Source organism: Centroberyx gerrardi, chromosome 19 (assembly GCF_048128805.1).
Source record: "Centroberyx gerrardi isolate f3 chromosome 19, fCenGer3.hap1.cur.20231027, whole genome shotgun sequence".
Taxonomy (NCBI): Eukaryota; Metazoa; Chordata; class Actinopteri; order Beryciformes; family Berycidae; genus Centroberyx; species Centroberyx gerrardi.
Window position 1 is genome coordinate 1,296,144 of NC_136015.1, and position 72,089 is coordinate 1,368,232.

Here is a 72,089-nt window from a genome sequence, read left to right on the forward strand (position 1 = left end):
GTGTCGACCACTAAATCACATCTAACAGGTGCCTTTTTTCTCCTGTAGCACTCACATCCGTCCTTAATTCAGTCTGTAATTTGAGTACTGTGTGTTTCAGACAGAAATAGAAAGACCCACTTTGTTTTATGGTGCCTTCTGTCACTGTCAAAGCTGTTGTCAGCTTCCTTTTATTTCTTATCTTCCTATTCTCTCTTTTTCTTCACTTTGGAATAGCACAAGGAAAGGAAATGCTAATGGAATTAGATAGAAAAAGAGCAAGTCTGTTAGTTCTTTGGCAATCTAAGAATGATAATAATTTAAAAAAAAAATTTATTGATAAAAAGTAAGATGGTGCAAAAGTCAGTGGTGGTGGGTGGAATGAGGGGTGGCTGGTGTCACAGGAAATAGGTTTACCAACCAGACGAATTGTAATTTTGGAGGATAGAGGTGGGTGTGGCCATAGGGATAAAGGATGAGGGGCTTAGAAGTGGGAGTGTCCATCTCTTCTTCTGTGATATAAATGCTCTCCCTCTATCCTTGTCGGAGTTTGGTCTCTCCTCCAGTCTGCTGAGCTCTCAGGTATTTTTCCTCCATCCATTTGTCCTCCCCCCTCTACACTTTGCACTTGGCCGATAAGCCCAACAAACCTCTACCAAAATGGAAGCCATCAAAAAGAAGATGCTTATGCTGAAGTTGGACAAGGAGAACGCGCTAGACCAGGCTGAACAAGCTGAGACTGACAAGAAAGCAGCTGAGGAAAGGAGCAAGCAGGTGGGCCATGATGACGGTCGCACATAACATGATTTTAAAGATCCACAACACAAAAATGCACGTTCCATCTAGCAGTTACTTCAGAATAATCTTATCCAATTGGTGTGAGGCAAAAGGGTCCAGGATATGAGTTCTCTGAGGAGAGAGTGATCAGCATGAGAAGCCAGCCTTATATAATCACTGTACCAACCTGTGGGTGGGTTTGGGGAGTTTAAATCTTTGAGTCAGAGTCTTAATGATAATTTTACAGCAATGTATGGCTGTACCTAATCTTAAATGTATAATTTTGTCATATCTGTATCTATGATATCTAGAGTTAATTTCCAAAACTGTATTTGTCCATTCTCTAACTTATGATCCACTCCGTAAAGTAAACACGGCACTTAGGTTACCCTTTCCAAAGTGACTTATTCAAATTGTGGAGGAATATTTACATGGATATAATTATTTTCAGTATAACTTGTAAAAAGAGTAAGAAAATGAGTAATGCCATTTTTTGAAACAATTGACAATTGGGTAGGCATAAATCACATCTCTGACTCGAGATAAGGGTACAGCACATTTCAGAAATTGAACCTTTATCATGTTACTAACAATGGATTGGATCAAGGCTATGTTCAAGAATAGGTCAGTGTTGTCATCAATCTGTAGCAACTGCATGTCCCAAGTGGGGAAGGGGGAGGGGGGGGGTAACCTGGAAAACTGGGGCCATGCCAGTGCTTGTGCTGCCTACCAGAAACTCTAGCTGCTATTTACGTTTCCAGAGACAGAACCTGGTGTTGAAGGGTAAGTGATGTAGCAGTCACCTATGCCTGGAGAGAGATGGTAGCTAAGAGAGGATACTGAGACATCTGAATGGCAGATTTGTTTTGCGCTGAACTAAGGATTATAGTTAGCAATGACTTAAGTAGAACAAGTAAAGGGCTGATTTGCAATCAACGGCTTCTTCATTACATTTGTGATCTATTTAGAGAGACGAACATATATATATATGTACACATAAATATTTGGATGAGGACAGTCTGAGCTTGTGAAAAACACTTACATAAAGTTGCCATCCTGTCATGAATCAAAAATTGTCTATTACAATTATAAACAAAACCTCACACCTCAGCTTGAATGTCAACCTTTAATCTCTGTACACCTTTCTAACTCCCTGGGTTGGGGAGTAGGGAATTACATGTTATAAATTTACCGTAGTCTCATTACAAAACCATAACTCTAATCCATTACAATTACAGTAAAAACACAATACTTACATTACAGGTACAGGAAAAATGTGCAATAATGTATTAGATTACAAAATAGAAACAGGCTACTTTGTAGCTGGGTGCTGGACTTCAATGATCAGAGTTCAAGTTGAAAGAAAGCAGCACACCAATATTATAATGGTAAAGAATATAACAAAAAGACATCACCTCAATGTATTAGATTACTTAAAGGCATGTTTGAAGGAAAAAAGACATTGAGATTGTAAGATTATAGCCAATGACTTAAATTTACATCTCTGTGGTTGATACTGGTTATTGATGATGACGATAATAACACAAATTACAATCTGTAAATTGGTACTTAAAGGAATTGTTTAACTGGATATTCAAAGTTACTCAAAAGTGTCTCATAGTAAGTGGAATACATAAAAGAATTTGAATATTCCAGGGCATTACGTTTACTGATTACAAAAATTAAGCAGGTAATCAGCAATCACTGCTGACTGTGTTTGACCGCTCTCTCCATCAGCATGAAGATGAGTTGCTGCAGATGCAGAAGAAGCTGAAGGGGACAGAGGATGAGCTTGATAAATACTCGGAGGCCCTGAAGGATGCCCAGGAGAAGCTGGAGGTGGCCGACAAGAAGGCCGCTGATGTGAGTAATACTAGCGATGAAGCATGGGAAGAACTCTAGTTAGGACTACCATGACCAGGTTTTGCTGGAGAATGTGTACACCATATGAGCTACCTTTTATTTAGTTTTTATTTAGTTTTAGTTTTTAACCTTCTTTCACCAGGAATATTATGAACAAATAATATTTACCACTTACCAACTTACCATTTACTCACTCTCTGATACTCATACACTGTTAGATATCATCATCATTACTTTTTTGGTCTACCACTTTCTCTCAACCGGCCTCCTCTAGTTCTACTTCAATTAGTGATTTCCTGCATTTCCCACAACGACCCATGCCCTTACTCAAAACGCAACATGTCTTGTGGCTGCATTGCATTCTGATGTAAGCTATTGAGGTTACTGTTGGTGGGGAAATTGGTACCTCTGCCTCTTCAACGATGGATTTCTCCCTCTATGATTGTTCAACGTCGGTGCATATTAGCACATAATTTATTTTGGTCACGCTTGTTGGGATCATAATGTCTGTCCTTCCTCACTCACCAACAATATTACATAGAGCAGGCCTGAGGAAAGACATTTCTCCATGCTTTCTCCCTCCTGATGTCCATTTTGTTCTATCATTTCTATCCTGCAATACTAAAGTGAGCCTATAAGGTAGAGGAACAAATAAGGTGGAAGGCAATACCGCGGGAAGACCCACTTAGCAAACTCCAAAATATCACAGGCTCAGTATCTGCTCATATATGGCACACTGTAAGTAAAGCCCCGAACACACACACCATAAGGACTCTGAAGTTGCCAGCGTAAAACAAGGAGGGCTGATTCCTTGCTTCTCCCCTCCCTTCCATTCCCCTCATTGTCTCCATTTACCCGTCGCAGCTGTTGGGGGATTCAGAGCCCTATTTTGGCCATGATGTCAGCCACTCAGCCTTGACAGTTAGCTTAACCATGGTCCCAGTCCATTTTAGGGACACAGTATGTGCTAGGCTTTGTCTCCCCTTAGTCACACGCCATTTGCACTAAATGAATTAGCACTAAAACACTGAAGATGTAAGTACTGTAAACACCCAGAACTGTCCATGGGCTGATAGTCACAGCTTGTTTTCTAAAAACCTCAAAACATGATTTTTACCATCTCCCTCTCTCACCCAACTCGTTTTGAGAATGGCACCACTGAGTATATGAGTACAATGGACACTACAAGTTGTTTATCATATCATTTTTCAGAATCCAACAGCATAATACATCTTTGATAGTATTTCAATTCAGAATTGTGGCCTTACTCACAAGCTAACCCAGAGTGCCTTAAACATGTATCATGAGAAAAAAATGACCTTGGCTATCATATTGTCCTAGGGTCAGCTCCATGCCTGTTTCTGCAATATGGAAAGCTTGCTGGACACTTTTGTTGAACAAACGGCACAGCCTCTCTTGTGCCATTTGAAAACCATTGGAGAAAATAATTGAAAACTGTCCAGTCTTTAATCTCTTAGTCCTTTATTCATTCTGTCAGTGACTGAGTTCATCCTGAGTCAGTGCAGAAGAATTTATTTCAGACTCTACATACTGTATATAGAAAGTACAGCTGTCACCAAAGCCATTGTTCTGCCTACAGAGAATGAACAGAATGCCCAGGACAAAATACTTGGAGAGGTTGAACTCGCAGTCTGTTAGTGTGTCTTCTTTTATGTGTGTGTGTTACCCGTGTCAATATGATTAGCATCATCACAGCATTTTATAGATGGGGTTTGTTCCAGTGTGTTGATCACACTGGTTCATCACCATCCTGCAATCAGTCAGGTCCATGAGTCCACTTACTGTATCAACACATATATGTGCTACAAAAAAGTTTGGTTCCAGGGCTTTATTATATAGTCCTTATAAACATATGGTAAGATGCCAGTGATTCCATAAAATATATTGCTATGATATGTGATCATATGTGAGGAACGTGATATTGCGTGTATACAGAAAGTAAATGTCAGAGAGTAAATGTATGACATCTACAGCCGGGACCAGATATATTGACAGTAAATATGTACAAAAAGATGCACATGTAGAAGTGGCAGGAATGTGGAGACGGACAACTTCTCTCGTTGACTACACCAACTCGTGTGTCATTTATTTGAAACCCACAGAGCAAGACTTTTTACATCGCGCTGCCCAAAAACACAACAACCCTATGTCGAGCTGACATCACTCAGAAAACCAGACTTTCTTAAAGGGACCGTGTCTCCTTAACCCTGAGAAGCACACAATATAACTGCATGTGTTAAACATACCCAAACCACAGATTATGGTGTATAATGTCCATACAGTCCGCCACACACACATAATTGGGATTCATAAAAATACAAAATCTTAAAAGTGCATAACTGTATATGATGGCTGCCCAAAATTGGGCCCATGGACCAAATTTCATCCTCCACAAAAGTATTTTTGACCTTCAAAAGTGTTCCTGAGAGTGAATAGAGATTGTATTTAGTCTAATTTTAGGCGTCTTATTCTACTGTATTTGCAAGGTAATTTTGAAAGGATGTTGGCTGCAGGATATGGCAACACCAAATGAAGAAAAAATAAATAAATAAAAAGCCATACAATGCACCTGTATTAAAGCTGCAATAAGCAATTTTTCTGACCACTAGAGGGCAACAAAAACCGCAACACATTTGTAAATAGCACAGCAAAGCTAGTGCACTACGGAGGCCTATAAGGACAAATTGAAGGATAAATGCTAATAGCTAAGCTAAACGTACAGTCTGAGAAGCGCCGCCGGTTAACAGTCTCGCTTTGACTGAATTTTCTCCCGCTGAAGGTTACATGTCCCACAATGACATGTAAGTGAAGAGCTAGGTAGCAAGTTTACTAGTTTAACAAGTTTACTAGCTCGCTTCATCGAATTCGCCAGAGCGGAATTTGACAACAAGCTTTAGAAAAGAGGTGAAAACAGCAACACAGCTGGCCCACATGTGTGGATATTGGTTTATATCATTATGTCTTAATGAAATCTGCACATATCACATATAAGTTTCAGGATTGGTTATAAGGTATGGTATTGCTTATTGCAGGTTTAAACAAATGCTTTAATACACTGTACACATAAGTTAAATATTATAGAGCTGTTCCCATGCTCCTGTAGGCAGTGACGTCCCTGTTTGAAGGGCAGAAAGTCCTGCTGATTTTCTGGCCTTCGATGATGTGTACACTTCAGAATTGCCCTTTATTGCTGCCACCATCTCTACCTACTACTTACCATTTACAATTAAGCATATTTGATTTCATTAGTTCATAAAACCAAAACACCTCTACTACATAGGAATTTAGGATAAGCTGGTGACTATGGGGCATGCCAGAATATGAATGAGGAAGGCTCCATATAAGTCTGGTGAATGGTGATTTATTAAAACACACAATGTAGAAAAAACAGATACATGGGCTGATGAGACACATAAATTGGAGTATAAATATCTGGTCATACATTTAGCAAGCAATGTATATAAATACAATAAATCAAAATCAAGTCACTCTTTAAATGAAATGTCCATACTGAAGGATATGGTAATATTTTGGATAACTTGCAAACCAAGCAAACAAAGCAAAACGAAAACTTCCAAAGAAAGATATGGACATAATAGCTTTATGAGCACTTGTAACTTTGGATTTGGCTCAGGGCTTCCCTCATCAGTTGGAGCCCTGTCAAGCTTGAGGTCATCGCTGTTACTGGACTCACTAACACTGCTTCCATCTCTATGAAGTGTAATGCTAAATGTTAAAGCTGCACTAGGTAAGATTTTTATGTAAAAATCCAGCCATCAGTCTAGATCACAAAGCGGGGCTGCAATTGAGCGTCCCCATGATGCCACATGATTTAGAAGAAACCCTACTTACCCAAATTTTATGGTCACTAATGGGAAATTTTCTCCACACAGTCAAGTGATGAAACGAAACTTAAGAGTGAAATCCCAAAGTGTCTCCTAAACAGCGAGTAAGTGTTCTGTCCAGAGGAAGATGGATTCATCAACGTTAGATCTTTTCCTCTCTTGTCCCTTTGGTATCCTTTGGTATAAAGCAGCATACACCGATGGGGCTGGGGCAGTTTACTGATGTCACCTTACAGGATTTCTTGTATTGAAGTTGAAACAGTTTTCAGATGCTTTTCAAACAGTTACCTCTCGTTTCCCAGTGCAGCCTTAATACTGTGCAATAGGTCTGTGTGCAATGTAATGTAATTATCAAATACCACTTTGTTAGAGTATGTCTCTGTCTGTGCCCCTTCTGTGATAGAGCCAGTATGGGTAAGAATGAGAGAGTATACCTTCATCACTTTGCAGGTCAACATTTCACCCTGTGAAATGCAGAGGGGTCTATCAAAGCCCCTCAAAGTTTCCTGGCTTTCAGAAAGCTGGAGGAAAGCCTTCATGTTTTCTACCTTGTAGACAGCTCTTATTCCATATATAAAGGAGAGCAGGAGCTTCTTCCTCGTCCACCAGTCTTGCTGTGCTCCAGTGGACTGATATCATGTGATTTTTAAGCACTGAAAACCAAGTTGCAAAAAGCGAAGCAAACTTGGCCCATTTTGTGTTCACAATGCACAATATATTCAGAGCAAAAAGCAAAGTGAAAATGAACAGATCTCAGACCAGCTCCTGTTCGGTCTGACTGACTAACTGCTCTGAGTTCACTGGAGTGGCTGAAACGAACCAATCCCCTAGTCCAGGGATGGACAACAGCTGATTTAACTAATTTGTTCCTCCTCTTTAATGAAATCAGCTGCAGTAGTGATTGGTTGAATTAAAAACCTGCAGACCTCAATGAACCATGTTGCCCATCCCTGCTCTAGTGCTGCAGGTCAGAGATAATCAAAGCCTGTAGCAAGTCTATGGTGACATCTAGTGGTCAAGACCAGACACACATTGATTGGAAATCAACCCACATATGCTGCTACGACAGTCTGCAAAGTGTTTAGAAACACACAACCCTAACTGTTACTGCAGCCTGTAAGTACTATCAATGCTGTATACCATGTATATAGAATATACAGTTTCAACATCCTATATTCAACCATATTGAAGCCCAAATGCTGACCAATCTACCATCATGGTGTTTTCATGGATTTTTTTTACCATCTCATATTGTACAGAATTGTTGATAGTTTTTCTTTTTTAAATTGTTCCTTTGCCTATCAGAGTTTGACTATCAGACCACTTTCACATTCAACATACTGAAGAAGAGGGGTGGTTCCATTAACTTTCAACTCAGTCAATTCAGAAAATGCATTTTCCTCAAAAAAAAAAAAAAAAAGAAATTTCAAATTGCTACTGCAGTTTGCTATAAAATGGTCTTACAACTACTCTAGAAAGAAATATTGAGAATAAAGGCTATTATATCATGAGTGGGTGACATACAGGTTCTATTTAGATTTTGATTGTATTGTACTGTAAGTAAACTGATCATAACCCTGTTGAAAAAAACAGCTGAAGAGCTGGTACTACTCTGAGCCTGGACTTCGCCCTGCGAATGATGGTGGAGTGAGAAAGAGGAAGGGAGTTACAGGAAGTGATGATCACAGAAGGATTTCTCAATCCTTCACGTTCTCTGGCCTGGTAGAAGCACTTACCTATCAGCTTTTAATACAAAAATACCGATGACAACAGAGGAATATAGCAGTGACAAATAAGCCATGTAACTGGTTTTAGAAAGAACGTCCTCAAAAGCCAAACATTAACCTCACTCCATTGATTGAGTACATTATTCAATGCTGTACATAGTGGAAGTTATAACACAAATGCATGTACGGACACACATACGTGCACACTATGTGTGCACGTATGTGTGTGTGTGTGTGTGTGTGTGTGTGTGTATGTGTTGTGCAATACAACCATAAAACAAACGGTTTCTTATCTTTCTTATCTGTACAAGTTGATAAGACCTTCTACTGAGGCCAAAAAGAATTTCATGCACATTTGCTCATGCAACCACTATGTATATACATAGAGTATATATTTATAGTGGTATATATTCATAGTGGTTGTGGATAATGATAGTAACACAAAATATATAACATATATAACATATATAAACATATTTTGGAGACCAAGTAATATACTTACTATAGTTAGAGTAATTACATACGTGCATTAATGATCCAGTTACTGATCACTGACATATGTACAGATTTTATGATTGCTTTGACTCAATTTTCACAAGAGATCTTCAAAGTGCAAAACTCAATTAATGTTCAGTACTCCTAGTTTTGAGCTCAAAATCACATATAGCATGGAAAAGAAAAATAACCATCAAATGAGGTAGTACATCATGCAACACGTTTATCCTAGCATCAGAACATTGGATTTGTTCCCTGTTGAATTTTGGTCATTGCTGCATTTTAAAATAAAAATGGCCATTATTAAATCATGCCGTCAAATAAAAATAATTCTCATCAAAACAGAATATGCAATGGTTATTTCCTAATATTTAGATTATCCAAATAGCAATGAGCAAGAGTTTTTCAACCTTTCAACTTCACAAAATGATCTACTGTAAGCATTCCCTGTGATATAAAAATCCTGTGTACCAGTACATATGCACTATTCATTCTCTGTTCTGCATTGACCTTACTGTAAAGACACCATTAGAAATTTTGATCTCTATAATCAAATTTACTGTAATCACTTAAGATTAAGTGACGCTGTAACATACAAAATCTACTCAAAATGTGTACAAATAAAGTACAGTGTACAGTGACCATTTCTATATCAGCACAATACTGTAAGGTGTACACAAAACAGAAACTTAATACTATTTTACAGTAACAGCAGCCTAGTGGTCAAGATATCTGCACACCTTCTTCACCGTCTTCTTAGCAGGTGCAAAAGGATAAGGCAAGGCAAGGCAAGTTTATTTATATAGCACATTTCATACACAACGGCAATTCAAAGTGCTTTACATAAATAAAAGAAAAATAGAGACATATGTGAAAGTGCATTAAAATCACATTTATTTTTAAAAGACTGTGCCAGAAGATTAAAAAGATAAAGAAAAGTGATAAGAGCAGGACCAGAATGGAAAATCTACATGCACACTGCTGTGCATTGTTATTACTGAACCACTACACTGGTGGATACAATGGGTTCATCAGTCATTTGGATAAACATTTTGACCTTCTTCCAAAATACTCAATATAATAATTTTAGACTTTTGATGTATGGTATTTGTAACCAATATTAATGATTCAGAAGATGATGTTGTGATTGGTTATTTGGATAAATATTTAGATTTTTTTTTTTTTTTTAATTACTTAATGTAATGTTGTAGTTTTTGGTTTTGGTATTGATGTGTAACCAACAGTGATGTTCAATCAAAAGAAAACCATTAACAAAAATAGCGGGCTAACAATGACCAAAAATGCTCTTGCAATTTAGAAAGAGCCATATAGGTTTTCTAACAGTATTTTATGTTGTGAAGTGATTAGAAATTGTGTTGCAGTGTTACTAACCGGGACTATGTTGTTGGAAGTAGTGAGACATGATTGAAATTTCATGTTGAGTTGATTTAGTGAACTGCATATGTAGTAATAAGCATGTGAATAAGCAATATGAGGAAGATATATTCAGAGAAGTGAGCTTGTGAGTTAGAGTTGTGCACTTTGTATCTAAGCACGGCATTTTGTCTCTTTAGACAAGACTTTGAAAGTCCGTTTGATTCTTTGCATTAACAGTGTTGCACACTGAAGCTCTGTTGTGAAAACTGGGCTGTAAGGTTGAATCGTTTAGACACAGCTGAACCAGTCGTAGATGATAAACCACAAATTCTTCCTACCTGGGCCGCCAGGCTGGGCGGGGCCCGGGTGGAAATGCGATTCATTAAGTTGACGTCACTTCACCTGGCTGACAGGACACGCAAAACAAGGAGTGTCTTTCCTGGAACTAACTCTGCTGCTCTGACCCTAGACCAGCTTTATTCCTGTCTGGAGACACAGTAATGCTGAGCGGCTGACCCTGGATCAGTGATTCAGTGTATTGTGTGTTAGACTGGGTGGAGCAGGACGGAAGGAGGGAGAGTCTAGCGTGATTTGAGCTGGAGAAGGGAGGGACTGCTGGGGCAACGCAACTTTATTCATCTGTTTGAACCATTGTGTTTTGCGTGGAATCCAGAAATCAAATTTCCCCACGAAGGAAACTGATGAATCAGAGGTTGTCGCGTTTTAACGAAAAGGCAACTTTGCCACTTCCCGAGAAGAGCTATCGTTCTGCGCTATTTTCTCAGCTGTAGGCCTTGTTGCATTGTACAGCCTCACCGTGACCGGTTTCCAGCTGCTTTCATCAGACTGAAGTCACACTAGTGGAGCTGAAAGTATTAACAGCAGCAAGATGGCTGGAACCAACAGCATCGATGCCGTCAAGAGAAAGATCAAAGTTTTACAGCAACAGGCGAATGAAGCTGAAGAGAGAGCTGAGGTCCTCCAGAGGCAAGTGGAGGAAGAGAAGAGGTCCAGAGAGCAGGTACAGGCCTAATGACAACTTCATTACAATCACTGTGAGGTAATACGGTCACAGACAAGCGAAACAACTAGGTAGGTTACTTTAGGCTACCCGCGAAACGTGTTTTACCGCACCAGCGATAGGAAAACGATCCACAACTAATTTTTTGTTCATCTCTTTCCTGCCGTAAAATCGAGGCGGGGAAACACATTTTTAAGGGGATTCAAATTTTTGCACAACAGGGCCTGTTGTTGGTAGGCTACTTGTTACACCGTGGCTTTAAATGCAATGTCGGTGAGATGTCCTACTATAAACCTTTTCTCTAAGCAAATGCAAAGTCATGTCTGTTTTGCAACGACGGATGTGAGCTTTTCCGGCAAACAGTTGAATATCTGAAAAGAAATCCTCGATGTGAGGAGTTTGTTCATCCTCCAGACGGTTAGACCGATATCAGTAGCATTTCCTGTAAAGTCATTCTTCATTCAGAGGCAGTCATGTATAGTTTCCCTACCACTGAATATGTGGGCTGGCGAGTTACTGTGTGGAGTTATAGTCTAGTCATGGTCTACGTCAGGGATGGGCAACCCTCTGCTATGGAAGGTTGAGAATCTGCAGGGGTTTTTTTTTACATCCCAAACAGTCACTCATCCTCCTGAGACCCAGCAGAAAAAAAATGCAATTTTGATTATTTTTACATCTCATGAGTGTTTGGGGTATAAATAACATGTTCCAAAGAAAAACTAATCTAAACTTACTTTTATGACGTTTTTATGTTTTGTTTTTTTATGTCTGATCATAGAAATTATGCATTTTCATTCATTTGTTCATTCATTCATTTTTTTAGCTGAGTTTTGCATATTTTGCCTTTCTTACTCAGAATTCATTTTTGTTGTAATGAACTATAAAAAGAATTCGTGTATCTCACAAAGGCTTTGTCTCATGAACTTAAGAAACTTCTTTGTTTCTCTGAGCCAGTTTTTATACCGATTTCTTGTAATCACATGAAGCAAAATATTCTGAATTTCATAGCCTATTGCTCATGAATGGTTCTTCAGCAAGCAGGTTGTGATAGAAGTCATGTTTGAAGACTTAGGCATTTACATACGAAATTTTGAATCTGTGGATAATCACTGAAATTCAACTTGTAAATGTCACTTGTCTTTGTCAGAAACTTGTGCAGGAGGAGGTGAGTTCTATTGATTTTGTCGCAATTCTGGTCGCTGATAGAGGTCAATACGGTCATAGAGTACTTAATGGCACTTTAATTAATAAATATACCTTAGAACGCAACATTTCAGCCATTTTGAAGAGGCAGAAAAAATGGTTGCCATGGTTACACCCTAACAAAGACGATATCACTGAAAGCATACATCAGTTGTTGTGGTGGCCATCACTCATGAATTACCTCAAAAACGGTTATCGTTAAGAATAATTAGTGTATGGAAATATCAGATCACAGATCAAATGACATTTGTCCATCTCATTGAGTCATTAATCTTTTCTAGTTTCAACTAAAATGTTGAATCGCTAAGCCAAAGTGATGCTGTATAATACAGTTATAGTTATGAACAGTGTATGGTCGTGATCATAGACATGCCCCAATGTTCACAAACAGTTGGCTAGCTAGCTATATTTATATGCTTACACCACCTTTGACTGAAAGCTACAAGTTTGCGCCCCTTCTCTGGGAGTTGTTGAAAGGCATTCTGTAAATTGTAGGAAATGAAGTAGAAGTAGACAAGGAAGGTTGAGGGAAAGTGGAAACACCAAAAAAGTAAATTACAACACTTCATCATAATATTACTCCTGAAATGCATTGAACATCACAAATTGATGATATCTAACAGTGTAAGAATATCCAAAAAGCATTTGGAAACTTTTCTAACATGTTTGTCTGAATGTGTCACCACCATATTTATCTGTGCTTGTTCAGGCTGAGGCCGAGGTGGCTTCCCTGAACAGACGTATCCAGCTGGTGGAGGAGGAGTTGGACCGAGCCCAGGAGAGACTGGCGACAGCTCTACAGAAGCTGGAGGAGGCAGAGAAGGCTGCAGATGAGAGCGAGAGGTGACTTCCTCCTCTGATTTAGTGCATCTAAAGCCCTGTGTGCACAGGATTGGTATTATAGGATAACATGGATAATTTTATTCTTTCGGTTGCGCTTGCACTATTCCACTTTTTTGCCTTTTGTAGAAAGAGGTAACGCTAATAAAACATCAGATGTGATTTCACCAGACGAACAGCTCACCCCTAGTCATAGTATATGAGAAGCGAATAATTGCATGCGCACAGCATGACAGGATTTGTGGCGGTGGGATTATGCAAATGAGCCTGATGCGAGAACCAATCACTCTGGTAAAAATCCACTAATAATTTCATTTCCAAAGAGAAAGTACAGTTTTTTTCCTACTTTTTGTATTCTATAGACATCTCACTATGGCCAAGACCCTGTTCCTGACCATGTTCCCGGTGGAGACAAAATACATACTATATTATAATGGCTAGGCTGACTGGACACTCAATGTTTAAAACAGTGTAAGATGCGGGCTTTAATGTGAAAACTCATGGGACGTTTCTTTATTTTTTTTATACACTCTTCTATTTTATTTATTCTTCCGCCAAAACTTGCAGTGTAACTACTTTTGAACCGTTTATGCTATCGACGCCGTTCAAACAAATATTCGGGAATTGTGTGCTTGTATTTTTATAAGCTTTACGATTTATAGTTTTTTCACAATTTAAGTTTAAAAGTGATTTTTTTGGCCCCATAGAGATTGCTGGCAGAATGTTCAGTCTGCTAGAGTGGATGATGTCATCACACACTCTAGGCACTCTACAGACTTTAAAGGCTGTGCTTTTTACTGAATATACAATTTTTTTAAACTGTCACAATTTATACAATTTTTACACAGTTTACACATATACATCAAACTGTTCAGCTATTTCTTCTGTCACTCACAATGTGAATATCAAAGTGATAGGATTTGCACTTTTAGAGAAATCGACGTTTGTTTAACCTAGTGCTATACTGTGTTTTACAGCAGTTTTGCCTCTTTCAACAGCTTTGTCCTTTACACATTTTTAAACTGTCACTATTCCCATTTTCACACTACATACATATATTACACATTAAAATGTTCAGCCAGTCCTACTCTCTCTCACAATGTAAATACCTAAGTGATGGGATTTGTAGTTTTTGAGCTATGATGGTTTGTTTAACACTAGTGCTCCAATTCAACTTTTTCACTTCACTTCACTACAGTTCATCTTTTTCAACTTTCTTTCAACTGTAGTAATTCCTACAGTACATACACATATTACACATCAAACTGTTCAGCTGTTCCTTCTTTAACTTATGTGTAAATATCTAAGTGCTAGAATATAGAATTTTTGAGGAATGGATGTTTGTTTCAGAGTTTGCTGCATCCAAAAAAATTCTCAGTCACTATGACACACAGCTGAAATCTCCATCCTTTTTACACATTTCTAAACTGTTATTAATAACTCCCACAATTTTAACATCACATACACATATTACACACCAAAATGTTCAGCTGCTTCTTCTGTAACTGACAATGTAAATATCTAAGTGATAGGATGTAGTTTTTAAATTACGAATGTTTGTCTGACACACTGCAATTTCTTCTGCTCCATTGCTGCTGTCCTAATGCAGCTCTCTGCACTTCTCCTCTTTACACACACATACACATACACACACACACACACACACAGTACTTCCATTAGAACTACTGCTACTACTACTGCTTCTAATATTGCTACTACTACTGCTTCTAATACTGCTACTACTGCTACTACTACTACTACTACTACTATTACTACTACTATTACTACTACTACTACTACTACTACTACTACTACTACTACTACTATTACTACTTCTACTGTTACCAATACTGCTACCATTTTAAACTACTAATTCAACTACTTCAAACACTGAAACTACTACTACTATTACTGTTGCACTACTACTGCTGCTACTACTACTACTACTATTGCTACTTCTACTGTTTCTAATACTGATAGTCCAAATACTACTACTGCTAATTGTATTACTTCTACTGAGTGCTACTTTTATGACTTTTACAAGTCCTAGTACTGCTGCTGCTGCTACTACTACTACTACTAGAACTACTAATACTACTACTACTACTACTACTATTACTTCTGCTGTTACTAATACTGCTACCATTTTAAACTACTAATTCAACTACTTCAAACACTGAAACTATTACTACCATTACTGTTGTGGTGCTACTGCTACTACTACTACTACTACTATTACTACTACCGCTATTGCTACTTCTGTTTCTAATACTGATAGTCCAAATACTACTACTACTGCTAATTGTATTACTTCTACTACTGATATTACAACTGTTGCTTTTACTACAGCCCATAATACTATGACTTTTAGAAACATGATTACCTATCCTTCCATGTATTGATAACTACAGGACTTTTGGCTGTCAAATAAATTGCTTAAATATTCAAATTTTGAAGACATTTAACCTCGTTCAAATGAATTCAACCTACCTTTTTACTGAAGCAAGCACACAAATTTTCTTCAGAAAATTCAGCCTTTTCTAGTTGATATTTCATGCCTAAGTGAATCACCTTCCAGACTATGCTTGTTTGGAGACTATCCTAAACCCTCAAGTCTCTTTGAAATTGTATTTCTTTATTTATTTAATTGTATTTAATTAATACATTTTTATATATACACATTTTTTTTTTTTTCAATTTCAAACCATTGCATTTAATTTGAAATTGTCGTTTACATATTCATTAAATTAAATGGTTCAATAAGCGCATGACAGATATTCAAATACAATTCAAATACAATCTCTGCTGGCACAAATCTCTTTCCATAAATATGAGCTATGTTGCCCACTGAATTAAAACTGAATTAAATTAAATTTAAATGGAAAATATTGTTCAATACCGTACAAATTGGATATGAGTAAAGTATGAACAAATATTTACCAGTGACACCATTTAGCCAAAAATGAAATGTATTTACTTTTGCATACTACATTTTTCTTTTACTTGAATGTAACATTTTGAAACTTCCTTTTTAATTTGATGGAATGGAATACATTGTGTAGAAAAAAATCCCACATACTTGCACTTCTAAATTATCTTGCAGAATAACATGCAAAATGTCAAGGGGGTTCAAGCCTGTTACAAGCCTGTAACAGTAATGGTGTGTGTGTGTGTGTGTGTGTGTGTGTGTGTGTGTGTGTGTGTGTGTGTGTGTGTGTGTGTGTGTGTGTGTGTGTGTGTGTGTGTGTGTGTGTGTGTGTGTGTGTGTAGGGGTATGAAGGTGATTGAGAACAGAGCCCTAAAGGATGAGGAGAAGATGGAGCTCCAGGAGATTCAGCTGAAGGAGGCCAAACACATTGCTGAGGAGGCTGACCGCAAGTATGAGGAGGTGAGACAAGCGCAACTAGTCCTCCACTGTCGCAACATGAACTAAAATACTGCCATACAACCAGTGTCCAAAATTCACTTTTTCACTCACCTGCCAAGGACTGGTAAACCAGAGTTACATATTTACTCAAATATTACACTTTTATTGTTCCTGCCATGAATCATTTATTTAATTAATATACATTTTTCATAGAAATATGTAGAGGTTTGCAGTTTAGATGCTACCACTTTGTATACAGCTAGCGTAACAGGCGGCCAATCAGGTGCCTGTTAGAATAGGCAAAGACCAAGCACTGTATATAACTGAGGCATTCAATGTTGTCGTCTCAGAAAAGTTAGTTGCCATTTGGCTGGCCTGATACTGGTACGCCAACCAACATAAAAAATGTTGAAATATCATTTGTGAAAAAGACCATTCTGCTCACTTTCCATTTTACGATTATTATTGTCTTTTTATTTGATTGAAGACATAATTTTCAGTGCATATTCTGACCAAATTAAGCGCTTGTTACTGTAATCGTTTCATAATAGGCTAATACTAGGTGGCATGAATGAATGAATGATAATTGAGTGGTACTCTGATCGGCCAGTCCACATAATAAAGTACTCCATACTTGCAAAGGTTCTGAAAAATTGGTGTTGTGCACCTCTGGATGTTGCCTGCAGTAAGTCATTCTGGTTGGATCTATAATGGAAAATGCCTTAATAATAATAAGTATATAATGGATAATGTATTTATCCAGGTGGCTCGTAAGCTGGTTATCGTAGAGGGGGAGCTGGAGCGTACAGAGGAGAGGGCAGAGCTTGCTGAGGCGTGAGTATCCAACTGACCTGTTCATAACTCGTATTAACCTGTTGACAACCAGAATTAATGGCTTCCCCTTTCATTGCTAGAAACAGCTGCTTGCAGGTTGTTTGCTATTGTTTAAAATTTGAATTTTGAATTTGAATTATTCAGGCTGTGTGCTACTTGGTCCCAAGGTGAGCTGAATCAGAACTAGCCCTCTTTGCTGGCTGGCTAATTCAGAAATGTCATCTCAATCTCCAAAAAACTCTGTGAAACTGTGAATAGATTTAAACGAATAAGCACTCAGACTGTCAGATGTGTCAAAAGACGAAGAGGTTTATTCTTGTACTTAGTCCTGAAAGAAGAGCGAGTATGTTGGCTAACCTCTCCTCCTGTGGGCTACTGGATTTTATTCTCACCAGAATAGATTCATCAACCTTTGTTTTTTGGCACTTTTTAAATTTTTTAACAAAATTGTTCTGGATAATGATAGTTTTGCATATAGTTCTATCTCCAGTACACACACACACACACACATGGGGCAAATAAATAGGTAGGGTGTTCCAACTGAAGACATTTCTTTTTGCATATTGCAACCTATTTCCAATAGTCCTACTCTAGATTGAATTCTTTAAATACTTGAATTAGCTCTGCTGTAAATTATTTTAACCTTTTTTATTGTTCATTTCTTCTGTTTTTTATTGATTGCTGGTCTAGATGGTCCAATTTGACCTCTTCAGTTGAATTTGTTGACTAAATGAGAGTGGACAGTCCCACGTAGCATGCAAACATCACATTTATTCAGTATATTGCCACTCGCATCGACTCATTTAGAATGTGTACTGGTTTTACATATTGAGTGAAGGCACTTTTTGAAGCACCAGCATATCAGTGCCTCCTATATTGTACATCATCTGATTCCCACGGTCACTAGAGGAGAGCAGCATGTTTGCATAACATTAGCATAAGAATGGATGTGGATCCTAACCAACACAATGCCCTCCCCCTTTCTCTCCATGTCTGTGCATGTTTGTGGGGTGTGTCCTAAATTCCAACGCATGGCCCTGCTGCATCCCGACCCCCCCTCCCTGACCCCACCCTGACCCCTCCCTGCTCGGCATGATGGTCCATGACTCCGCCCTCCCCGCTAACAGCAAAGCCAGGACGCTGGATGAGGAACTGAGAGGATTTGACCAATCACTGAAGACCCTGCAGGCCTCTGAGGACAAGGTAGAATCATTTCTGTCTGTGGGTTTAGCAGCGTCTTGGAGGCCAAACATTTTGACTGGTTGACTTCAGCTGGCTGGCTGGAATTGGCCTTATGGATCCTAAGAACTCCTTACCAGCCATTCTTGGATTCAGTCCTGGGCTGATCTAGTTAGTCTTAATTAGGGCTGCAGCTATTGATTATTTTAGTAATCGAGTATTCTACCGATTATTCCATCGATTAATCGAGTAATCGGATAAGAAATACTTTTGCTTTATTAAAGAGCAATAGTAAATATACAAAAGAGAAAAGCTGTCCGCACAAAGCTGTCCATACGACACTGTGATTTACTGAAAACGAGGTGAAATAATAATTATTATTGATATTTATTACTAGGCCTAAATATCATACAAGTTCATAAGACTGGCTAATGTACATTTATTTACTATGTTGAAGGGTTGCCCTACACCTGCTGACCCTACTCACTGCAATCAAACTAAACTGAATATACCTGCTGTATTGGACTGGTGCATTTTAGGCTCCAATTGCTACTTACACCACGTGATATTTTGCTTTTTGGGGTATTTTATGCATCAATGTGAGGGGAGTAGGTGTGTGTGTGTGTGGGGGGGGGTGTGTGTGTGTATGTGTGTGACTATCATAATAATAACATGAATGAAGCTCAGGCTTTCACAAATTGACTGCAGCATTTTATTTTCTGTGGTTATTTTCTTGAGCAAAACTTAGCTAACTTAGGGACATCATAACTAGCCACCATATTGATTTACGTTCTTAACTAGCCATTACATATAGCCATAATTAACGTGCATTCTTTACTAGCCTTCATCTCATCCCGTTTTAATATTAAGTGCTGACTCCGCCCACCCGGGCCAGTTTCGGGGTACGCCGGTAGCAATTACAAGTGGACCCTATCCTACAGTCCCTGCTCTCAGCGGAGGGAGGGAGCTACGCTGTGTGTGGGAAGCGCTGTGATCGTCAGACCTCTCTGGATTAGACAAGCAAGCAGAGAAAACCGAACATCAGCCGAACCAATTTATTGCCAAATGCTTTGGGATTCAACACATTAACATTGCTTCTCATGGTCAGAAAAAGTTGGCAGATTTGTCGCTAGTCGCTTTTGAGAAATAAAGTCGCCAGGGGGGTCTGAAAAGTCGCTAAGTCTAGCGACAAAGTCGCCAAGTTGGCAACACTGGATCCGAAACGTTGGACACTTTCTGTCGTTTTCTCTGGCCTGTCTCTTCTCTTCGCCCCTCGCTATTTTCTCTCTCTTTCTCCAGCGCGTTGTGCAACAGTAATAATCATCTGTGCGAAACACTGAGCGTGTATATAGTTATATGGATTAAACGAAGCTTTGATGCAAAGAATTTGCATCGATGATTTTTAGTAATCGAGTTACTCGAGTTTCTCGAGGAATCGTTTCAGCCCTAGTCTTAATGTCTTAAGCTGCGTGTTAACCAGAGTGGTGTGTGATGGAGGTTTTAAAAGGATAGGTACGGTTTGACTTAGACTTGACAAACACTTAAAGCGGGGGTAGGCAACTTTCTTTTTGTATTATTTGGTGAAAATTTCATAACACCTTTTCAGCTATCAGTAATTCAAATGGTCTGAGAGAAGATCAGGCCTCTGTGATCGCCCCTGCTGTACCTACTGCCTGTCAGTCACACACGCACATAGCTCAGTCTAGTCCTGCCTGCCCTGCAGACTGCAGAGAGAAAACAAATATATCCACAGAAGGGATGATGTAAAACAGTCATAATCCAAACTGAATACTGGGATTGGAATAACCTTGTGTAAGAAAGCAAGTTCTTTGCTTGTGCACTGCACAAGACGTGTTCATCAGGTCACACATTCAGGTCAGTCAGTCAGTCAACTGGTATTAGGTAGCTATGGCTTTGCAACTGCGGTAGCTAAGTGAGACAAAAATATTTTTTGCCAGCGAATATTTCATTAACTAGAAGGGCACTCGGAGAGCGCAGACCTTCGCCAAGGTTCGTGCTATTATTGCTTGTTCGTGAGTCGGATCCGGATCTGCTCCAAAATTTAATGGGTTCTTCCTTGGCCCATGCTACACCCTTCCACGAAGTTTCATGAAAATCGGGCCAGTAGTTTTTTGTTACCTCCTTGGCGGAGGTAACAACTAGACTGAGTTAGCAGAGCTGCGTTTCTGTAAAAGCTTTGGAATTAATTTTTTGCCCAAGACGGCACTCTCTCCAGTGTAGAGTGAACCTCACTCGACCAATGTTCGTATCACAATGAGTGTTTGTAACCGCAAGGGCTGATCTATGCTCAGGATTCTACGATAAGCTTTTTGCCAGGGAGCACTGGTGCTCCTGGTTTGAAAAAAATAGGAGCACAAATTTTTTTTTTCTCATGAGAGAGAGAGATGTTCCAGACTGCCAGTCAGATAAGTTGGAATGTTTTACTCAGTAAACAAAACAGTTTCCCTTTGGTTGTTAATGTTATCTCAAGTAGGGCTGCACGATTAATCGTATTAAAATCGCGATCTCGATTCATACCTCTATGCGATCTCATTTCTTAATGACAACGATCTGCCGCATGTTCATTAGGGACATCCGTTGCATCAAACCAAGCGCTCCTAACAAGTGACAACACTGTGTTTCACCACGTGACGAAATGCGCACATACAGAGCGGGCCCCCACAGAAACCGGCAGAAAGGAAAACAAATCCAGAGAGAAGCATAACAGAGAACAGTAGACACACACGGGAAAACACTTGTTCTAAATAAGAGAAGAAGATAGATGTAAGTTGATTGTTTTTATGATAAGTGTTGGATTCAACAAACATTTGAATTAGGCTATTTTGTCTGTTAAAAAACAAGTGCATATCTTTGACAGGCCGAAAGCGTGTGTGTTGAGTTCAATTCAATGCATTGCCATGCGGTTATCAATTAAACTACCTAATTCCACTAACGTTAAATAAAATTAAATATATATATGTTAACGTTTGTAGGGCAGCAGATTACGAGTTATCAGGTTACTGTTTACATTAGTGACGCGCGGGTCAGGTTTTCTTTCAACCCGCGACCGCCCGATCCGACACATGTATCTGAACCCGCCCGACCCATTTTCATACACATAAAACAACGACCCGAAACCGATCCGCAACCCGAAAAAAAGATTCAGGAAGACTCGTGTAACTAAGGCTATACTTAATGCTACACTGTCCAGTGTGCGCAGAATGTAATGTGTGGATGGCGGGATAAACCAGCTGGAGATTGGAGAAGTTTATACCGTTAATTAAATTTAAATTTCAATGGAATTTAGTCTATAATTACATTGTGTGTGTACTGTGTGTAGCCCATTTGACCCGCAAAGTTGATGTGACAGTCCTATTACAGTCATTATCATATTTTTTGTTTTTTCTGTCTGTATCAGGCAAAAGAGTGCAGTAAAAATGTATATAAAAAATTGTTTTGCTTAAGAATTGTGAGAGAGAATCGTGATCTCAATTCTAAGCAAGAAAATTGAGATTCTCATTTTATCCAGAATCGTGCAGCCCAAGTGTCAAGCTGTCAAGAAGATCATAAAGAACTAAGAATAACTGACCTTCTGACCGTTATTCAACTCGTATGTTCCAGCAGTTTTTATAATTTGGCCTGTGTTCCCGTTTGCTGGACGGCCACTGGTGATCTGCTGTTGTTGGATCAAACTGTTCGTTGCTAGGGCGCTCTAGAGTTTGTTTATTAAGAGTTCTTGGGTTTTGTGCTGAGAAACCTCTCTCGCATTGTGCGGCCGAGATGAACAGGATCACTACTTTCTACCAAATGTAGAATGTTCTGTGAAAAAGAGAATACCAGACATAATCATGAAACTGCATTGTGATTCATGAAATTCAAATCAAAAAGTTTTGTTGTTTACCAGCCTTGTGGTCATGACAATAAGGCTCCTTTGTGAGCAGTGTCTGCCGCAGGGCACTGAAGCTCTTATTGAACACCTTCAGCCTCTGCTATGCCCCAGGCACTTCGTCTGTGTTACATCCAGATCTATGGGCCAAATATTTATAATTGATCAATATGCAAAGTGTGTGTGATAGGGATATCACCATGCACTGAAACTGAACATGCATACGTGGCAAATGTTTTAGTTCCAACTACATTGAGCTAGCAGAGCTGTGTTTTGCATAAAAGGTTCATCAAGTTTGGCCAATGCTAAGGAGACTGCTAAGCTCTTTCTCTCTCCACCTCACTTGACCAATGTCACAATGTGTGTTTGTAACCACAATGGCTAATCTTTCTCGACTGCACAAGCATGAACAGGCAGCAGTCTCTCTGTTATGTTCTATTACCCTCTGAATAATATTGTAATTTTTGAAATATTTAATATTGAAATTTTAAAGTAAGAGCAGTTTTGCCCACAGTGCCTATTCCAGTGATTTTTGCATTGATTCTAAGCTACCTTGTACCGTAGATACAGTTTCCTGAAGTGCATAATATAGTAAACTAAGTGATGGACACACCTGCTACCAATCTTGTTGCCGCAAAAAAGTAAGAGCTTAGTGGCCCAAAAGTCAGTGTATTCCTTTAAATAAACCCTGGGCTAGATTGACCAGGAAATACAGCAGCAGCAGGCTGAATGGGGAAGATGACATGATGCTGATCAGCTGTAGTTGCTCAAGCTCTAGTGGAACTATATGGCTTGACAGGAGATGTCCAGTACAGCAAAGAGATCAACAGAGACTGTGTGTGTGTGTGTGTGTGTGTGTGTGTGTGTGTGTGTGTGTGTGTGTGTGTGTGTGTGTGTGTGTCTGCACTCAGGACAGAGTGACAACCCCCCCAACCGTCTCTCTGCATTTGAACACAGACCCGTCTGTCCATGCATGTCTTGTTACTCTGTCTGCATGACTCTTGCAACCACCTTAAAATTCAGTCCACCTGCATACAAAGGGTTACCTCAATACCTTAGCAGCTGCAAAAAGATCAGGTTGTTATGGCCACTGCCTTTCCTGCATCCCATTTAGCCACATTTATGTTACTATTTATTCAAAGGGCTCATAGTATAAATTCCAATTTAGGCAAGACAAATCCAGTTCTTTTGCTACCAAGCAGCAGTCTGGAAACGGTAGTTTGAAGTTGTATGAGAGTTCAGCCTATAAACACTGCTATCTCAAGCATGCGATGCAGATGTAATCTAACATGAATCAATACTATAGTTCACATTAGCCCCTATCTGCTAACCTCCAGACAGTTTTAAGGGCCGTTGTTTTTTTGTTTTTTTGTTTTTTTTGTGTTAATCCGTAGTTCTCCTTAAGGCAGGGATATCCAACCATGTGCCATGGAGAGTATGCAGGTTTTCATTCCAACCCAAAACTACAGCAGCTGCATTGGGCTGGAACGCATCAGAACGGCGTTCCAGGAGTAAATTTGACGATGGAATGCGTGTTCCAGTTCAGTTTTTTATTTCAGCCAGTGATACGGCAGTACTGGTGGTTACACAATGTTTTTGGCATTTAAACAACTACTTTGGTTTGTTTTTTGCGCCAAAGTTTGCTGGCTGGGCGGTGTTTGGACCTTCAGGCCATTTACAGTAATTAAAGACAGAAAACTCCACCCAACCGGGAAACCGGGCCACATTAAACAAACACGCAATCAAATGGCAGGTGCAGACAGTTTAATCTGAGCCGCAGATCTGCCAAGTTGTGTTGTGAAAATGTCGAAATGTCAATACTAGAGGAAAATAATGTAAAAATGCGTGAACAAAAAATGAGTGAGCAAAAAATCTTCTGCGGGTTCCTCCTCTCTGGTTGAAGGTGTAGTAATGAGTGAAATCACCTGGTGTAGTCTTTGGTTGAAACAAAAACCTGCATGCACTCGATGGCACACAGTTGAATAGCCCTGACTTACAGCCTTCAAAACACCTTGGATATTATTTATGCCCTGCAGAATTCTGTAAAGCACCAAAATGACGCTATTCAGTCAAAGCTTTTTCAGCCACTGTGTAAGATTTGTACATAAAATCTAGGACCTATTATGTGATGTATTGTCAAGGTTATGATGGATCATAAATTTGAATGAACATTAATTTAACAGCTTCATACTCATTTAAATAGGTCACACAATCAGGTATTGCTCCAAATGGCTGAATTTCTTTTTTTTGTTTAAACTGAAAAGCTTTTCACAAATCAACTGTGGCCTTGCTCTGCAGAACAGAAATAACAGACTATGTAATTGGATTGATTAGAACACAAATTTACTAGACTTGAAAATCCACTCAGTTGTTCAGTAAACTACCAAGTACAACGTCAAATTGAAACCAAAATGACAACTGATCCAGATGGCTTTTATCAAAGCCCCCTCAGCAAAAAGAGAAACCATGTTTGACAAAATCAAATCAACAATACCACCAGCATGTAAAAGAGCAATAACAATTGATCAAAGTTTATTAAAATGTCTCTTAAAAGCAGATAGAATAATAGAGTAGCTTTACTTGTTTTTCTTTCTCATATTTGTATATTTTTGATTACAGTGGCTTACATCATATTACGTTATCCACATGGCATGGGTGTGAATTGAATTCAACCCTAACATTGTGTGTGCTAAGACTTACTGCCTTATTGAGTGTTGGCCATCCAAATGTCTAATTTTACATCAAAATATTTCCAAATGTTGACTTCAGATCTATCAGGAGCACATCCATAGGGTACGGAAAAATCATTTCAAATGGAGAAATTGTTTCACCGTCACACAATACTGAATGTCCTACAAATGTGACAGATTGATTTGCTGTCAAACAATAACCTATTTGCTTACTGCAGTTCAGCATTTAGGAATGCCTATCCTGTTGGAAAAATGTACTCGTCACTGAAATCTTGCTTTTACAAATTGTTTTACTTTTCTCTCTTACAAATTATTGGTGCAGCACTTGCACATTTTCCCTTCAATTTCTGCAATTTCTCTCTCTTTCTAATCACTTTTTCCCATTCAGCACGTAACCTTTCAGCCCGCACAACTTTTTCCTGCTACTCTCCTGTTAGCGTTGCATCAGTTTTCTCATGGCTAATCTGATTTTTCTGCTGCCTCGTCTCTCTCCTCCTGTCTCTGAAATCAAAACCGCTCCAGTAAATGTGCTGAGCTGGAGGAGGAACTGAAAAACGTCACCAATAACCTTAAGTCTCTGGAGGCCCAGGCTGAGAAGGTAGGGCCGAGTGACAGGGCAGGTACTTGAACCAGCATGGTACATGACTGTGTGTCAGCATGCTTTTGTTAGTTTGTATCCATCTCCAAGAGGAGTTCAGTATGGAGGGGACTCTTCAGTAATGGAATTTTTTGTTCATGTGCTCGAGGTAACGCCCGTCTACTCATCTTGTGTGTGTGTGTGTATGAGTATACCAGAATGCATCTGCAGTCTTTCATGCTCCATAGATTTTATTTTTCACTTGCAATAAAGCATTTAGTCAGAGCCTTGTCATTGGTGCCCTTTATAACATGGACAGTTAGTTTTCTGAAAGGTCACACTTGTGATTTCAGTGCTGGGTTGCTTCCAGCTGAAGGTTTAGATTAGGGTTTTTGAAGGCCAATACCAATATTTTTTCATTTGCGTTGTATATTTCATGCCCCCCCCCCCCCCCCCCCCCCTTTTACAAAAGATATTGGCCAGTCAATGTTACCCACTGCTGATATGATGGAGGTGAGGATATAACCTCACCTCCATCATATCAGCAGTGGGTAACATTGACTGGCCAATATCTTTTGTTGAAGGCCTATATCGGCCCAATATATTCGCCTAACCATAGTTTAGATTTTCTGTGATTATGTAAAAGCACAGCTGATTTCCATTTCTGATTTCTTTGAGTCTGGTTCTGTTTAATCTCCATGTACCTGAGTTGCCTGAGTGTGCCCGCAGTTGAATAAGGTTACATGACGAAACACTTAGCTGCTCGTTTATATTACCGCTATCGCTGCATTCCTACATTTGCAAGTCCAGATTTGTTTCTTTGCAAACAAGAACTAACAGCTTGTTGAATATGCTGAAGCAGTGTTCTGCAGGCTCAGAGGTTGCTGCTAGTGTGGAAATATTAAACTTCATTTGGACTGATTGATTCAGACCAGTGGTATGCCTGGCTATGAAGTTACAATGTAAAGATAAATTATGCAATAGGGGATTATCTGCATTTTATTTTTGAATGAAATCCAGATTTTTGGAATGTTGTCACCTGTCCATTTTACTAGCTAAGCAGTAATGGGATACAACTGATGCTTGTGACTGGGGGCATTTTATGACTGGTTTGTACATTGTTTTATTTTTGTTTGAGCATAGCATGTAATTGGAATGCTGAAGAATGTTTCTCTAGATATAATCTTCAACACAGGTGGGAATAATGTAAATCTATGTTGTGTGTGTGTGTGTGTGTGTGTGAAAGCAAGTGCCAAGAAGTTGGTTTGGTGTGTGTTGTATTGTAGTTGCTGTCAAATCACTGATTTGTGTCTGAATAGTGTTGTTTCTGACCACAGTACTCCCAGAAGGAGGACAAGTATGAGGAAGAGATCAAGATCCTGACTGACAAGCTGAAGGAGGTGAGTGGACAAGTCTGAGCATGAGGGAAGGATGTCAACCTTTTGATACTGTATAATCATTTGTTTCAATTAAAGAAAGTATTCAGTTTCTCATAAAATATTACAGCTATATCCTATTCATAATATGACAATGTATAGATGTGCTAAAGAATAAGCTTACGTTCTCTTAAACAGTAGTTGGACTGTTAAAAGTAAAGGTATCCTTAAACTAAAATATGATGAAACAAAATTACTTATGGCTGTCATTTTGGCACATGCAGAGACATAAGGAACAGCAGCTTTCCTCAAGGCTCAGAAGGCTTGTCAGGCCTACTTCCTCTTTTGGCTAAAACAATGTTTCCCAAATTTTTTTTGAGTTTTTTTACAGATTATTTTTTGGGGCATTTTCGCCTTTATTTCATAGTTCAAAGTGGAGATAGAAAGGAGAGATTGGGAGAGAGAAGGGATGACATAGGACAAAGGTCCTGAACCGGATTTGAACCCAAGACGTCTCATTTACATGGTACATGCCTTAGACCACTGAGCCACTAGGACACCCCTGTTCTGCAGGTTTCTTAGGTATTCAACAAAAACCACACAAACAGATACTGTATGATATGGTCATTTTATGCCATGGGGAAGTCTGACTCATTGCACCTTTTTAACCTCTAGACCACCAAGGCCTAGAAAATCCACTGTCTGTTTTCTTTGACTTAATTGTTCTGTCTAGTAGGCCATTATTGTTCACCTGGAGGCATTGGTTTTTTGTTGGCCTCTGATGGTGTCTGATCAGAACCCTGCTGCCTTGTGCTTTGTCATCTTAGGCTGAGACCCGTGCTGAGTTTGCTGAGAGGTCTGTGGCCAAGCTGGAAAAGACAATCGACGATCTGGAAGGTACAATCTTGATTTTACTTTATTTTCTTCAATACTCTTGCACAACCTGTAATTACACTTTAAATATATTATCATAAGCCCTACCTTTCTGTGTGAACGATTTCAACCTCTCCATGTTATCCCTATATTTCTTTTTTTTTAATGTTTTTTTCCCTTTTCCTTTCTAACACACTTTGGTCTGTCTGTGGATGTATCCACAGATGAGCTTTATGCACAGAAACTCAAGTACAAGGCCATTAGTGAGGAATTGGACCACGCCCTCAATGACATGACCTCCATGTAAATAGTGAAGTGTGTGTGTGTGTGTGACATGCACATTGAGCTTGCCAGTGTAGCATGAACATTTTTACATGACTAAAAAGAACTTTGTTGTACAACGAAATGCCTGGTTGCCATCGTGTTTAATATTTTTGAGTAAAAAAAAAATCTTACTAATGTACCTAATAAACGACTTTTCAATTTAATTGAGGCCACAGATGAATTAGCATATGCATGTAGCACGTTTATGTGGTTTGATGCTTAATGAACAATTAAATCTCTTCCCAGCAGCAGTAACAATTGCTTTTAGCCATAACAATATAATAAATTGGACAGTTGTGCTGTATTTATTAAAACTGGTTATTAAAACCTATGCCAGATTAATTTTCAGCATCAAAGTACCCTAAAAATGCTGCTGAATTTTCACTTTCATCTCCTAAGTTGGTGTAAAATCAAGACTCAGACAAGACAGAACCTTTTTTTTTTGGCCACCCCACACTGATTCAGGAGATGCTGTGAAAATGTTGTCTATGTTGTTCTCATAGGCATGTTGTCATATCTGGTAGCTGTAGTGGATGGTAAACTTTTGTGGTTTGATGGTTAATTGCTTCAAAAAGTCTTGAGTTACCGTGCGTTCACATTGCGAGCAACTTGGTTGATGGGTCACTCTATTTTGACATCAGCTACAAAGCTACAGCTACAAAGTTTTGAACAGGCAAATCATGTATTTTGTGTTGCTTTGGTATTGCCTTTTATTACCGATGGATGCAATTGTTCTCCAAGCATCGCTTTGAGATGTTTATTCCTGTAGTCTTTCAAATAAAAATTGTAGATGAGTAGGAAGCTTTGAATGGCTGTAATCAACTTCTCATCAATTTTGCACCAGGCCGAACTATTGTTCACCAAACATCGGTAGGGAAACGAGGAAGCATAGAAATCTCATTGGCTGATGGATGATGAGAACTTTTCTTGGCCGACGAGCTTGTCGACCATCCGCACATTGGCCGACTTTCCTTGTAGCTCAGCTCTATATGAAATGAATGGACTCCCAGTGAGTTGTTGATCGCGTTGCTCGTATTGTTGAAGCACGGTTAGGCCTCCTTCATAACTACGACTTAATACGTAAACATCTTCAACTTGTCGTCATCATCGTTTCTCGCTCCTTGTATTTTCAGATAAATGTCTGGAAGGTCTGCCGCTCTCTCAAGTTGTGGTTTCAAGACTCTCAACTCTGTCTGAACATCTTGGTTTCATCTTTCTTAGTCGGTCTCTTTCCCCATTCCTCCCTCCCTTTTTACTCTGCCTGTCTGTGTTCATTCCTTTACTGTTTGTTAAAATCCTGTTTCCTTTACGTTTTCTCATTGTACTTTCTCTTTAGCACTTTCTTGATGTATCTGCCTAACTTGCTCCTTTTTGAATCTGCCTCTAGTCATCTAATAGTCATTGGTCATTGTATGTATTCTGTTCAAGGATTCTTTGTCTCTGATCTCACTCTGTTCTTTGCTTTTTTCTCCATTGTAGTTGTGATTCTCTATAAATGTTGAACAAAGGGAGGGAAGAAATGCATGTGTCAGTGTATATGTGTCCATGTCTGTTTTGTTCTCAGGTTGTTTTATTCACATTTCTATCTAAAAATATCATAGTGGGTTACATTATTAGATTTTCATGACTTGCTGACTGGCTGTAATGGTGGAGATTGGTCATTTTGAGATGATGGCTGTTTTTTCAGTAGAATACATTGATATGATTCTGAGTTTCGCGAAGTGTAAGTATTGAGAGTGCAAGTAGTGCAAGTATAAACTTTGGTTAAAAGAACAATCAAATGTAGCAGTAAAAAAAGTGTTTTTAAATTTATCTTAAAAGCCTCTAGAGTTTCAGTGTTTCTGTTCCAGAAAATGATAAAAGGCTTATATGGAACAAGCATATCAGATAAATACTTCAAGAGATTTCAAAACCAACAAAAGTTTTTTTTTAATTGGATTCTGGAGCTGAATGGGAGCCAATGTAGTGACTGATGTAATATGATCTGTTTTCCCCAAGCTTGTTAAAACCCTTTATATTAACTATATATTACTGTTTGGTTTTAGGTTTAACAAATAATAGTCATATATTTCATCAATAATTAGAATGTTTAAATTTTTTAGATTCTTATAACGGCCACTGTATCAAATTAAGTGCTCCTGTTTATGTTCCTCAGCTTTTCATAATAATAGAAGTGTGCATCTTATTCATCTCTGTTCACATATTGTATTCTGTTATTTGATGTGACCAAAGTGGGGGAGGGCATAGCAGAAACTGCGCAGTAAGTTGTCTAATGCTAGAGCTGCAGACCAGAGATAACAAAGACTGGATGACTAGCAGGTATTTTCAGTCCAAACCTCAAGCAAGAATGGATGGACTGATCGAGGCAAATCCATCCTCCAAGTCTAAATATAGAAACCTTGTTTCACCAGTGACAAATCAATCGCCATAAGTCATTTAGGCTACAGACCAGATGGCATTAGACAAGTGTTAAACTATGTAAACTTTTCTAAGTAGTAGTAATCTCAAAAGTCATCACAAAATCAAGTATGATGAGTGCATAAGGCCAAGTCTTGTGCAGCAACCAGTCCTATCCCCAGTGCACCAACATCTATAACAGAGACATTGTACAGAGCATCTCCTTATCCATCAGGAAAGTACTAGACTGTTATGAGAATGTATTGACCTCTGTTAGATTAAAAATAGTCTCCTGTTGATTTGCGGACTTTCTAGCTGCTGCTGTGATCAGTTAATGCAGCAACGATTCAAGTGGGCTGATGGAAAAAGTTCAAAATGGTCAATGTTGATTTAAGATGCAAAATGTACAGGAACATAATGCAATTGTCAAGCTAAGAAGTAGGATTAAAGGGGAATTAAGTAATCTGTGACTTTTATTGGTCTCTGTCAGCGACCAAGGAATTGCAACAATACAGGTCCTGGCACAGCTTATGGTAATGGACATAAAGTCACAATTTCACAGTAGAGAGGAGTGAGCTAGCTAATTAGAGCAGAGGTCCAACAGAAATGTCTAGTGAAGAGGTAACATCTTCAAAATACTGTAATAATAATAATACTGCTATGTCATTTTGCTTTTTTGGCTTGAGGACAAGGTGTTTTAGCCTTCATAGCTGAAATGTCTTGCAACGTGACAATGGGGGGAATGGGAGTGTCTTGAAATTCCAGTGGGTGGGGAGTTTTGGTTCCAAAACAGAGCACGGGCCGGAAAGTTAGTTTTGAAAGCCAGAAATCTCAGCACCTGATCAAGTAATTGCGGAGTTATTGGTATTGATCAACAACCCTATCAACCCCCTGTGGATAAGTTATGGCCATTTGGTGCTGGGGCAGCAAAAACCTTATTTATATATATATATATATATATATATATATATATATATATATGTATATATATGTATATATATGTATATATATGTATATATATATATATATATATATATATATATATATATATATATATATGTGTGTGTGTGTGTGTGTGTGTGTGAACCAATCAGAAAACATATGTACAACAAGCAGAAGATAAAGGTACAAAACATAAAATATAATGGGAGATAACTATAATTTGTACCATTTACAATAACAAAAATAACAACATCAAGGGTATATCCCCGAAATTCCCCAATCCTCGAAGGCCCCATTAAGTCAAATGTAATAAAAAGCCATTCAGTAATCACACAATAAGACTCCAGGGTTAATCTTCCCAATTATATTGGTTGTATGTCCCAACTATTTTTATTTCACCAAACAATAACATTTTTCCTTCTGGGCTAATCTTAATAATAATAAAGCTTGCATGCCGTAACTATTTTTATATCACAAATTAATAAAGTTAACCAGTTAATTATATTATTATTACTCCTAAACACTCCAAAATGAATGGATATAATCCTCTAGGGATTGTCTCCCCAATAATAAAGGGTATGTACCTTAACTATTTTTTTAACACACAATAATAAATTAACTCAAGAACAAATTAACTATTTTATTAATAATTATCATCAAAAGTTCAAACTTCATACTAATTTCCCCAATGGCCTGAACAATTCTCTTGACAAATTTCAATACAATATAATTCACCATTGGTGAGATATGGGTCCAAATAGCATGGACATGAATTTATTCAGTTAATTAATAATAGTTATAATAATCATAAACACATCAAAATTCCTTCTTCCTCTAGGGGTCATCAATGTCCATACCTCATTTGAAAAGATTCAAGTTTTTCGGGGATATTATTATAATTTGTCTCTTACATACCTGTAGTACTTGGACCCGCACAGATACTGACTCCCGAGTCAGCTGTCAGTTGAAACAGCGAGCTCCGTTGCTAGGCCTCTTGCTGCTAACAATGAGTCCAAATCCCAGAACTAATCCTTTTTAAGTTTAAAAATACAATAGGCCTCTTATTTATTCAATAGTTTGAAGCGATTTCCCTTCCTAACAGACAGCGGGACATGGTCTATACTAGGGCTGAAACGATTCCTCGAGAAACTCGAGTAACTCGATTACTAAAAATCATCGATGCAAATTCTTTGCATCGAAGCTTCGTTTAATCCATATAACTATATACACACTCAGTGTTTCGCACGGACGATTATTACTGTTGCACAACGCGCTGGAGAAAGAGAGAGAAAATAGCGAGGGGCGAAGAGAAGAGACAGGCCAGAGAAAACGACAGAAAGTGTCCAAAGTTTCGGATCCAGTGTTGCCAACTTGGCGACTTTGTCGCTAGACTTAGCGACTTTTCAGACCCCCCTGGCGACTTTATTTCTCAAAAGCGACTAGCGACAAATCTGCCGACTTTTTCTGACCATGGGAAGCAATGTTAATGTGTTGAATCCCAAAGCATTTGGCAATAAATTGGTTCGGCTGATGCCGGTTTTCTCTACTTGCTTGTCTAATCCAGAGAGGTCTGACAGTCACAGCGCTTCCCACACACAGCGTAGCTCCCTCCCTCCGCTGAGAGCAGGGACTGTAGGATAGGGTCCACTTGTAATTGCTACCGGCGTACGCCGAAACTGGCCGGGTGGGCGGAGTCAGCACTTAATTTTAAAACGGGATGAGATGAAGGCTAGTAAAGAATGCACGTTAATTATGGCTATATGTAATGGCTAGTTAAGAACGTAAATCAATATGGTGGCTAGTTATGATGTCCCTAAGTTAGCTAAGTTTTGCTCAAGAAAATAACCACAGAAAATAAAATGCTGCAGTCAATTTGTGAAAGCCTGAGCTTCATTCATGTTATTATTAGATAGATAGATGTCATGTTATTATTATGATAGTCACACACACACACACACACACACACACACACACCCACACACACACACACACCCACTCCCCTCACAGTGATGCATAAAATACCCCAGAAAGCAAAATATCAGGTGGTGTAAGTAGCAATTGGAGCCTAAAATGCACCAGTCCAATACAGCAGGTATATTCAGTTTAGTTTGATTGCAGTGAGTAGGGTCAGCAGGTGTAGGGCAACCCTTCAACATAGTAAATAAATGTACATTAGCCAGTCTTATGAACTTGTATGATATTTAGGCCTAGTAATAAATATCAATAATAATTATTATTTCACCTCGTTTTCAGTAAATCACAGTGTCGTATGGACAGCTTCGTGCAGACAGCTTTTCTCTTTTGTATATTTACTATTGCTCTTTAATAAAGCAAAAGTATTTCTTATCCGATTACTCGATTAATCGATGGGATAATCGGTAGAATACTCGATTACTAAAATAATCGATAGCCGCAGCCCTAGTCAATACCCATAGCAGTGAGGGATGAGGGGTCACTGTTATAATGATCCTTATAGTGTCTCACCATAGGATAGTCTATATTCCCTGCGCTGATAGTTTGTGTTCAGCAAGTCTGTCTTTAAGGTGTTGTTTAGTGCGGCTAACATAGAAAACATGACAAGTCGGACATTCTAATTTGTAAAATACGTGTTGTGGTATAGTTGATGAAATGCCGCAGATGTACATTGCCAGTCAATCTGTCTTCAAATGTTTTAGTCTGAGTTGCATTACTACAGTGGTTGCAATGTCCGCATTTAAACAAGCCTTTAACCTCTGACCTGATCCAGTTATGAGGGGAGTCTGTTGGGAGGTGGCTCAACAACGCAAAGTGGGTTGGGAAAAACATCTTTCAGAGCAATATCACACTCTATAATACTCAAGCACCCATAGGGCAACCTTCAGCCTGTCTAAAAAGTTTTATCCTGAAAAATAAAAATGTAGTTATGTAAAGTCCATTCAGTTAATGACAAATCAGTTGTTGGGCAGTTGGTGTCTGACTCAAGCAATATCTTAATGCTGCAAGTCCCTCTTGATGGTCTGTGTTTGTATATACAGTAAGGCTGTTTAAGACTGCTCCATATGCTGAGGTGAGATTTATACTCTAGTAATGCTAACAGGTCAGAACTAGAATTGAAATTTCCTTTAGGTGGAAGAACTCACACAAACATTCATTGTCTGTGGAGCAGTCCGCTATTTTACATCCCAGTGACATCACAAATTGGTGCCTCTGTTGTTGCCTATAGTTTGTTATGTAAGTAAAATTAGAAAGATGCACTCACTCAGTCAAAATCTTTATATTTTCTTGTCTGGAGCCAAATTTCTATGCACTCAAAAGGGTTTGAGTCCCTTAGTGGTGGTATTTTACGACAGCTGTCACAAAGAGAATGTTGAGCGCGCGTAGCCAGCGGGAAAAAGAACAAAGGCAGAACAGAAAAGAATGCACTCGCTATACAACTTGTGATAGGACATATAGGACATAATGTGGGTGAATAAGTGCTCTCCACAATCGGTCATGGTCAAATCAAAATACTCAGTGCCCACCTGGGTTGCTAAATCGAAAACACAGTGAAATATGATCTTATTGGCTGGTGTCTGATTGATGGACACCAAGATGTATCACTCGCTATTTTTAGGTGCGTATACGGTTAATCTCTCTCCACAGAGGTTGGTGTACGTGTATCCCTACATATACGCTCCACTACATATCTGGTACTACCCGGCCAAAAAATTCCCGAGTGGTCTATGGTTGCCAATTGGTATTGTGCAATCGGACTCCACAGTCCAAAATAGCTATTTATTACTGGAAAAAAGTCCTGCATTACAGCTTTAAAGGAATAGTTCACCCAAAAATGAAAATTCAGTCATTATCTACTCACCCCCATGCCAGTAGAAAATCCGGTCAAGTTTTTTAGTCGATACAAGCAAAGTAAGTAAGTTGCAGAGCTCTCCAAAACAACCGACATTGCTGGGGACCGTTTCAGACTTCAGGTCTTCAGGCTTCAAAAAATAACGGAAAATAACCATAAAATGGCTCCATACCACTCGTCCAGTGTAATGCAAGTCTCCTGAAGCCAACCGATCCCAAACTGACTTGAAAAGACCGACATTTACACCATTATTTAGCTGAAATCGCCACTCTGTTGTTTACAAAAAACGTCACGTGTGCGCATGCACCCTGGAAACTCCATAGGTAACACTACTGCGAATGACCAGAAACAAGACTTCCGGATTTGCCGTTTAGCCTTCAAAATAAATCGGTAGAAATACTCTTTTAAACCAATTACTTTGTATTTAATCGTCAAATTCAATAAGTGAGCACCCATATTAATGTTTGACAGAACAGAGACTAAAGTGGTAGTCTCTGTTGCGCGCACCACAACTACGTGCAGACTTCCGGGGATGCGCGTGCCACAACTCCGCGCAGATAACCGGGGATGCGCGCACCACAACTAGGTGCAGACTTCCGGGGATGCGCGCACCACAACTACGTGCAGACTTCCGGGGATGCGCACACCACAACTACGTGCAGACTTCTGGGGATGCGCGCACCACAACTACGTGCAGACTTCAGGGGATGCACGTGCCACAACTCTGTGCAGATAACCGGGGATGCGTGCGCCACAACTAGGTGCAGACTTCCGGCGATGCGCGCGCCACAACTACGCGCAGACTTGCCAAAAAGGTTATTTAATTACTGAGGAAATTGTGACAACTGTCCCTGGTCTCCCCTACGTACTATTACTATTGGATCATCATTTCTTTCCCCTGTATTATAAGTAATCTATTGCTCAGTCAAAGACAGAGGAGGACTATTCAATTTACTTGTTTATTTATGGCAACAGAGAGACTCAAAAACAGGGTATCAAAGGTTCTTGTAAACAGATTAACCTGAATAAAACCTTAAAGGTCCCATATCGTGTAAAACAGGATTTCCCTTGCCTCTTTGATTATAAAGGAGTTGGATGTGCTATCTAAACATTGTGAAAGTATCAAAATGTACAGTAGACAACTAAATCCACACAATCCATATTAGAAAACCAAGCCTTTAAATGAGCCGTTTGGACTTCCATAACTTTGTGGCGTCACAAAGGTCCGCTCGTTATAATTTTTTGTAAGAAATAATAGTTTAACAAAGTGTTTTTTTCAAAGCGGTTGAGCAGTTGTCGTTGTTTATTACCGGAGAGTTTTCCCTACCTGTAGCTGCCGGGCTGCAGTGTCTCACGTTTCACTCTTGAAACGGTTAGCCAATCAGAACAGAGGGGTCGTAAATATTAATGAGCCTTAAAGGCACAGCAACAGAAACAGCCTGTTCTTGGCAAGGCTCAGAGAGATGCTGGAAAATGAACGTGTAAAAATGGATTGAGTGTGTTTTTGGTACATGACACCACACAAACAGCTTTTAATGGACCTCAAGACATAATATAAAACACTGGAAAGAGTAGAATATGGGACCTTTAAAACTGGAATCTTTGAAAGTCAAATTAGCTGGTCTGGGGATGTTATTTTTGCTAGGATGGGAACTGTTTACTGGTGAGCTGACAGCACACGACACACTACACCTTTGATCATGTAGTACTTCCATGGTTGTAGTCCGAACATCGTTTCAAGTACTTCTCACCGCCAGTGGGGGAGACAAAGCAGGGAAATCCAGATTATGGACAATAGCCTCTGCGTCCTACTATTTACCAAATCTTCTGTGGTTTCGGGATGTGACGATTATTCAGTTGTTATATTGTCAGCTTGGACCTTTTACTGTCACCTTTCAGCAACAGGATAACTGAGCAGATTGTGGTCAGCTGTGTTAGAAGCCCCTATGTCACCGGAGGTTTGCCTCGACCAAAACTAGGCGAATATGACAAATGATTCATGTACTTGAAGGTGTATTTGGGATAGTTAAAGAAAAATTCCACCGTAAAACACTTAACAATGTTGAAAAAACAGCTATTGCCAATGTACCTTGCATTTCTAGTCTCATTTTGTTGGTGTATGTTTCTCATTGCTGTGGGCAATGGCCAAACGAGTTTGAGACCAGAAAATAAAAAAAATAATAAAAAGTCAACGGTAAACATCAAAGCAAGGCCTTCTATCTAGAGCCACCATTTTGCTTGACTTGAAAGTTTATGTTTTTGTTTCCTCTCCCAGACGCGCTGGAGTCAGCCAAGAAGGAGAATGTGAAGATTCACGCCACCCTGGACCAGACCCTGGCCGATCTCAACAGCTTCTGAGGAACTCAATCTCGTCTTTCAACCTTACCCACCCCTCTTCATTTCCTTATTTTTTTTCCACTGTCTTCTCAGATATTTGAATGTATGAATCTACCCGGGAACTTGTGCTAGACTAGAGTGCCATTAAAAACCAGTAAGACTTGTTTTCCAAGGTTTAGAAGCTTTCACATGCACTCCATCAGCAAACCTTTCTAGTATTGGTCATTGATGTGACTATCATAGATGGGTTTATTCAGCTAAACTCTAATGAACAAAGCTACCTTGATTATGCTAAGTGCTATACAGTGATGTTATACTTGTTACCAAAAGACTGTTCTGTGTGTTGACGTTTAATACAAAATCTAATCATTGCTGAATTGATCTTTAAAATGGAGCAGATACTTTTTCTCATCTACTCTAAGGTATTAGTCACTTACTGTCTTCCATGGCTGTGGTCCATTTCAGCTCCTAGCCCATCTGACAAGTCTAACTGGTTAATTAGGGCTGCGATGAGCCAGGGATTAGATTTCACTCATTTGTCCCTCCCTTTTCCTCATCTCCTCCCATCAATGACTTATGTTGACGAGAGCATGTAAGGACATTGTGAAATGAAACCTGTGTTGGAGATTTCAGTATGATTGTGTTTATCACTTGCATCAGTTAACATCAAGGGGTTTAGCAGCAGAGATGGAACTAGGCTTCTGTTTTTTTCTCTAAGCTCATTCTGATACTTGTCCATTTCACTCTAGTATGGTATGGGACCAAAACCACGTCAGTTAAGACTGATGAAGGACATACATTTGATCATGTTTTTTCAATTCTTTTACAAATGTGTCGCTTTTTTTCAGTTTGAATGTTCTCTTACCCACTCCCTTAACTGACTCATAGTCACTATCACAAATGGCAGTACACCAAAAACTGTGCTCTTCTGATAGACTAACTACTGGCCACCCACTTCATTTTTGGATGTCAAGTGGTGAGGTGCTCTGTATTGATTATTCGCCATGACAGTTTTGCCCATTTGTCCTTTAAATATAGGGCTCATCCCACAGCTTACCTGTCACAAATAGCAGATCACAGTGGTATGGGAGAGGTTGAACTCAGCATATCTAGTAAAAAGCAACAGGGCTGTCATGTTCAAAGTTCAGTGGCCTTGTTCCTATATAATGATTTTTTTTAAAGAATAAAGACCAAGATTTTCACTGTTATTCCAACAACTTGTTCTTTTTAAAACAGTTTTTTAGTTAAGTTTATTAGGATCCCCATTAGCTGTCACCAAGGTAACAGCTAGTCTTTCTGGGGTCTGCACAAAACACAATTACAAATAGGTGTTTAAAGGAATAGTTCACCCAAAAATGAAAATTCAGTCATTATCTACTCACCCTCATACCAGTTGAAACACAGATGAATTTTGTTAGTCCATATAACACAGCTGGAGCTTGCCAGCACCATTTCGTAGCAACCTTCTCCAAAAGCCCGGACTTTGGGGACTGATGTTTAGAGTTCCGAAAAGAGCAGAAAAAGAACAAAAAATATCCATAAAATTACTCCATGCAGCTCATGCAGCATAACCCAAGTCTCCTGAAGCCCACGATCGCACAGTTAGTGGAAAAGACCAATATTTATGCAATTATTTAGCGTAAATCTTCACTACAGCCAATTGTTTTCAAAAAACAGTTGCACGTGCACAGTCATGTGAATCTCTTCCACTTCTGTGAAGTTTTCATTTTTGGGTGAACTGTTCCTTTAAAAACACAAAATCACCACAAGTGGGGAAAAGTAATAAAACCAACAAAACAATAACAACTTTAAAGAGATCATTAATAGCAACAATAACATAAAATTATTGTCAATATTTTTAAAACATATTTGTGTCTACCCAGTTAATCTCAATAGTGTGTGGTGAGACTGAATGATGAGACTGAATGAGGTCTTGTCCAGATTGCTTATGAGACTATGTTTACATGAATTTTCTTGAATTAACTTAGCAGCCAAAATTATGAGGCTGATACACATCCTGAGAGACACCAAACTACACACCTGATTGGACACCAACATAGTGTGATTAATGTAAATGTTAAAAGGAAATGCCAATCCTTGATAGAACTGTTCCTTTGTGTATGGGCGTATATAAAATGTGTAGAGCCAGTTTCCCCAGATATAAATGAATCCAGGACTAGATCTTAAGCCTGAATAGTAAATCCTGTTGTATAAAGTAGTTTTCTGAAATGCATGGTAAATAAATTTAGTTCCCTCTGGACTATGGAGTCTATGGCCCTGTTTCATTTGTCATTTTAACCTGCTCTTGTTGACTTCCTCTTGGGGAATCCCTGCTGCCATCAGTTCCATTACTCTGATAACTCTAGTGAACGTTTTGAATTCAACCCTTAGAGGGCCGAAGAAATGAGTCAACAACGATGTAGGCAGTCAAGGAGCCCTTGTTGCCCACAATGCATTGTGATCATTATTTCCTGTGCATGAACCACAAGTGATATACTGTACAAGTGTAAGTAAACATATTTAGAGGATTTAAGATAAGATAAGATATCACTTTATTAATCCCCTTTGGGAAATTCGGGTGCCACAGCAGCAACTGGCAGAACAGTACCAGGGGAAAATAAGTACAGAAGATAATAAAGAGAAGAGGTAATAAGATAAAAAACAAAGGTAATGTACATAATATAAAACTATAGAGACAGTGCAAAATGCAAATAATAATGCAAACAATAATAATAAATGCACATATATATATGTACTGTATATATACATAATCAGTGGAAAGGAGTTCAGTTATTAGTGCCTGTCCGGGTAAAGGGGGGGGGGGGGGGGGGGAGTGGTGGTCATGACTGGCTGGCACCGGGGTCACTGATGCTGTTGAACAGTCCAATGGCCGCCGGCACAAAGGAACGTCTGAGCCGCTCCGTCCTGCAGCGTGGAAGGAGGATCCTGTGGCTGAAGCTGCTCCTCATCAGCCTCAGCTCGTCGTAGAGAGGGTGAGAGAGGTTCTCCAGGATGGCATTGATCTTTCCCCTCATTCTCCTCTCTGCCACTACCTCCAGACTGTCCAGTTCGTGTCCAACAACAGAGCTGGCCTTCCTCACCAGCTTGTTCAGATTTAGACTGAAATTAACTAATCTGTGACATTTTACTACTCATTGCTGTGTAATTATTATTAAATATTAGGCCCACTTAAGGGCAAGTGCTCTGTTTAAAATACTCTGCTCCTCCTCGGACACCGCCCCCTGCTCTACAAGTGGCCAATGGAGCGATGTATGGTGCTACGTATCACCAAGCACCAAGGGAAAGTCAGGGAGGGTATATAGGCCCTTTTCACATTCACAGTCATGGTAACAGCTTCTGCATTGAGAAACGGGTGCTTTACAACTTCCTTTTGCCAGCTCTGGCCTTCACTAAATCGCTCCACAACCTTCCCAAAATTAACATTGGTGAAATACAAAGACTGTTTTTGTTGACTCCTGGATCTAAACTACAAGTTATTCGCCTAAAGTTGGCTCTTCGCAAAAATATAGTTGCCACAGGAAGTTGTAATTCACCGGTTTCTCGCGACGTGAAAAGGGCCTATTAAATCGCTAACGACTAATTGAAATGCTGTACTAATGCACATTTGCACAAACTCTTTTGGTGCTTTGTGGTTATACACTACACTGCAACTGACCAAGATGACAACTTGACATTCCTTCCTCTTGGCACTTCTCCTCATGGGAATCCCCACTGCCATCTTAAGTGCCATTCTATTACTCTCATAACCCAAGTGAACTTTATGAGATCGACCCTTTGAGGGCCGAGGGTGCGACTCAGCGATTTCAGGAACATGACTTGCCCAGAATGCCTTGTGATTGTAATTTCCTGTGCATAAACCAACATGGCGGAACAACTGTAAGTAAGCAATATCCAGAGAATTTGACCATATCTATGAAATGACCTCATCTAAAATATTTTACTACTTATTGCTCTGTGTAATTATTATTATTATTAATTAGGCCTGCTTAAGGGCATGTATTCCATTAGAAGGTCCCGCTCATAGGTGTGAATGATGGTTTTGAACGTTTGAAGGACTTCATTACCCAGTGGTGGGGTGGACGTGGTGAAGAGTCACTTGTAGCCCCACTTTGTGAGTTAGGCTGATTAAAAATTTAGTGCAGCTTTGAACTAAGTTTAAATGTGAATTAGTGCAGCTTTAAACCAAGTTTAAATGTGTGTTTTTCAAAATAAATATCAGGACCATTCTGATCCAGATGCAAAGATCAAAATTGCACAATAGGCTACCAATTTGCAGTCTTTAAATAGACTATCTACCTGTTATAATGTCACATTAGGCCAAAAAAAGTTTGCATGAGCGAACTAGATTATAAAGTGTAAGATAGTTTGTATGTTACTTTTACTCACTCATCTGTACAAGTATAAACTACATAAGAACTTTGGGGATTACATCCTACTATAGAATGAGGAACACTCTGTCCGTCCGTCCGTCTGTCCGCATCTATTTTGCTCCTCAACGGGTTGGCCAATCAATCTCAAACTGCACATGGGCATTGAGCATTGGCATAGGCAGGGACTGACGGAGCTGATTTTTCCATTTTCCCAAATTTACGCTGTTTATGCGCCTTTTTGGCAAGTCTGCGCAGAGTTGTGGCGCACGCATCCCCAGAAGTCTGCACCTAGTTGTGGCGCACGCATCCCCGGGTACGGACTAGTTTTCATTAATCCTTTATTCAAGCAGGTAGTCTCATTAAAGCATCACTGCGACATTCTCCAACCTCTCATAAAGCCAGTAGATAAGTTTAGTATCTGGTATGGAGTGAGGCAATATAAAGTTCATTTCCTCAAAGACTCCACCATTTTAGTGTTTTACAGATATTTGTCGGGACTCGGGACACCCATCTTGAAATCGGGACAATCCCGGACAAACCGGGACGTCTGGTCACCGTACATTAGCCCAGTGGTAGCTGACTGGAGGCTAGCTAATTCGTGAACTGGTTGGCTATATATTAACCTGTTGAATATTCCTTTTTGTTGTAGGGACCCCAGAGCGGACTAGACTGCTCATCAAATTTCGGTTTGAGAGGGAGGACAAATTCTTAAAAAAGAAGCATGCATCCAAGCAACTCTGGGAGTCAGTAAACACTACCTTAATAGCTAGAAGGCAGTACTTTGTTTACATTGCTCAAAAGTGCACACTGGCAGAGACTGTACTTCTTTTAGATTAGCTTTTTTCTGTCTAGGACACTTATGAAAGAATTGGGCCTAAAGGGAAAAATAACCTACAAACAAGCGTCAAAGAAATGGGAAAATTTAAAAAAGAAATACAAGGTAAGTTGAACACAGTGCCATGCTACAGAGTGACAGTATGGTACGTAGTTTATGCATCCTTGCTGCAGGAGCTAACTGTAACAAAGGTTAGCGTGGTCATTAGCTACTGTAGTGAAGTTGGCATTCAATGCTATTTTCTGTGTTGGTTGTGTCATATGTTGTAGGAACTCAAATATCCCAAAACAGGATCCGGAACAGAGAAGGGTGAAACAACAGCTGCCACCTGGCAGTTTTACAGAGAAATGGATGAGGTGTTGGGAAAGAGACCATGCATGAACCCTCCCATGATTGTGGCCTCTTTTGTTGCAGAGACCCCCACCGCAGAAGCTCAGCCAGACAAGGTTTGTATGAAAGGATATAGTTCATACGAACAATTAATGTTAAATACTACTGATATTTTCAGGAAGATTTTAACAGATATCCTTTCCTTTCCTGCTACACCTTCTCCACAGAAGAAGAGAAGAGCCAACCCAGTGTTCGAGTTCCTGAAGAAGTAGTCAGCTAACAAAGAGCGTCGCCATGAAGAAACTGAAATGAAAACTTTCTTTCTATATTTGAAAAGATGGTAGACAAAATCCCAGACAAGGGTGAACCGTAGATGCTGGTGGGTTACAGAAATGTTGTTTATATTTATTTATTGTTGTAATCTGTTCATGCTGCTTTATTTTTAATTTATGTTTAAGACTTTCGTGGCCTCATTCAAAGCTGCATCCGATCTTGGTGAGTAGTTTATATTATGGTTTCCATGGCGGTCAAGTGCCAAATAACCCCCATGTTAAAACTATGTGGAATACCGTAAATCCTCTAATAGTGGCCTGTAGTAAATTAAAAGTGGCCGGGGCCGTGGTCGACACGAACAAATAAAGGCCGGCCTCAAATACAGGCCGGGGTGAAAAAAAAAAAGGAAACAAGACTAGGTCAAAACCTAGTATATGGCTGGACCGTGTCCGTCTCCTCTCTCTCCACCGCGCCCATGGCCTGCATTGATCCTCCCGATCCAAGCCCCGGACCGGGAACACATCGGCGCCCAGGTTCAGTTAGCTTCAGTTAGCTTCAGCTTACATGCAAACAACGGTGGATACCGGTAAACTCCTGGTGCCTGTTTGTAACTGTAGTTTGTAGTAACGTACAAGTGCCACAAGATGGCTCGGCCGGCGGTCTCTGGAGCATGCCGTCATCGATTACCGTAATTATCGTAATGCATTGCAGTAACAAAAAAACGGCTACCTAACGTACCCCAACAGAAGCAGATCAGAAAACAAGGAGGCTTCATACTAAAATATGAGCAAATACAAACAGAGGGAATTAGAAATAAAGGCCTGTCTCTAATATAAGCCTGCTTCCAATAAAGGCCTGGTACCCTCTGCAGTTGAGGTAAATAAAGGCCCGGGCCAATATTAGAGGATTTACAGTATTGCTTTAAAACCCATTAGAGTAGAAGGCAGAGGAGGAGACACTCTTGCCTTCAAGGGGGACAGGGGTCAGGTCCCATGACCCCTGTCCCCCTTATCTTGCCTTCTCCCCTGCTTGTGTTTCGCGGCCGCCCTCCCTGTGGACGGGGTTCAGAGCTGGGGAGGCCGGCGGTCACTGTATCCGGGAGCCCCCCGCATCCCCCTCCCTCACCCCCACCCTACCAGCTAAGCAACCCCCGCCCTCTCTTGCATCCCCCCTACACTTACACAGTACACAAATACATACATATGCATATTCTGATACGTACAACCCTTTTACTAGTATATAAATACATAGGTAAACATATATAACATAAACACAACATACCAGCATACCTTTTGTACTTTTGTACTCAGAACCCTGCCCCAATGACTGCCCAGCCACTAGATTTACCATTGTCTCTTCATCAGTGATGTTGATGGCATTCTTGTTTTTGTATGTGTTGTATGAGTTTGTTTTGTTTTGTCTTTGACTTCTTTGTACTGTTAACTGTTTGTATAATAAAAGGAGAAAAATTCCACACAAAAATTACAAAGTGAAGAACTCATAAAAGATAAAGCAGCAAGTACTGGAGAGCTTACCTGTTCGATCTACTATTTTACCTGGAGTGTTTAACTGCTTGTAGGTTTGCAGCAGTTCTGATGAGAATTACATCTGTTGATGTTTAGCCAAAGTTTGCCAAATTGTATAGTAGCGCTTTTTTTCACTATAATTATATTTTTGAAAAATACTACCCGTAACAACTTTAATGTCAAACTATTGCTATTAAGGAATGACAAACACAATTACACTGTGACTTACACTTTTAATGCAACAATTCACACTGTACATGTCACTGTACATAAAAAAGGGAAAAACAGAAATTTTATTACTGCAAATCTCAACCTGCTAATGCAACTAAACAAGAAATCTATAAAGAATAAACAATGACATAGGATCTGAACAGGAAAATCAAACAGAAGGGTTACGGATAGTCTATTCCATTTTGTTGAACCATGTCGAATGCAGGATGAACTTCCAAGGACCTGAACAAGGTTGACCTCCATCTTGTCTTCATCATCCCAAATGCTGGTTCAATGATGGAACGAGTCCTGGAATGATGGTAGTTGAATCGTTCCCGTTCTCTGTGGCCATGTAGAGGCTCTTTGTAAGGTGTGATCAGGCATATTGGAGTCTCCAGACATGAATATCCACCGTCACTGAGAAGAAAGTACCCTGGGGGCTGGTACTGTCTTGCCACATAGAAGGAACTGTGCTGTAGGACACGGGTATCATGCACTGACCCAGGGACGTGCACAGACATTTTGAGGGGCTGTTGCTCTAACCTGAAAAAAGGGCACCCCCCCCCCCCCCCCACATGCTCTCCCTCACTCTCTGGTCTGGAGCCTTGTGATTGCGCCTCATCTTAAATTGAATTATTAGAATCAGAATTAAGAATACCATTTTCCATTCAAAATTGCTTGGGCATGGTAGAACTACTATTTAAAATAGCAAGTACCTTATATATACTTCTCACTGCAAAAAATGCACTAAGACAACTGAACACTTTAGTGTAGCCAGTTGAATTTTCATGGATGTGATGCTGACAGTGGCTTGACTCAATGATTCCTGGTGAAGCCCAGGAATTAGACTGGAGTTGGCTATATCTAGTTTTGTATGTAAAAATATGTACTAGAATACAGAACAATTACAAAATGTCATATAGAATTTCATGAACATATTTTCTGGCCTTACCATCCCATATTTCACTATAGCTATTAGAAGTATTTTACTTGATCACCAGGCCCTCCAACGCTCTCTGAACTGGAGCTTTTGGGGTTAGCCCCCTACAGAAAAGCACTCTCTTTAACATTATGTTAAAGATGAAACTCATTCACAATACTATGCACAGATATAATATACTGTGCATTTATCATTGATTGAAATATTTGTTTTTAGTTAGTTATTAGCCTACTCCAACTTTAAAAAAACAAATGCTTCTGAGAAAATAGGCCTACTTCACATTAAATTAATTATGTAGGAAATGGTTGCTTGACATTTCTATCATAATGCTTCACCTGCTGGCCTGCTGGTAGTCTGTATCCAGCTCTGCAAACTTGCACTCCCCTTAGCTGCCTCCCTCAGCTCTTTCTCTCTCTGCTGTTGTCTCCTCCTTTTGGAAGGCATTGTAGCCTACTGTAAGCACCCAAAATTAACATTACATAAAAAAAAAACATGCATTACATTTTAACCAATTTGAACATTACAAGTTATCATCTCATAACGAAAAACTAGAAATAACCGCCTCGCGGTTGTATGCCTCCGCCAATAAACTTTGTTTTATCATTGCAAGGACAGTCTTTATTTATTGAACATATATAATTAATGTGATTATTAGGTCAACTTAAAGGATTTTGGTGTCTGCAAAAGTAAGTGACAGCACTTCCACCGTTTTTGTAGAATGACCCAAGATCGTTTTCTCAGCTACAGTGGTAAGCAAAACATTATGTCACAGTGAAGTTGACCTTTGAACTTTTGGATATAAAATGTCATCACTTCATCATTTTATCCTATTAGACATTTGTGTGAAATTTTGTCATAATTAGCGTATGAATTCTTGAGTTATGGCCAAAAACATCTTTTGTGAGGTCACAGTGACTTTGACCTTTGACCTTTGACCACCAAATTCAAATCAGTTCATCCTTGAGTCCAAGTGGACGTTTGTGCCAGATGTAATGAAATTCCCTCCAGGCGTTCCTGAGATATCACGTTCATGAGAATGGGACGGACGTGAGGTCACAATGACCTTGACCTTTGACCACCAAAATCTAATCAGTTCATCCTTGAGTCCAAGTGGACGTTTGTGCCAAATTTGAAGAAATTCCCTCAAGGCGTTCCTGAGATATCGCGTTCACGAGAATGGGACGGACGTGAGGTCAAAGTGACCTTGACCTTTGACCTTTGACCACCAAATTCTAATCAGTTCATCCTTGAGTCCAAGTGGACGTTTGTGCCAGATGCAATGAAATTCCCTCCAGGCGTTCCTGAGATATTGCATTCATGAGAATGGGACGGACGTGAGGTCACAGTGACCTTGACCTTTGACCACCAAAATCTAATCAGTTCATCCTTGAGTCCAAGTGGACGTTTGTGCCAAATTTGAAGAAATTTCCTCAAGGCGTTCCTGAGATATCGCGTTCACGAGAATGGGATGGACGTGAGGTCACAGTGACCTTGACCTTTGACCTTTGACCACCAAAATCTAATTAGTTCATCCTTGACTCCAAGTGGACGTTTGTGCCAAATTTTAAGAAATTCCCTCAAGGCGTTCCTGAGATATCGCGTTCACGAGAATGGGACGGACAGACGGATGGACGGACGGACAACCCGAAAACATAATGCCGCCGGCCACGGCTTTCGCCGGCGCGGAGGCATAATAAGGCGACTTCTATCAGCTACATCTGCTTGTTGGTTGAAAATTCATCACAACTTGAATGAAGCATGTTCAAGAACATATAGCTAGCAGCTTATGTCACAAGCTAGAAAGAAGCTAACGTGGCGTTAGATTGGTCTGTAAAAGTTTGGATGATATGGCGATTTAATTTGGTCTAACTTTAACAATTATGGGCTACTCGTATTTATGCAGCCACATCAACAAAAATTTTATTTTTTTTTTCCCTCCAGAGGGGCAGCTCAGCCAAAGAGGGCAAATGGGCTGTTGCTCGGGCAACTTTAGCCTTGTGCACGTCCTTGCACTGACCCTTGGTAGCCAACAAATATGTCTAGGAATCTCCCAGTTGAATTACAAATGGCCTGCATGTTGATTGAGTAGAACCCATTGTAATTCAGGTAGTCTAGTCATGAGGGGGGTTTGATCTTGATCTGGCAGCCGTCTATTAACCCACTGCTTTGTCAAAAGCTGCACTTCGAACTGCAGATGGAGGATGGGCACATTGTTGTTCAGTCTAGCATAGGAGGCAAGACGGCCAGTCTGGAATAGAAATGAATGCATGCAAGATGTAGGCATGATTTCTAAAATGTTAGAAAACACAGACTAGTGGCCCAAAGCAATCAGTTTTGTAATCTGTTCTGATTTAATAGGCCCCTCAAACCAATAACGTAACAGGCTAACATTACTGTAATAGGAAAGTTTTTTTTCACAAGAATAAAATAAAATAAAATGAAAATAAATACTGTAACCGTTGTTTTGACAACTTCTCAATATAAACACAGACTGACCTGTTAGCCAGAAATCCAGAAATCAGCTGCCCAGCCTCTGCCTCTTGCCTAGCCTTCAGCTATGGAGCCCCAGTCTGCAGTCTCTCTCTCTCTCTCTCTCTCTCAAACACACACGCACACACACACACAAGATTATAACGTTGTGTGTGTGTGTGCGTGTGTGTGCATGGTATACCATGCAAAACTAGAAAAATAGGATCATCTACTATGAAATTTTGCACTTTACATTCCTGACATGTATGTTGTTGCCAAATTGCCATATGCTTTCACCATTACGCAATGCCAAATGTCAAAAACTACACGTCCCTCTCACCATTACGCAATGCCAAATGCGCAACATGCATGTCCCGTTAACTATCATCACACATTGCCAATTGCTAAATACGCAACCTACAACCAAGAAAAACAGCACAGTAAATATGTAAAAAGCACAGCCCAGCAAAAAGTCATGAAAACTGCAAAGGCATCTTACCTTCACCCAAAGCACACACACACATCGCCCTTGATTGGTTAATACATTACGCTACATTCAAAACAATTTAGTAAATCCTCCCCAGTTGTGTCTCATATGTCACTTAAATCAACTCACGTAGTGTCATTTTTAGTATTACTTTACTGAAAGAGACTTAAAGCTACTCAAAGCTACTCGTCGGGAGCAGGTCAGGAGATAGACTGGGATTAGAACTCAACCTGTTGCTGTAACTCAGTCTCAGTAAAACAAGTACAATGTTCCAAAAGCATAGTAGGGTCATTTCTGTTTTTTCTTTATTTGTAAATCGCGATAAATGTATTTATGCTGTGTCACCCAGTGTCACCCTAGTTACAATCAAATTAAGACAAGTGTGGGCAAATATGGCGCCCCTAGTGGCGTGGCGCCCTGGGCAATTGCCCTGTCTGCCCCGCCCACGCGCCGCCACTGCCTGGTAGTTAGTAAAGGGAAGCATTGAGCTACCATCGCTGCTCTGAAATTGATATTTTATGTCTATAAGAACTTAGACTAAAATTGAGCACAGACGTGACTGATGTTTGTCGAGTTTGACACAAAAGGATTTGTGTGATTTGTATTGGAAGAAATCAGATGAAGAGTCAGCAGCAGGTGAGCCCGAAAAAAAGGCAAAGACATACAGGAATGGCACACACAATTTACGTGGCTGAGATACTGCAAAAACAGGAAAGCCAGTTGCGGGGAAAACAAAGTTCGCTGATTAGACCACAAGCTTTAAACATGAAACACTCATAAAGCACAATAACAGTACAAAGCATAAAACTTGCAGGGACATGTGCATTGATCGTACTGCAGTGCCACTTCCAACATCTTTTAGGAGGCAGGAATGTGCCAATCAATCTGCAGAAGAGGTTGAAATTACCATAAAATTCAACACATGCCTATCACATTGCCAAAGAAAAGCTCCTGATTACAAAATTCAAGGGTCAGATTAAATTGCTAAAAAAGAACGGACTGCAAGTAAATCCAATTTACAGCAATGACCCTTCATGTGCCCAATTTTTATAGATACACTGAAGAAGACAACCGGTGAAAAGATAAAACATTCAAAATATCTGTCCTTCATGATTGATGGTGGCGCGGATATGTCAACCAAAGAATGTGAGATAATCTAGGCACAGATTCTGGATAAAGGACGGCTGGTGAATGTCTTAACTGGGCATATTGAAGTCCAGCATGCAAATGCTCAAGGTATGTTAATTACAGTATATGTTACGGAATGTACGTTCTTTGGGGATAGAGATGGAGTGGTTAGAGAAGACAGTCACCATAGGAGTGGATGGTGCAGCAGTCAACCTTGGGCATAAGGGGGTTGTAATAGCCCTCCTCCAAGCTGAGGCAGGAGACTTTATTGTGCCCTTCCATTGCATGCCACACAGGTGGGCTATTAAGATCAGTCAGTTCTTGGTTCTTCTTCATTAGCCAACATTTTAATGGACTGCTGACTGGATTGACTCGCATTTGGGAATATCATCATTACACTACATCATTACAAGACACATGTCTTATGATAGCATGTGACATTTTTTTTATACCATATTAATGTTTAAAATATTAATTAATGCAGCTTCAAGTTATGGATAATAAACCGTTTGGATAGTACAGCAGAATGTATTCATTCAAGTTGATCGCATTTGTTTTTAAAGACTGGAGCTGGCAATGCTAGCAAAGGAAAAACCCCATGGTGGACCAAGTCTACAATCTCCTTAATATGGTATGGAAGACATACCACTCCAAGTCAATGAGAGAATTTAGAGCCGTTGGAGTGGAGTTGGATGTGAGCATCAATGTTCCAAGGGGTGTCAGCGGACACGCTGGCTCCCACATGTAACCTGGGCCCTGCAAACCTTAAGACCTGGAGGAAAGGACCGATGCCTACAGTTTACAGCAGTCTATCATATGGATCATTTGGCTGCCATCTGCCAATGTAGATGTAGCTGGAAGAGCGAGGAAGGTCTGTATATTATTTTAAAATGTCATATTCACTTCCATTAGTCCATTAATATTTTACTAATATGTTAGTTATCTCCTACAGATGAAAAGGATGATGGGAGATGGAACTTGTGTAGCTTTCTGTCACTTCCTTGCTGACCTGTTTAATGCCATCAGCAAATTCAGCTTTCTCCTTCAGAGGAACGATATCATCCTGCCTCAGGTAAAGCACAAGTGACTGTAGATTGCTTTAGCTAAATTAATACGAGCATGTTTTTTCCCCTTCACAATATAGTTCACATTTCTGTCATGGCAGTCAGATCCAAGCCAGGTGGTAGGCTAGCAGAGCTACAGGCAGACCTTCAGGCCCAGAAAAGAAGGCAGGGTGATGATGGTGAGACTCAACCTCTCTACAAATATCAGGTAACCCATAATTTTATTTTTATGTTTGGCTCAAGCCATCCCCCTAATGTTTCAACTTACATCACTTAAGACAAAGATTCAGTAGTCTATTAGGCAAGTGAAAGGAATACACAGCTATAACAAATCTTCATATTGAAATTTATCACTGTACATATAAAACATTATCATATCACTATCATTCATTGATCTTTGGTTTTCGTTATCTTTCTCTTGTCTTTTTTTCCTCTTCTCTCTTAGTAGATGTAGACTCCACATCAGCGGCAGCCAAGGCAGTGAGGTCATTCAAGATCTTCACTCATGACTCCTGGCCAGAGCGGAAAGACCAACTAGACTGTGGTGCTGAGCAGCTGGATTTCCTGCTGGACCACTTCTCCTCTGTGTTAACAAGGTAACTGACTCTTGAAATTATACTGGCAGAACATAGAAATGACAAGATAGACAAAAACATTTTCACACAACTTGATTGTACTGAAATAATTTTAATTGATTGGTCATCTTCCAGTCTTATTCTTCACCCCTTTCAGAAATGGCTGTGACACCAATCTGGCTAGAGATCAGTATCAGTCCATGAAGATGTTCATCTCCAGAAACTACATGGACAAAACCTACCAGAGCCTTCGGGAGATGATGCTCAGCAAGGAGCCATACTGCTCTGATTACAAGGTACATATCAAGTCCTCATGAATGTTTTGTTGTGAATTATGACTTCATGACAACAAAACTGAAATATTTTTTATATTTTTTCTAGAACATCCTACATCTTGTGCAAATTATGCTCGTCCTCCCTGTGTCCTCTACTGTGTGCGAAAGAGAATTCTCAGCACAGAAGAGGATTAAATCCAGTGTCAGAGGGTCCTTGCATGTGTGGAGGACCTGATTAGAAAAAGTCTTGCGGGGCCTAGCTTGGAGGAGTTTGATGCCAAGGAGTCTGTACAGCTGTGGTTTAGTCAAAAGCAGGGGCGGAAATTACGGGGGGGACAGGGGGGTCCGGACCCCCCCTTCCTGGGACTAACAGAGAGTTGTCTCCCTCAATATATCATTGTAAACATAACTATATAATTTTAATTAATATAATAATATGCATTGAAAGCACTTGTGCTAATTATAGACGCAAAACAATGCGTTTTTAAGTTTCGAAAGATTGCGTCCCCCCTCATACGCCTCACAGTGGTTTGGTCCACTGCCTACCTGCCTCCCCGAACCCCCACACACACACGACCCCCCCCCCCACACACACACACACATTAGCCCTCGGTACGAGTGTCTGTGGAGGATCTCTGGAAGTGTGTCAGTGGTGGCAGACCTCCAGTAAGAAGCTACTTTGCAAAGGTTAACTTAAAACAAAGGATGTGTCAGACATTTTTCTTTACTTCTACCACTCAATAGAATAAAACACATTCACAACTGTAACCAGACTACATTTTGTTCGCTCCATTACCTCGCGGTTGAATCTTGTGCGTCAGCGTGTTGGTATGGAGCAGCCGCGTCTCCTAATGCATGTACGTCTATGGAGGCAGGAGGTCTATCCACAATTAAAATCATCATAACTCACTGAATTTTCGACCGATTTTCAAGCGGTTTGGTTTGTTACAAATGCCAGACATGTATTTATGATACAGGATACTTGGTTAAATTAAAATGCGGGTTTTCATACCAAAATACTTTATCTTTTGTAGATGGTAACAGTAATATTTCTATAATATAATATTTAAGATTAACTTACCCTATGTAATTAGGTTCTAAGTCTATTATTTTTTTCTTACTGCATGTAAAATGGCTGCCACTATGTTATTTTGTTCATAATTTTGGAAATAAATGAAGACTTAATTAATAAAAAAGACATAATTACAACAAACATTATGTTAAAATATAAGTAAGTTTCTGGCAGGCTTCATAGCGTTCTGGACTTTTACACACTGACAGCAAAACATTAGAGATCTGCTTTTTCGGGAAAACTAAATCTAATTAGGCATATATTAGCTTTAGTTCAGTTAATGGGTGTTGCATCTCACCTACTACTGTAAATAACCTGCATGCTGTGTGTGTGTGTGGGGTGTGTGTGTGTGTGTGTGTGTGTGTGTGTCTATTTGTCAGCCAGTCAGTTAAAATGGCAGAGAAAAGAAAAACAGACATCCGATCATTTTTCAGTGCACCGAAACGCCAAGTAGAAAGACCCCAGTAATATCAAAGGCAATTTGATAAAATCTTCATAAGAAAGGAATGAAGTGCTTATGGAAATGTTTCATAATGGACCTCTATATACATTTAATACAACAGTACTTTTAGAGGCACCTTTGGTGTCCCCTTCAGGAATTGCTCTTGAGAAATTTTTCTGTTTATTGTCCCCCCCAACAGTGAAATGAAATATCCGCCCTTGGTCAAAAGGTCTAGAAGGCCCAACTACAAGGGTTGGCCTTCAGAAGTGCATGTTCCTGGCCCTCAGGGGGATCTGTTCTAAGTGACGGAGAGACATATAAGAAGGAATAGGTCCTTGTTTAGTTGTTTTTGCTGTGCTATAATGTAATGTGCTGACCACATACTTTGTTTGCATTTGTTAATTTATTATTTAGTGTCTGTTTAAGTTGTTAAAAAAGCACTTTCACTATTTCCCCCCAAAACTTTAAAATAAAATAGCACATTATTATTTCTGTGAAGTGTATTTATTACCAAAGCACTGATCAATAACACAATTAAGGTGGAAAAAATATTGTGCTAAATGTCAATTAAGGTGGTGCTTCAAAATTTGGGCTGGTGCTCCTAAAGATTTCAGTAGGGAGCACCAGTGCTCCTAGTGGAAAAAAATTAGTCTGGAGCCTTGATATAGCCAAAAATTCAAAATCATTAATGTCTACACTGCTCCAGAAAGGATGAAGAAAATGCAGCTTTTCAAAAGGCTGAAGGAAATTGTAAATGTCGGTTATAATGTAATACAGTTTGGGGATTTCAACACTGTTACAAAAGACTGTGATAGAATTGCTGCCATGCCTTCTCAATTGAGTCGTGAAGGAAAACTGTTAAATGAGCTTTGTAAAAATGCTCTTATGTTGGATGTATATAGAGTCCTTAATCCATGGCATCAACTTCACTTGTTTCGACTCATGTATCTTCTAATACAGTACTCAGTATCTACAGTACAATACAGTACTCAGCAATCATTCTGATCATTTATTAGTCAAAGCATCTGTCCTCTGTGGCAGCAACGACAGAAAAGGCTTTTGGAAATTAAATACCAGTTGTTTAAAAAATACAGAGCTACTGTGCAAATTAAAAAACAAAATACACAAAATTATAGACTTAAAAGTTCTAGTAAAGTCAGATATTGAGTTGTGGGAGATTTTGAAAAGTAGAGTGAAGGATTTCTTCGAATTTAAATGTCATAGATTAGCCTAAATCAAATTAAAAACATTAAATATAATAACAAATAAGAACTATAATAAATATAATGACTTACTCTCGTTGTTCTCTCCTGACTAGATCCTTGCTTGTGTTGTATTAAAATCTCATATGTACGTCGCTTTGGATAAAAGCGTCTGCCAAATGGGAAATTGTAAATTGTAATTGACATAATGAACAGGTACAAGGAGATAAAACAAAAGAAACAGCAATCTGAATTAGAAGAATTAGAAGAAAATGAGATGTCAGACTTAATATGCAGCAACAACTTGGAAGTGATAACTGTGGTAACCTCCCTGTCCCTTCGTCCCTTCGTCCCTTCGTCCCTTCGTCAATCTCAAGCAACAAGTCTTTCAAGGTCGACAGCTTTAATGCAACCGATGTTGCCAACTTTTTGGCAAATTACTCCACCGTCATGGACCACCTTAAAGACATCTGGAACATGGATGAAACCAGCACAGTCACTGTCCAGGTGCCCAACAAAGTCATCGCCGGCTGGGGGAAGAGGTAGGTTGGTACCACTGCCATGACGTCTGGGGAGAGAGGGGCTTTGGTTACTACGGCCATAGCAGTCAATGCAGTGGGGAACAGCATTCCACCACACTTCAAGGAAAAAATACTTTCACCGCTTTGTACATGACGGCCCTACAGGCAGTATTGGCATCTCAAGCAGTAGTGGGTGGATGCAGGAAGATGATTTCTTGGCCTTCCTAAAGCACTTCACGAACCTTTTGCCAACGTGGGTTCATTTTCATAGATGTTAACAAGCCACGTGGCCTTGGATGCAGACCAAAAAGTTCCAAAAGGGTTGGCAAAAATCTCCGGTCTTAAATCTGAATATAGTTTTTTAAAGAGACAGTCATCAGTCTTGTAACTTCTGAATACATGCACTATATTTAACAGAGCCAAATGGAGGCAGGATATTCCGTCTCAGATTACAGGAGATAGGTCAGCAGAGTTGAGGTGATTAGATGGTGAAGAAAGTTAATAAAGCTAAAATAAGTGTATTCCTGGTTTTGCTAAATTATTATTATTTTTTTTATTATTAATTCCTTTATTTAAACAGGTAAGTCCCATTGAGATCGAGATCTCGTTTTCAAGAGAGACCTGTGTACACAACAAGAAAACAAAACAACAAACAAAATTCACAACATGTTATTTCCAGACAATCCACATGCAGACAAAATACGAAAACTAAGAAAAACAAGAGCAATCCCTATATAATGCATCACCCAGCAGCACCCTAAATGTCTCTAGGTCGACAAGTCGATCCAATTTGAGTGAGTCTTGAAGCCTATTCCATCTATTAGGAGCGTAAAAGGTGAAAGCTGTCTTTCCTGACTGTGTTCATATGTGGAATGTCCAATCTAATGTATGCTTGCGAACGTGTATGATATCCTGTAGCACTGAAACTTAAAAGCGATGACAAATACAATGGTAGCTTGCCATGTAAGGCTTTGTAAATAAACAAAAGGCAGTGTTGTTCTCTTCGAGTGGTAAGAGATGGCCACCCTACTTTCTCATAGAGAATACAATGATGTGTTCTAAGCATGTCACCTGTTATAAATCTAAGAGCACTGTGGTAAACAGTATCAAGCGGTTTGAGTGTCAGGGCCCCAGCGTGCATATAAATCACATCTGCATAATCAAGCACTGATAAAAATGTTGCTTGTACAATCGGCATCCTACTACTCATGGTAAGGCATTGCTTATTTCTAAAAAAAGAAACCCCATTTAAATTTTAGTTTCTTAGTCAGTTCATTGACATGGGTTTTAAAAGACAATTTTTCATCTAACCAGATACCTAGGTACTTGTAACACTGGACCTTTTGAATGTGAACCCCATTTATTGTACTAATGTTAAAATTCATAGGATTTTTTGTATGTGAACTGGTAAAGAGCATGTATTTTATCTTATCTGGGTTTAGCACTAGTTTAAGTTTAATCAGGGCATTTTGAATGGCCAAAAAATATGACTGTAAATTAGTAAAAGCTTTGTCAATAGAGGGCGCTGATGAGTAAATTACAGTGTCATCAGCATAATAATGAATAGAGCTGTTCTGAATTAAGCAGCCCAGCTCATTTATGTACAATGTGAACAAGATAGGACCTAAAACTGAGCCTTGGGGCACCCCTTTAGTGACTTCAATGAAGTCAGATTGATGGCCATCAGCAACTATTGCTTGAGTTCTGCCAGTAAGATAGCTCAGAAACCAGTTACATGCATTGATGTCAAAACCAATTGATTTAAGCCTATCCAGAAGAGAATGATCCACAGTGTCAAATGCTTTTGATAAATCTATAAACAGGGTAACACAACTCTCCTTCCTATCTAATGCACAGATTATGTCATTTGTTACTTTGCATGCTGCGGTCACTGTACTATGTCGAGTTCTGAAACCAGATTGATGGGAGTTTAGAATACAATGATCAGACAGAAATTGATGCAGTTGACTATAGATGAGTTTTTCTAAGATTTTGGCTAAACACGACAATTTGGAGATTGGGCAGTAGTTATTTGGATCACTGGTATCCCCACCTTTATGTAAAGGCATTACATGAGCTGCTTTCCATATGTTAGGGATACTACCAGAGAGGAGAGTTAAGTTAAAAATATGCATTAAAGGGTAAGCTATAACAGGTGCAGTCAATAATAAAAGTCTTGGATTTAAAAGGTCTGCTCCAGTAGCTTTTTTTGAGTCAATTGATGTTAAGGCTTCAAATACCTCCCCAGCTGAGAATTCCCTAAGCGAAAAAATTTGCCTAGTTGAATCATTAGTGGTACAATTTATCCCAACATCAATTGAGGCGCTAGTGGTCAGATTTGAGTTCTCAAATAGGTAACTGGAAGAAACAAAATGCTTATTAAAAACATCACATATTTGTTCTTTTCCAGAAACAACAACAGAATCCTGAGAGAGATGTTTGGGTAAAGAGAAAGCATGACCATGATTTAGTGCCTTGACTGTTTTCCAAAATTTTGCTGGATTATTGTAACTATCAGACATGGCATGAACAAAAAAAATGCTTTAGCATTTCTAATGGTCCTGAAACATTTATTCCTCCATTGTCTAAAGGTCAGCCAATCAGTAGAGGACTTTGAGGTTCTTGCTTTTGCCCATGCTGCATCCCTTTCTCCGAGATCTCAGATGAAAACCAAGGGTTTGATCTATCTTTTACCCTAAATATCTTGAATGGAGCATGCTTGTTCGCCAATGAATTGAAAATATTTGTGAAATAGCTTAGGGCTAAATCCGGGTCTGGAATAGCACCTAACCTTGAGATATCACTGAGATATAAATCATGAAGAAATGCTTGCTCAACAAAATGTTTAAAGTCTCTTTTCACAATGATACATGGTGGAATCCTTTCTTTTCTGAGACCTCTAATGCAGGAAATAGGACAATGATCACTAGAGCAAATACACCACTGGCTGTATATTTATGTGGTCTGTTGGTTAGGATGATATCAATCAGAGATGACTTTTCAGGATTCCTAGTGTCAGGCTGAGCGTGGTAATGAGCTGAGTAAGATTTAATTCAATGCAATAGTTAAAAACTATTAAAGTGATGCCCATCTACTAACTGCACCCTTGGACACAATAATATCATTCAATTCGTAAGCGTGGTGCATTTATAACAGTGATAAGGACTACTATGTCAGTCATGTGGTTTTCTGAAATTAATCAACACCCCTCCAGCCAATCAGAATCAAGTATTCACCCAGGCCATTGTATAATAAACATAATGGATTTTAGAGCTGACTATTTTTGTCATGTCATATCCCCTAGCAGGAGGAAGTTGAGCCACTTTTGAGGGATTATTTTGATGTGTCTCCAGTATGTGGAAGTTACCTAGTTAAGCAATGGACTGCTGGCTTTTTTAACAAACGTTAGGGCCCATTGACAATTACACAAACTTAGGCTACACTTAATTTTTACTTACCTTTTGCTCTTCCAATAGTGCGATGATTCCCTCTATAATCCCTCTAAAATGTAAAAAAAAATCTGTTAAATCCAACACTGTCGGGCTGCATCTGGTTTCAACTGTGCAACCGCTCCTATGCAGTGCCATTCTACTGAATGTACCTTGCGGGCATCCCTATTCTCAGAATTGTGGCTTTATTCTCAGACCTCAAATATGTTTTTAACATGTGGCCCTAATCCCAGTCTGTGATATTGCTCTGTGTATACTTAGGTTTAGGAATTTATTTTTCATTCATGTGTGGAAAATTATTTTTTATTATAATTCAAAGCGAAATCTTATTCCCTGATGCCTTGGCGCATGTGTTCACGTGAAAATGTAGCCTATTTCACTGACTTCCTGTGCAGATTGGATTAAATGATTGAGCTGCTCTGACCGCTCCACGGTCAAATGGCGAGGGGTGCAAACATGTCGGAGGAGACGCTTTTCGTGCTGGCCTGGGTTTGCCTCGGTTTAACGCTAGCCCGGCGCTGCACTGAGAAAGCTGACTTCACCGCTGCCAGTTTGGAGTGTGATCCTGACGCCTCAATGCCTTCTAACAGCCTGGCGCCTGTCTGGAAATTCCTTCAAGGTCGGTGATGACACACATAGGGGGCCGGGGATGATCATAACACCTCTAGTTAAATAGGCTAGACCTTACTACTTTGGATACGAAGTATAGGATACACCTATTTGTCTGGCATAATATAAGCTCACATAAAGCTCACAAAAACTCAAATAGTTCCATCGCATGCCATTATTTGGGTTAATTGAAACATTAAGTGAGGTAAAGTCTAACAATAGAAGAAAAGAGCACAATTAGAAGCCTGCACTATAAAACCTTCTTAAAAACTTGGAATATCCCTCTGTTTTTGTCTGAATGCCCCATTTAGCAGAGCCAGCTTCTATTTGACACACCATATTTTCTAATATTATAATTTTTATAATATTATATTTCATAATCTTTAACATTTCTCAACTACAGAAGTGTCTTATGTGAGCTTTGACCAAACCTTCCATTTTATCAATACTGTATTCACTGACCAGTAGCCTATACATGCAGACTCAAAATACAGGTAGGCTAGGTAGTACTGGATGCACAATAAACTGCTTATGCTCACAGTGATATTGGACCTTAAACGATATCTATCTAATAAATAAAGTTTGATTTGACTCATGTTTTAACTGACACGACGGTGAGTAAAGGACAATTTTAATTTTTTGGTGAACTATTTACATACTTTATTCTGAGATCTGCCAAAGCTGATTAGAGCTTTAAAAAAAAAACTAAAAAAAAAAAACTCGGCCATTCTGCTCTGCCAAAAAACTGTTGCCATGGCAGCCAGTGGTCTGTCAAGCTGTTGAAATTGAGTCTGCTCTGTGCTGATGGATCTATACACTTCAGTGTATATGTTTAAAATATGATTTTTTTTAAGTGTGGTGTGACACTGTTTTGTTTTTTTTGTTTTTTTGGCCAATGGCAAAATCTCTCCACTAACAATGACAGTTAAATGCAGATGCTATAATTGTATTTTTAGGTTATTGAAGTCAAGACATAGAACAACATTTGCTAGACAGCTGACGTTAGCGCTATTGTTTGCAAATATCTGTGCAAAGAAAGTGACCACTTGTAGGGTGAAGCAAATTACCAGTACAGCTTTTACTGTGCCTGAAATATTAGAGGACATGGAAGAACATGAGAACTTTGCTGGGAAGTCCAGAGTCCATCAAGTTGTGTAGTCCTGGGCTTCAGTTAACTGAACAGGCTTAGGTGGGAACACTCTGGAATGAACACGGCTTAAAGGGGCAAATAAGCTATTGCTTTAATTGACCTCCATCGGCAATCAAAGATTTGCAACATTGATGGGTTTCTGTCAGTTTACGGTGGCCAGTAATTAACACAAATGCACACATTTTCAAAATGGAGAAAAGTCTAGTGAATGGGTAATATCGGCATGCAAAATACTGGAGTAATGGTTCTTTTGTTGTTTGTTTCTTTTTATGAGGCCCTTTTAGCCTCTGTAGCTGAAATGTGTTGTGACAGTGTCCTCCATCAGTGAACAGTTGAAAATGCTGGTGGAAGGGCAGGGGATCTAAATGTTTTTCCTAAATGGTATGAGCCGGGACAAACATTGCGGCTCTCAGCACTGGGCCAAGTAATTGAGTTGTTGGTATTGATCAACAACTCCAAACCCCCGCAGATATTTATGGTAATTTTGTGCTATAGGGCAGAAAAACGTAATCATTGCACCTTTTACATCTTTTGTCAGGCTCACTGTTGCTACAGTTTAACTAACCCTAACCCTGAGTACAGTGGTTATTCCTCACCTGTGGCTATGATGTACATCAGAATTACCCCTGCTCTCAAATCTTACTTTGACTGGTTTCACATTATGGCTGGTTTGCGACAACACCTAATTCAGATGAGTGTGTAATGGTAGCCTGTGGTTGTTACTTTACATCAGGGGCATGTTCAATTACCACAAAACGTAGCAAACGGGAAGTTTAAAAGGAAACGGTGGTCCGTTGAATGCAAGGAGGTTTTATGAGCAAACATATCGTTCAGCTGGAAGACATTTTGCACTTTATTGCCTAGCCCTGATCTACATACTCTGGATGAGAGAATGGAAGCCTGATGCAAAATGTGGACATAACGTAACTATTTCTCAACTTATTTTTGTCAGGTTACCAGAGTTATGAAATTGGCATGCAGTCTAATTTCCACCAGCCATTGTATCACTGCGGCAGTAAAGCTGCCATGGGGCAGCTGTGGCTCAGGAGGTAGAGCAGGTCGTCCACTAATCCGAAGGTCGGTGGTTCGATCCCGGCTCCTCCAGTCCGCATGTCGAAGTGTCCTTGGGCAAGATACTGAACCCCAAATTGCTCCCGATGGTTGCGCCAGCACCCTGCATGGTAGCTTGCTGCCATCGGTGTGTGAATGGGTGAATGTAGGCATATTGTAAAGCACTATATAAATGCAGTCCATTTACCAAGTTGTATTCATCAGGTTTTCAATGACCCGACATGCTGTCCACTACTTAATGAAAGGTAAGACTATCACTACATACTGCTACAATTATTGCATACATCTCCACCCTTTATGGATTGGAAGCTATTATGGAATTCAGTCTCATCCGTTAACCCTAACCTAACCCTTTAATCAATGCAGCCAAAAGGAAATATAACCCATTGATTGCATGGAGATATCTTTAAATTATCTCATTTGTTTACATTTTATGTAACACACAAAATGATGCACATTTTGCTTTTTGTCTGGGGTATAGGTCATGTCATCTAGTGCAGGTGTGGTATGTTTTTTGTTAGCAACTTAATATCTAAAAGACGACAATTGTTGGCCTTTTTTCATTTCAAGGCCATTTGTCCACTCTAGCTTAAGGAGTGTTTCTATTAAATGGCAGGTAGCTTACATTAGTTGACAATAATGAATGAAATTTGCTGTTGCATATTAAGTATACTGAAATTCCTTCATATGATTCCTGACACTGACTGATGCAATAGATTGCACCTATATTCCCAGCACCACAGCCCTGGGGAACATAGCACCAAATAGCATTTTTATTGATAGAAGAGAACATAGCGGAGGCATGTATCCCTCCACTGTGTTCTTGTCTATCAATAAAAATGCTATTTGGCGAAATTATGTTCTAAAAAATTACCAAACGTCAGTTGAAAATCACAGTAGCAGGATCTGTTGTTGAATCTGTTCACAAATGTGTTAAATGTAAGCTGCATCCAATCTTGGTGATCAGTTTATATTATGGTTTTCATGGCGGTCAAGTGCCAAATAACCCCCATGTTAAAACTAAGTGGAATATTGCTTTAAATAGAAAACATTTTTCACAGCCTCCATAGCTACGTTTCTATTCAGGTTTTGCGCAAATTCTAAGCAAACTTTTGAGAAGTCGACAATCTTAAAATGCGAATTAGGTGCGTTTCCATTAATGGCTTTTAAGCGAATAAGTAGGTTTGTGTGTGGGGCGAGACAAGAATGTTTTGTTAGGTGTGTAGTATAGCAATATTGTAAGTTCAGGCAGTTATAAGCATGTGTGAGATTAAGTCCTTCCTCCTCCATCTTTTATTAGAGCAGTGGAGGTTGGAGCCAAACGAACGTATACAACCTACAGGCCAATATGTCTAGAAAAGCGCTGACAGCCACTTACCCGTCAGAGGCCAAGAAAAAAGCAAGATTAAAAAAATATTCTGAGGTTGTAGAAATTAAATTAAGTCAGTCTTAAACAATATCTCATGTCATGTAGTCAGTCCTATACAATACAAGAACTTTATAGTAGGATTTGGGGGATTAAGCACAGGGCCAAAGAAACTTTGTTTTGGGACGTGCAGTGCAGATATCCTATGGATTATTCCAAGTAGACTGAAAGATTTTTTATTTTTTTTTTGTGGTTTCTTAGATGGGATGTATCCTCTCAGGATGATATCTAAGATCTGCCTCTATCACTGGACAAAAGGCAAAAGGTTGTTTTTGAGGGTGACCTTCAATGGCTGCAATCTCACACACTGGGTAAGAAGACCTTTCCTGCTTTATGAATCTAATTAATCCTGAATTAAGTCACTTACTTCAATTTAACTTTAGTGGAGGGATGATTGAACTTTGTTATATCGAGAATAACTTTCAGAGAGAAACCATTTTTAAAAGTTAATTAAGGTAATTAACTGGATTGTTTGGGTACATAATTAAATTAAATTCAACCCAAATTTCCAAAGTCTTTCTCATTGTCTGCAGAAATGTACACAGTTCAATTACGGCAGGAATTAATTTTAAGATGGATCATGCGTTTGCCTGTCTCACCGGTTTAAGTTCTATTAACTAGTTCTAGTACTGTTTTCCACTATAGACTGCTGGAAAACAGGCTGGAACAGAGTTTCATTCAGTGAAACTGCAATACTTTGACCGCCTGCTGCAGAAGAATGTGACCAGCACAGCCACTTGTAAGACTCCTATTGCCTCATCAGCCTCTGGACCACAAACAGCACTGCCTCAGGTTACTTGTGGAAGAAGTAATGTTACTGTAAAACTACCACCTGCAAGTCAGAAGGTGAAAGTGTTTGGTAAGTATGGATGTACAGCTGTCACAGTTGTAATGCCACTCTATAGCTGGCAAGTTTTATTTTCCAATATCAATCTCAGGCTGGGCTGTCTTGGCTCCAAAACATGAAGCTGTGTATGACTCTACTTAGGTCAACTGTGTTCCCCTTTATGTGATGTCAGTTTTATTTATTTATTTATTTATTGTTTTTGTATAGATTTATACGGAAGCCCTGAAAGGCAAAGTGGAAAAAAAATTGCAGCCAGTTTCTAAGTTTATCTCGTTTGGACTAGATGAACTTAAAAATTGGCAGTCCATTATTTATTTATTTATTTATTTATTGTTTTCTTGCATTGCCGCTCAGGACTTCTGCCAGTAAGTCGTTTGAAGTTGTTCAAACGACTTGGCACTGGCATGGAGTAGGCTTTCCATAGCCTGGCATAACCGAAAGGGACATTTTTATATTTTTAGCATTGTAACTCAACAATATGCAAATCTAACTTATGAGTCTCACACAGCACAAAATGGCCTAGCCATATCCAAGCTGCAGGGAGACATCAAATAGCCCATGTAGGCTGGAAAACAAAATCATCTAATCCAACCATTCTAGACTCATTTACTCCTCGGGACTGTAAAGAAAATACCTTGGGCATTACTTGTATCCATATCTCCCCTTAGTAAGAGCAGGTACAACTAGAACAACTAGACAAAACCCACTGTGCATAGGGCATCATATTACAGGCTGATTGTAAGCATGGGAGTGCAGATACGGGTAGGTTAAAGTAGACTGGACAGGCTCCCTGGGCAATACTATTCGACAACAGAAATTAATTTTTAATTGTCAACTAATCGTTTCAGCTCTAGCAGTGAAACAAGCAGGTAGAACCAGGCGGTTCTGTGGTCCACACCATTCTCACTGAAGGACCCACTGCAAAACTATCCGATATGCAGCAAGGCGGTAATGACAACGTTTCGGTCCAACCGGACCTTCGTCAGACTAGTAAGTGGATCTTGTCATTCGGACGTCTCCACCCCTCTCTGTGTCCTCAGCTGTGAGACAATCATGACATCAGTAGGGTAAAGAGTCAATCAATGCAATATCTTATAGAATCAAATAGTCAAAAGTGCAACAAATTATCCCAATAACCACATATTATATACAAAAATGTACAGTATGTATACAGGGATTAGATACCATTGTAATGGGACATTGGTCGTACTTGACTTTCATAAATCATTGCATGGGGTCTAATTTAGTAACATAGTTGAGGAGCCATATGTGTCATCTCTTCCTTCCTACATAAGAGACTGACGTCATCAATAAGATAGAAATCAAAGATTTTTTAATGAATGTTTTCTGGTCACAGTTGATGTCAAAAGTCTGTATACCAGCATCCCCCACCAGGGGGGTTGGCAGCACTGTCACATTATTTGGAAGAGAGACCTAATGACAGTCCACCAACTACTCTTATTCTTGAATTGGCTGAATACGTACTAAGTTATAATTACTTCAAATTCGAGGAGGAGTATTATCTTCAAGTGGGTGGCACAGCTATGGGGAGCACCTAGCTATGCTAATCTTTATGTGGGTCTTTTTGAAGAGAGATTTGTATATAACCCTATTGGGAACCCATTCCTAAGGAATATTCTTAAATGGTATCGCTATATTGATGACATTTACTGCCTTTTTCTGGGAACAGCAGATGAACTACATGATTTTACAAGATTACCGAATGAAAAAGATCCCAATCTTAGGTTTACAATGGAATATGATGCCAAAAAGGTACATTTCCTAGATATGTGGGTTGAAAAAGTAGGTGGTTCTATATGCACATCTCTGTACAGGAAAGAAACAGACAGAAACGCATTGTTGATGGCAAACAGTTTCCACCCTTTGCCATTAAAAAGAGGTCTTCCCAAGAGCCAGTTTTGCAGGCTCAGATGTATTTCCATACAGAGGAGGAACAGGCCATACAAGGTGATTGAGCTTGGGCACAGTGACTTTCTGGATTTCAAGTCCTTCTCACAACACACGGTCCGAAACAGAACCAAAGACACAGAGGGACAAAGAGTTCATTGGCAGAAAATCAAATGGCTGCACTACACAAAAGAGGATCCAAAAGGGATTCAGTTCAAATATGAACTGTCCGACCAAGCATTTCGAATGCTGGAAGTTGGAAAGCAGGAGACCAGAGGTCCTCATGGAATTGAACCAAAGAAGATGCACACAGGTCCACCTGGGATCACTGCTGTGAAAAAGAAAGACTTACTTACACTGTGCACGAATGGGAGTATCCCTCACTCCTATGTGGACTTCTACTAGTCTTTGCAAGTCAGTCAGTCAGAGTAGGCAAGTATCTCATTTCAAATCAATCTGAAACTTACATGATCTGTATGAATTATGCTGTTCTTGCCGTATATAATTATATTGCTATATTTGACATGTTCTATAGTCTATTTTTGATTTGCCAAACGGTTATTTGGCCAGGTTTAATGTAATTAATTGTTATTCAGTGAACTAATATGATATTGATAGATATTTTATATCAATCAGATGTATCAATGGCAAAATGATCAGTCATCAAAAACAGTACAGAAATTAAACTTTATTAAATTCTGTTGAGATGGTCAAGTTAAGTTTAGAAATGTAATCAGTTGAGGACCTCCAGAAGTTTACATCACCTGAAAGCCCTCTGTTGTTACATTGCAGTATGTGCACTTTTACACAAATGTGTAAAACAGTGAAGGAATGTGGAAATCATTATCACTCCCAATTCACAGAAAAAAAAAAAGTTGTTCAAAAGGAAGATAATCACAATGGACTCTGTAGCCTATTTTCAATTGGTTATTTGGCGAAATGGCTAAACAATTAGTTATTTGGCCAAATGGATATTATTAATGTTTTAACAAAATTAATTACATTCAATGAACTAATATGATATAAGGATATTTTTATATGATATTTTATATTATAACAATGGATTACTGTTACTTTTTAACTCTAACGCTTTTTTCATATTTTCATCAGATACACCCTTTTTTCATATTGTATATGAGATAAAATCTTGGTTCCAAAAAGGCGCATGTGACTTTCTTCCAAATAAAAAAAAGATAGAAAAATATTTTTTTCAATGAATGTCAAAATATTGTTCATTAAGTATATTGTCATCCACATGTTTATGAAGTTTTCATATTAAAGATTGAATTAAATAAAAAAAAGTCAGGACAAAGTATGGTCATTTTTTGTTTTGGCTCTCCTGTAAAGTTGGTCAAATGTCACTTACGCCCCTCTGGTTCTCACCCCTCGCAGTGCTGTTTCAGTACTATGACCTAATTCAACCCTCAATGAGACCTATACATTGACGAATGACGGATTGACGCAGTGCAGACGGATTGACGCAGTGCATGAAAATATCACAACCCAGTCCATCAAAAGTTGAGCGCAGGCAAATGTAATCCACTAGCAGACTTCATCAGCCAATGAAATTTGTACAGACTGGTTCAAAAGGTTTCGAGACCCACCCACAACACTGCAACCTAGTTGGTTTCAATGCATATTTGTCAGGGAATGTGACAGATGCCAAATGCCCCCATGTGAATGCCACCTTACAAGTCTCCCAGTCCCTGCTGCTGAAAAGTGCCCCCACAGCATGATACTACCCGCCACCATGCTTCACAGCAGGGTTAGATGGTTTCCAGTAGACATAGCACTTTGCAAGAGTTCAGTTTTATTTTCATCAGACCACAGAAACTTATGCTCTCTTTTAAAAACTCCATGCTTCTGCATGTCCCTTTTTTCAAGAGTGTTTTCCTTCTGGCCACTCTTCAATACAGGCCAGATTTGAAGAAGTGCTGCACTGACTGTCCTTCTGGCAAGATCTCCCATCACAGCGAAGGAACTCTGTAGTTCTGTCAGTGTTTATTGGCTTCTTGGTCTCTTCCCTGACCAATGTCCTTCTCTCCCAGTAGCTCAATTTGGTTTGGTTCCTTGCACTGGAACTGAAACTCTACCGTGAAGGTAGAGTTTCTGGTCTGACATACATTAATACTAACTGTATCTGACAAAGACTACATACTGCAGCTAAATATGGTTGCCAGTCCTCACTGGAGTGCCTAATCCTGTTGAGTTCACACACAGTTTGATTATTAAGGAGAGAACAACTGCATTCTCCAACCACACCCACTACCAGAAAAATTTAGGTATTGTCTATCGAATTGAGTGTGGATGTGCCAGAACCAGACTGGACAACCGGTTACGTAAGGTGTGACATTCCTTCCCTCCTTGTTTATTTTAAAAAATGGTAGATGGCAGAGGATTGTTGTGGTCAGTTGCTTAGTCAGTTCTGTGGTCTTTATGTGACCCAAATGTTGTGGTTGCTTAAAAGTATCAAGTTCATGGGGGCATCCTGGTGGCTCAACCGGTAGAGCACACACCATTAAAGCGGAATCCTAATTGCATGGGTTCCAATCTGACCCTTCCCTTTTGGCAGGGCAGTAGAGAGAGGGGGGATGACATGCAGCACAGGCAAAAAGCCAAAAAAAAAAAAAAAAAAAAATCTATCATTCATGTGGTGGAAAAAGAATATGACGCCGTTGTCGGTGGTGGTTTATTTAATCTCATGGATAAATATAGCATATAGCATATACCATAAACGATGCCTCAGGAAAGCATGGAAAATCATAAAAGACTTCAGCCACCCAAGCTATGAACTGTTCTCGCTGCTGCCGTCTGGTAGATGTTCCCGAAGCATCCAGGCACGGACTACCAGACTCACAAACAGTTTTTACCCCCAGGCCATCAGGCTTCTCAACCAGCAGTGATCACATTGATCACATGATCACCTCAATGGGTAGGAAAAAGCAGGAGTGAAAGGCCCAGGTCAGGGATTTCCTCCTACTCCTCCTCCCCCATACTCACCCACAGAATAGCACTCCTACACTTTATATTTATTTATTTATTTATTTATTTAATACTCTTTTATAATATTTAATACTCTTATTCTTACTGTCCATATTGTCCATCTTTACTGGCTCTGGAACTGCTGTTAATGTTCTAATACTATGTATATTTTATTTTATGGCTATATTTCTTGCTATGTTTTTTGCTATTTTTGCCCTTATTTGTGACTCTTTTTAACACTTAATATTTTATATTTTTCTTTTTTTAATTTTTCTTATGCCTACAACGTAGTTGTTGCTTGCCTTGTCCTAAGGATTTCATTGTTCAGAATGACCTTGTGTTATACTGTGCATTTGATAAATAAAACACTTTGACTTTGACTTTGACTTTAAATTGACTGCTCTGGTTTCTGACATCATGTAAATTGAAAATGCTGGTGATTGGTCTGAAGTATACCGTTGCTATGGTTACAGATATTTACAGCCATCGTGAGATCGGAGGAGTGGAGTGCCTCCCATTACCTGTACATACAGTCTAGTCATTTTATCTGCTGAAAAGCTGCTCTACAAATAGTTTATTTGGCTGCAGGCGGACTTGAGTCATGAGATCTCAAGGACATTCACAGGAATTTGGAAGCAGTCAATTTGGAGTGCCATTGCAAAGGGGTTGAATACTTATTGACTCAAAACATTTCAGCTTTTCACTTTTTAATTTGTAATAAAAAAAAAATATTTTGTGGAGACTGACAAATGTCAAAAGTCAAGGTCACTTAAATATTTCTTGAAGGGACTGTATGTGGATGCACTGAATCAGAAACGTATAAATGCCTATCCACATCACCTCCAGCTGATTCTGATACTTTTAATTATTTTCATGACTTGACTGATTATTTACCCATGACAGTTTCCTACTTAATGTTCATTATGGACACCTATGGACTATCGCTAAAACTGTACCAAAGTGAAACGCATTTAATTCAGTGGAGTGGAGGTAGGAGTGTGCATCAACTCCAAGACTTGATTGGATTGCTTAACTAAAAACACTGAACTTGGAGGAAAAAAGTAGCACATCCAAAAATAAAAGTAGTATGGCAGTACTCACTTTTCACTTGAATTTATCGGCATACACAATAATGGTGACTCGTTTTGGCCTATACAGCATATGTTCTGAATTCAGTACTTTGCCATACTACTTTTTATTTTTGGATGTACTACTTTTTTTTTTTTTAAAGCATTTGTTTATTGGGATTTTGGATGAAAATTAAATCAAGGATACAATGTAAAAGTTAACATACAATGTAGACAATTGCCCCTTCCCTCCCCCCAAACACAAGGGCGGATATTTCATTTCACTGTTGGGGGGGACAATAAACAGAAAAATTTCTCAAGAGCAATTCCTGAAGGGGACACCAAAGGTGCCTCTAAAAGTACTGTTGTATTAAATGTATATAGAGGTCCATTATGAAACATTTCCATAAGCACTTCATTCCTTTCTTATGAAGATTTTATCAAATTGCCTTTGATATTACTGGGGTCTTTCTACTTGGCGTTTCGGTGCACTGAAAAATGATCGGATGTCTGTTTTTCTTTTCTCTGCCATTTTAACTGACTGGCTGACAAATAGACACACACACACACACACACACACACCCCACACACACACACAGCATGCAGGTTATTTACAGTAGTAGGTGAGATGCAACACCCATTAACTGAACTAAAGCTAATATATGCCTAATTAGATTTAGTTTTCCCGAAAAAGCAGATCTCTAATGTTTTGCTGTCAGTGTGTAAAAGTCCAGAACGCTATGAAGCCTGCCAGAAACTTACTTATATTTTAACATAATGTTTGTTGTAATTATGTCTTTTTTATTAATTAAGTCTTCATTTATTTCCAAAATTATGAACAAAATAACATAGTGGCAGCCATTTTACATGCAGTAAGAAAAAAATAATAGACTTAGAACCTAATTACATAGGGTAAGTTAATCTTAAATATTATATTATAGAAATATTACTGTTACCATCTACAAAAGATAAAGTATTTTGGTATGAAAACTCGCATTTTAATTTAACCAAGTATCCTGTATCATAAACACATGTCTGGCATTTGTAACAAACCAAACCGCTTGAAAATCGGTCGAAAATTCAGTGAGTTATGATGATTTTAATTGTGGATAGACCTCCTGCCTCCATACACATACATGCATTCAAGGGCGTAGAATTGGGTAGGGACGGTAGGGACGTGTCCCTACCAATATCAAGCGACTCTGAAATGTCCCTAGCAATTATTTTGATTGACAATAAACGTTGTTTTGTCCGTCAGTGTCTAGTCAATGTTAACAGATCGCGTTCTCTAATACGAGTCCCGCTGCATTGGTGTAGTGCATTGCAGGTGCATTGGTGTCCCGCGTCGGCATAGCAACGGACGCTGTAACGAAACTTTAGTATAACAGCTGTTTTAGAATGTTATTGCGTCACCCGGATAAAAATTGGCGTGACACCGCCTCCCTAACCCCCCCAAAAAATCGCTGATTGGCTTTGCCATTTCTTGCTAACGTATGAAATGCGTATATTATTATTATTATTATTATTATTATTATATTAGTAACAGTTGTGTTTAGCCATTAAAGTTAGTTTATTTAAGTACCGTGTCGCGTGCGTCTGTGACAAGTGACGACCGTAAGTAGCCTACATGTCACAAGTGAGATTGAACAATGCTGATGTGTGCCACACTGGACAACACTGATGTAAAACAAATATGCCAACAGTTCATCTCTGTTAATGACAGGCGTAGGCATGTGTTTGGCTCCTTCAAATAGGAGCAAGGCAGTGGACACTCAGCTGTTTGTATGTAGGGTTTGGATATAGTTTACAATATCTTATTATTATTATTATTATTATTTTAAATGTAAATACAGATCGTTGGTTTGAATAGGCAACAGTACTACAGTACCTGCCTTAAAACAAAATGTGCTCTTCAAAGTCCCATTCAGCTGGCAAATTTGAGTAAAGGATTCATTAATGTGCTACACCCCTGTGTCTGTGTGTCTGTTAATGAGTGTATTGGCTACCATAACTATCTAGATCAGTGGTTCTCAACGTGGGGTCCGGGGACCACCAGCGGTCCTTGAGGGGGTTCCAGGGGGTCC

At 39.3% G+C, this 72,089-nt stretch overlaps 1 protein-coding gene across 8 annotated transcripts; it reads left to right on the forward strand.

Annotated features, from left to right (window-relative positions):
• The first annotated feature begins 537 nt into the window (after window positions 1-537).
• Window positions 538-38,964, forward strand: tpm3 (tropomyosin 3). Of its 8 annotated transcripts, none has more exons than XM_071910595.2 (10): window positions 538-753; window positions 2,494-2,619; window positions 13,018-13,151; window positions 16,419-16,536; window positions 17,279-17,349; window positions 18,477-18,552; window positions 27,019-27,081; window positions 27,885-27,954; window positions 37,695-38,178; window positions 38,229-38,964. In XM_071910595.2, the coding sequence occupies exons 1-9, from the start codon at window positions 640-642 to the stop codon at window positions 37,775-37,777; spliced, it is 855 nt and encodes a 284-aa protein (XP_071766696.1). In that variant the 5' UTR covers window positions 538-639; the 3' UTR covers window positions 37,778-38,178; window positions 38,229-38,964. The 8 variants fall into 8 exon arrangements, with proteins under 8 accessions (XP_071766696.1, XP_078146588.1, XP_078146589.1 ...); XM_078290462.1 differs by lacking the exon at window positions 18,477-18,552 and adding an exon at window positions 25,627-25,702; XM_078290463.1 differs by lacking the exons at window positions 18,477-18,552; window positions 37,695-38,178; window positions 38,229-38,964 and adding exons at window positions 25,627-25,702; window positions 28,155-28,233; window positions 29,388-29,841.
• The last annotated feature ends 33,125 nt before the right edge of the window (window positions 38,965-72,089 follow it).

Excerpts from the sequence above, each read along its gene's own strand:
- tpm3 (XM_071910595.2), top strand. The coding sequence starts at position 640 with ATGGAAGCCATCAAAAAGAAGATGCTTATGCTGAAGTTGGACAAGGAG. Across the intron at positions 13,152-16,418 it reads GCTGCAGATGAGAGCGAGAG|GGGTATGAAGGTGATTGAGA; the intron begins GTGACTTCCTCC and ends GTGTGTGTGTAG. Across the intron at positions 17,350-18,476 it reads AGGGCAGAGCTTGCTGAGGC|CAAAGCCAGGACGCTGGATG; the intron begins GTGAGTATCCAA and ends CCCCGCTAACAG.